General features: G+C 42.4%; 10 protein-coding genes and 1 non-coding gene across 11 annotated transcripts; 8 read left to right on the top strand and 3 right to left on the bottom strand.

Annotated features, from left to right (window-relative positions):
- Window positions 1-17731: 17731 nt before the first annotated feature.
- On the top strand, window positions 17732-18223 carry LOC149110095 (ATP-dependent DNA helicase PIF2-like). The gene is made up of 2 exons (XM_089291985.1): window positions 17732-18006; window positions 18182-18223. The coding sequence occupies exons 1-2, from the start codon at window positions 17824-17826 to the stop codon at window positions 18221-18223; spliced, it is 225 nt and encodes a 74-aa protein (XP_089148111.1). The 5' UTR covers window positions 17732-17823.
- Window positions 18224-23994: 5771 nt separating this feature from the next.
- LOC149110094 (putative skeletal organic matrix protein 5) lies at window positions 23995-25323 on the bottom strand. The gene is made up of 2 exons (XM_089292648.1): window positions 25238-25323; window positions 23995-24876 (listed from the first exon to the last, which is right to left on the bottom strand). The coding sequence occupies exons 1-2, from the start codon at window positions 25298-25300 to the stop codon at window positions 24361-24363; spliced, it is 579 nt and encodes a 192-aa protein (XP_089148774.1). The 5' UTR covers window positions 25301-25323; the 3' UTR covers window positions 23995-24360.
- A 4101-nt stretch (window positions 25324-29424) lies between these two features.
- LOC149110093 (uncharacterized) lies at window positions 29425-30031 on the top strand. The gene has a single exon (XM_089292826.1). The coding sequence runs from the start codon at window positions 29633-29635 to the stop codon at window positions 30029-30031; it is 399 nt and encodes a 132-aa protein (XP_089148952.1). The 5' UTR covers window positions 29425-29632.
- A 351-nt stretch (window positions 30032-30382) lies between these two features.
- Window positions 30383-30454, bottom strand: Trnah-gug (transfer RNA histidin (anticodon GUG)). Its single transcript has one exon. It is a non-coding gene; the product is annotated as a tRNA-His (tRNA).
- A 3289-nt stretch (window positions 30455-33743) lies between these two features.
- On the top strand, window positions 33744-34721 carry LOC149110091 (uncharacterized). Its single transcript, XM_089292886.1, has one exon. The coding sequence runs from the start codon at window positions 33838-33840 to the stop codon at window positions 34657-34659; it is 822 nt and encodes a 273-aa protein (XP_089149012.1). The 5' UTR covers window positions 33744-33837; the 3' UTR covers window positions 34660-34721.
- A 1456-nt stretch (window positions 34722-36177) lies between these two features.
- On the top strand, window positions 36178-37285 carry LOC149110090 (uncharacterized). The gene has a single exon (XM_089292477.1). The coding sequence runs from the start codon at window positions 36194-36196 to the stop codon at window positions 37283-37285; it is 1092 nt and encodes a 363-aa protein (XP_089148603.1). The 5' UTR covers window positions 36178-36193.
- A 2274-nt stretch (window positions 37286-39559) lies between these two features.
- Window positions 39560-41191, top strand: LOC149110089 (uncharacterized protein F54H12.2-like). Its single transcript, XM_089292476.1, has one exon. It carries the CDS (start codon window positions 39809-39811, stop codon window positions 41189-41191), a length of 1383 nt encoding a protein of 460 aa, XP_089148602.1. The 5' UTR covers window positions 39560-39808.
- A 2120-nt stretch (window positions 41192-43311) lies between these two features.
- LOC149110088 (uncharacterized) lies at window positions 43312-44141 on the top strand. The gene has a single exon (XM_089292615.1). The coding sequence runs from the start codon at window positions 43377-43379 to the stop codon at window positions 44127-44129; it is 753 nt and encodes a 250-aa protein (XP_089148741.1). The 5' UTR covers window positions 43312-43376; the 3' UTR covers window positions 44130-44141.
- Window positions 44142-44399: 258 nt separating this feature from the next.
- Window positions 44400-44983, top strand: LOC149110087 (uncharacterized). Its single transcript, XM_089292616.1, has one exon. It carries the CDS (start codon window positions 44402-44404, stop codon window positions 44897-44899), a length of 498 nt encoding a protein of 165 aa, XP_089148742.1. The 5' UTR covers window positions 44400-44401; the 3' UTR covers window positions 44900-44983.
- A 2227-nt stretch (window positions 44984-47210) lies between these two features.
- LOC149110086 (uncharacterized) lies at window positions 47211-48511 on the bottom strand. Its single transcript, XM_089292614.1, has one exon. It carries the CDS (start codon window positions 48173-48175, stop codon window positions 47342-47344), a length of 834 nt encoding a protein of 277 aa, XP_089148740.1. The 5' UTR covers window positions 48176-48511; the 3' UTR covers window positions 47211-47341.
- Window positions 48512-50042: 1531 nt separating this feature from the next.
- On the top strand, window positions 50043-57319 carry LOC149110085 (uncharacterized; the record flags this gene model as incomplete). Its single annotated transcript, XM_089291562.1, has 2 exons — window positions 50043-53222; window positions 57287-57319. Coding segments are annotated over 2 exons (3213 nt in total), but the record flags the coding sequence as incomplete, so codon positions are not given.
- Between the last annotated feature and the right edge of the window lie 13196 nt (window positions 57320-70515).

The raw sequence follows: 70515 nt of genomic DNA, 5'->3' as shown, positions 1-70515 counted from the left end.
AGATGTCGTACACGGTAAATGTTCCAACTCGAGTCACATTCAGATAATGGAACTCGTCCTTTAAGAACTGACGCTGTTGAAAAGTCTGACTGATAGAAGTGCCATCTGGTTGAAAAGCATTTGTTCCTGGGGAAAGAACGATAATATATGTGTATTATTACGAGCAAACAAGTGAATAAAGCTCACATCACATTCGTTGTTTTATCCGGCCCTAAAAGCGCGCTATCTGAAAACTATCATAAACGCAGATTACCTGAGTAATTAGTCTACAAATCATTAAAATTTAGGACAATTCAAAAGCTTTGTTACCAGTTTGAGCGGAGTAAAGCTTTCAGGTATATAGAAAAGCATCTTGCTGTCGAATTTTAAAACATACACGACAGTGGTAAAATAGAAATCATTTAGGTTTTAACTATAAATTAAGGAACTTAATTATTTTAATGGCAGAAGCTGGCAGATAACTGGCTGAAGAAAAGTCGACTCATGTGACAAATGTTAACTACTATGGAATGCTCTTGTCAACATGTATTTATCTTGGGAAGTAATATTTTAGTCGTTTGTGGTTTTTTCCCCCAATTTTTTAAAACAATGTGTTTCCTACAGTGTACCTAAGTTTTGACTATTATCAGGATTCACCCACGGTTCAGAGTTTTCAGGTTACAATATTAAACTCACTTAATTTTGTTTTGCGGTTGGTAAGTAAAAATGTAACAATGTAAAATTTGCGTTCTTTCTCAACTTGGCCGTATTAAGCCTGATGCTGCCTTTGCTCTCAAGTGCAGCCTGGCTGGCTGCCTTCCTGCCTGCTTCTCGAAGCGCAGTTTCAGTTTCTATCGCGCGCCTCGAAGCATTTAGTCTAGATTTAATTTTGTAGCATTTTGCTTTCGTCCGAGCCGAAAGAAAAGTTACCTTAAAACTAATGGGAGTCTTTAACTTATAAGCAGATGTGGAGTAATAACCCCAGAAGAAATATAAACTGAACACACTCCAGTAGATGGAAGGTAGAAGAATCCTTATGAATGCAGTTTTAACGTAACATGAATTCGTTCATTTGTTTCACGAATAACCTTTCTAGGTGAGTCATTGTGTAGCCCGCGAATCGAGAAGAGCTCCTCGGCAGGCGAGTCACCTCGCCTCCAAGCATGTATGGAATGGTTCTGCCAAACGTAAATACCAAATGTTTTGACGCGCGATGGTTTGTATTTAATGGTTTACACTCTGTATTGATCCTAAACGAAAGTCGAGCGTTTGAACGGAGAGCGGTCTCGTGGTTGTTTAGTTTTAGACAGAACAGTTTACTCTAGATCTCATGAAATACAACTGTCAATCATTCGTAAGCGAAACTGCAGCGATAGCAATACTCATTCAACTTTATGAAAAATCTTGATAGTCGCTTATACATCGGAAATCGTAATCAAACGTCAACATTGCATGTTCCGAAAGACTCGGCCGACACGGCATGCAAAGTAAGATTGCTTTTTCTCTCCGGCTGAGGTTTTGTTAAGAGAAGAGGTTTAAGAAGAAAACAAACCTCCTAAAAAAGTATTCTTCCTTAGTGAATCATGTATTTATGTATTGCAGAACACTTCACCTGTCTCTGAACATTTGTTTTTAAGCAACTAGCGAGAATCTAGTCCGTGCATTCTTTCGAGGACAAGATACTTTACTCTCACACTAACGGTGGATCACTTTAGAGTAGAAAACAAACAAAAGTCACTCAGGTTGGCGGCAGGCTTCTTTCCACCAGAAAAATCAAATTAAAAATGCATCGCGCTTTGAAAACAGGACTGGTTAACGGAGCTCGCCGAAGGATCCTGAGCGGAGACTTCACCGACTCACAAGACAAGTGTATAGCGTCGAAGTCTCGTCATAATTAATTCAAAGCAAGGATTCTCTTGTAGAAAAAGCTAATATTCTTTGCCACATATATAACTTGACTTTATAGAGTACTGAGCACAACATCTGTCTTCAAACATTAGAGTTTTATTAAGCGACTAAAGATCTTATCTAGAATCTAAACTCAGAAACAATTGGCCCTTGTTATCAGAGAAGACAGCAAGAGATAAACACAATGGAGGGAAACAGTGGACGTGATCAATAAAACGATTCATTTTCGTAGGCTTTAAAACTTTAAGCCAATAGTTATCATTGAATATGATAATGTTTCGTTATTACTGGTAATTTATACAAAGAGCTGTCTAGTGCTATGGCTGGTTACTTAAATAAAACAAAATGAGCGAGTTTTTATAAACAGGCCTTTGAAAAATCATTAAATGTCAAGGGATGTACCGTTAATATACAACCAATTTGGTAGAATGTGTTATTGATATTTCTGTTCGTCAGTTTGCCTAACTTCGTCAGTTTTGCGTAACTCTTATTCAACCCTGAAATCACAATTAAACGTTCCTCTTGAATTTCTGTAGTCGTCTTCTGATGTGTTTTATGATTGTTTTCTCGAGATAATTCCATAATTGAATCCCTAACTCGAGAAAAGTTCACAAATGGTATCATTTCAATAAAAACCCGATGTATTTGTAGTTTCCATTTGCAAAACAGTTCTGCGCCAATTTTAAACTCGTTGGTAAATGAATATTTTCCCGTTCTGTAGGTTTTACTTAGCCAATAATTATCATTTAGCTGATAATATTTCGATCATAATTGTTAATTTAGACAAAGAGCTGTCCGAGTGTTGTGGCTACAAATTTTTTATATAAATAAATGATAATTTTATTAAATATCAAGAGGTACACTGTTATATGACCAATTTTGGTAAAATGTGTATTAATATGCAGTGATGAAGCGCTTCAGATGATGTCAATTTCTATTCTTTAGGCATGAAGCAAAATGTACCAGCATATCTTAATTCCTGCGTTATCCTTCGGTCAGACCTTAAAATCTGGTCAGAGTCGGTTCTTAATGTACTCTCAACTTACAACCAATCCTGAAATCAGTATCACATTCGCATTTAACGTTTCTCTGCAAGTTCCGTAGCCTCCTAAAAGTTGCGCCTCCCACGATCGATGTGTTCGGATGGTTTCCCCGAAATATTACGATAAACACTCGCTCGGATGCCCTTGTCCCAGGCCATCACTCTTTTTCAGTCGAAGTGAGCTATTGCGACTATTTCAGAGGTTGAATTCTTCTCATTTTTCATGCGGAAAAGTTGCATTTATCAGGACGTTGTACGGCTGGGTATTTTTTTTGCTTGTAAGTAGCTTTCGAGCCTGCATGGCAAGTGAGGCATCTTACCATACTTCATAAAATTTTCCGCGTCAAAAATTATTATTTTCTGAATCTCGCCATTGAAGCCCCCGTTATTATACGAAATTCTTATACTATCTTCTTTCAACGGTATACTAAAGAGATTTCACTGTATTTTATTTTCAAGCAAAGAAATCCTTTTTAGCAAATTTCGGCCTTGTCAGCCTTACGGTATATCCTTAGATTGCTGAATTTAGTTTGCAATGGAAAACGAAACTTTGTTATACAGGTGACTTCGATTGATAATGTCGATAGTCGAAGTGCTTTGAAGCACCACATTTTCCAAGCGTTCCTTTTCTCTTAGAACGGCGTTTTAGTTGGAACCGACACTTAGTTTGTTTTTTTTGCAGGCCGAAGGAAAAATTATAAACAAAATGGAGTCCTCAATTAATTTCGCAGTAACCCTAGCTACCAGGAAACTTACTTCCTTGCTTACAAGGAAAGCTTATTGACAGGCAAGTCACCTTTCCCCCAAGTTAACTGAACATTGAAAATGTGTGACATGGTCATGCCAAACGTATCAACATAACTTTTGGTTCGTGAAAGCTAATGGAGCGTTGAAACAGGAATGGATCGGCCACAGCTATGCTGTTGTATTGCTCAGGAAACTGAAAGTTTAGAGTTTAAGCGCTGAGAGTGGCCTCGTTGTTGTTTCTTTACGCAGGACACTTTAGACTAGATCTCATGAACTTCAACCTTGAATCACGTGTAAGCGAATCTGCAGCGGTCGCAGCATTCAGTCTCCTTTATAAAAATCTTAATAGTCGCTTACACATCGGGAATCGTAACCATAAGCGTCAGCATTATTCCGAAACTGAGACCCGCTCAGCGCAACATGTAAAAAAAGATTGCTTTTATTCTCTGAGGTTTTGTTCAGAGAAGAGGTTTTAGAACAAAACAAATCTCAAAAAGGGATTCTCCCTGGTGAATAATGTTTTAGTGTTGCCAAGCATATATAGTCTGTCCTTAAACATTCGTTTGTCTTTTTTTGCAGTTGAATGCCATCAAGCAATTAGCAAGAATATAGCCTTTATATTCTATTGTAAACGAGACACTTTTCTCTCGCACTAACAGTAGAACACTTGTAGTAGAAATAATACAAGATGTCTGCTTGGGTGGGTAGCAGGTTTTTTTGAAGTAAGCTCCTCTTAATTTACTTTATCTCCTTCATGCTAGCTTTGAAAACAGGACCGATTAACAGCGCCTGCCGAGGGACTCCAAAAACACTCAAAGGGCTCAACAGACAAGTGTAAAACATTGATAATTTCCCTCGTCGAAGCCCTTTCGTGATTAAGACAAAATAGGACATTCTCTCGTACAAAGGGGATTTATCCCAACCGCTTCTATATAACTTGTCTTTAAAATGTGCTGGACACAACACCTGCCTTAAAGCATTAGAGTTAAACGTTATCAAGCAACTTAAGTCTTAAAATCTCACCTCAAGAGCAATTGGCCCTCGCTATCAGAGAAGACAGCAGGAGGAAAACACAAAAATAGGAAACGGTAGACATGATTGTTTCCTGAGGAAACACTATTAACGTCAGTAAATAGCTACGTTTGAACAAAACGATACGTTTCTGGAAGTTTCCAATTGAAAAACGGATCAGTGACAAGTTTCCACTCACGTAGGTTTTAATACTCAGCTGATAACTATCATTTAACTGATAATGCTTCGTTATCGTTGGTAGTTTAGACAAAGAGTTGTCTAGTGTTGTTGCTGGTTAGTTAAATAAAGCAGCATATGTCTTAATAAACAGGTGTAAACTCATTAATTAGATATCAAGGGCTGTATCTTAACATGACCAATTTTGGTAAGATGTGTCAGTTAATCAAGTATGAGCTAGTGTGAATTACCTGAGATGATGTTAATAAATTTCTGTTCTTCAGTCAACCTCATCGACCGTGAAGACAAATGTACCGCCATGGATTATTCATAGCGTTGTTTTAAGACTGAGAAAATTACTTCAATATGAGTTGCCGTGAGCAGGCCTTTAATCGTTAATTCTTAATTTGCCAAGCATGTATGGCATGGTTCTGCCAAACGTAAATATCAAATGTTTTGACGCGCGATGGTCTGTATTATTTAATGGTTTGCACTTTGTATTGATCCTGAACGAAAGTCGAGCCTTTGAACGGAGAGTGGCCTCATGGCTGTTTAGTTTTAGACAGAACAGTTTACTCTGGGTCTCATGAAATACAACTGTCAATCATTCGTAAGCGAAACTGCTGCGATAGCAATACTCATTCAACTTTATGAAAGATCTTAATAGTCGCTTAAACATCGGAAATCCTAATCAAGCGTCAACATTGCATGTTCCGAAAGACTCGGCCGACACGGCATGCAAAGTAAGACTGCTCTTTCTCTCTGAGGTTTTGTTAAGAGAAGAAGTTTAAGAAGAAAACAAACCTCCGAAAAAAGAATTCTTTCATTAATCATATATTGATGAATTGTGTAACAGTTCACCTGTCTTTGTACATTTGTTTTTAATTAAGCAACTAGCGAGAATCTAACCCGTGTATTTTTCTGTAGACGAGGTACTTTACTCTCACACTAACGGGCGAGATCACTTTGTAGTAGAAAACATGCAAAAGTCACACAGGTTGGTGACAGTCTTCTTTGAACCAGAAAAAACAGATTAATAATGCATCGCGCTTTGAAAACAGAACTGATGAACGAAGCTCGCCGAGGGATTCTGAGAGACTTCACCGACTCAACAGACAAGTGTATAGCGTCGAAGTCTCGTCATAATTAAGACAAAGCAAAGCATTCTCTTGTAGAAAAGGCTAATATTCTTTGCCACATATATAACTTGACTCTAAAGGCTACTGAACACAACATCTGTCTTTAAACATTAGAGTTTTGTCAAGCGACTAAAGATCTAGAATCTAACCTGAGGAACTATTGGCCCTTGTTATTTTTTAAAAAAATTTTTTAAAGTAAAACCAGTGAGCAGCACGTCTGCGAACTACTTGAGTTGTAAAACTTTTTTATTTTCTCCTACGCGTTTCGTGTGACTAGCGCACACTTCTTCAGGGAGTTTAACAATACAATCAAGTATACCTGTATATATACCTAGATACAATTCTGCATTTCGCAAAAAACGACACCTGCGGATTTGCGTATACAAACCGCTCGGTAATGCGTCTAGGAAACAGGCGTAAAAATATTATTAAGGTGTGACATATTTTAAGTGTGACATAACTATTTGGGGCTCACAGTTTTAGCTAAAACTGTGGAAAACAGCTAAAACTGCGTCTAGGAAACAGGCGTAAAAATATTATTAAGGTGTGACATATTTTAAGTGTGACATAACTATTTGGGGCTCACAGTTTTAGCTAAAACTGTGGGCCCCAAATAGTTATGTCACACTTAAAATATGTCACACCTTAATAATATTTTTACGCCTGTTTCCTAGACGCATTACCGAGCGGTTTGTATACGCAAATCCGCAGGTGTCGTTTTTTGCGAAATGCAGAATTGTATCTAGGTATATATACAGGTATACTTGATTGTATTGTTAAACTCTCTGAAGAAGTGTGCGCTAGTCACACGAAACGCGTAGGAGAAAATAAAAAAGTTTTACAACTCAAGTAGTTCGCAGACGTGCTGCTCACTGGTTTTACTTTAAAAAAATTACAGCAAGAGAAAAACACAATAGAAGGAAGCAGTGGACATGATAAATAAAACGCCTTAAAGTGACTGCGCGATGCAGTTAGTGAGTTCATATGCGCCAAGACATCATTTGGCTGTGTGACTGCGCGATGCGGTTCCAGTTAAAGACCCACATTTCACCCTTGCCCACCATAGAGTCTCCAGTAGCTCAGTGGTTAGAGTATCCGACTAGATCACGGAGGCTCGTGGGTTCAAATCCTATCTGGAACTCGGAATTCTTTTCCGAGTTGATGTTTCTACCTTGAAAATTTCTACCTTTAAAACTTTAAGCCAATAATTATCATTGAATATGATAGTATTTCGTTATTATTATTACTATTGTTATTCATAAATTTCTGTTCGTCAGTTTGCCTAAACGGGTGTCAGTGAAGACAAATGCGCCGCCATGGCTTATTTCCAGCGTTATTCCTTGACCAGACGTTAACATTTGGTCAGCTTTGGTTTATAATGTTATCGTAACTCTTATTCAACCCTGAAATCACCTTCGAATTAAACGTTCCTCTTGAATTTCTGAAGTCCTTCGGTGGTGTGCTTTATGATTGTTTTGCCGAAACAATTCCATAATTACATCCCCAACACGCGAGAAAAGTTCACGAATTGTAATTTTTCAATAAAAACCCGATGTGTTTGTACTTTCCAGTTGCAAAACAGCTCTGCGCCAATTTTTAACTTGTTGGTGAATGAATATTTTCCAGTTCCGTAGGTTTTACTTCGCCAATAATTATCATTTAGCTGATAATATGTCAATCATTATTGGTAATTTAGACAAAGAGCTGTTTCTAGTGTTGTGGCTGTTTTGTTATGTAAAACAAAATAAATGTCTTTATAAACAAATGATAATTCATTAAATATCATGCCAAGAGGTACACTGTTATATAATCAATTTTGGTAAAATTTTATAATAATATGCAGTGATGAAGTGCCAGTTCAAATGATCTAAATTTCTATTCTTTAGCTTATCTCAATAGGCGTGAAGCAAAATGCATCGCCATATCTTAATTCCTGCGTTATCCCTCGGTCAGACCTTAAAATCTGGTCAGAGTCGGTTCTTAATGTACTCTCAACTTATAACCAATCCTGAAATCAGTATCACATTCGCATTTAACGTTTCTCTGCAAGTTCCGTAGCCTCCTAAAAGTTTCGCCTCCCACGATCGATGTGTGTTCGGATGGTTTCCCCGAAATTATACCATAAACGGTCGCTCGGAAGCCCTTGTCCCAGGCCATCACTCTTTCAGTTGAAGTGAGCTATTGCGAGTGTTTCGGAGGTTGAACTCTTCTTCGGTCTGTTATCAAAAGAGTGATAACAAAATCGGACGACCGCACAGCTGGAGTCCGATTTGTTTATCACGAGTATGATTACAGTTCGAATTGGACCACACGAAGTCTTATGACCAATTAATCATAAAAATTAATATTTGCGAGACAAGAAGAATAGCCAAGCTATGAAAGAAAGGGAAAATTTGCATTAAGATATCTACAAAAGAGAAATAAACATTCTAAGGCCACCGCGCCTCCTACCGGCAATTAGAAGCCAAAAACACAAAAGCTAGACTTGCCACAAGTCGACCTTTTCTTAATCCTTGACTATTTATCTCCCTCGAGCGAAGCAAGAGGATAATCTTCGAGCGACAAAGTCGCGAGGGCGAGCGCGAGCGACGTAAGTCGCGAGAGGTCGACTTGTTTCACTTGCAGGAATGTGAATCAGAGCGTAAATGTTTGGCGCGAAAAACATGATTGACATTTTTCACTTTCCATGTGCACCGCGCGCGATCGTCGCGAAAGCATCCCATCAAAAAGTTTACGAGAGTACGAGTACTGTTCCCTAACTCAAATAAATTTATTTGTGTAAAGTGGAGTATGTAGTCAGCAGACAAACGGCAAAAGCTGTTCCATTGAGTAACCCCTCCTCAAGAGACAAAACCGTGTTTATACCGATCGAGAATTATTTTAGTCTAGATTAACCAGCTGTCGAACAGAGAGCTGCCTGACAATTGCTACAAACTCATGTAGATGTAGCTTGTACCGACAAGAATCCGATTTTACTAAAGAAGGCGGAATAAGTCGGGGACAACCTTAATTCTGTAAAACTCTCTTGATTAAATAACGTTGAGAATCGAAATCGCAACGAACGGGAGAGAATAAAAGCGCTGTTCCCAAGAGTCTTTCATCCATCGACGATCGCTTTCAATACGGTAAAGTCGGTAAAACGGCCGATGCAAATTTGTTGTGATGCCCTTTCTTTGTAGAGAAGAAACTTGGTCATTCATTAAATCAACTAAAAGTGCAACAATTACACAAACTGCAGGAACGGCTCTGTTCTTCTTTGAAAGGTCCAAACTTAGTTAATTCTCTGAAACGATCCGGATCACGCAGGAGCTCAAATCGCGTCCGTAATTAAACAAACACGTATTGGTCGCATAAATAGCCTTCCACTGCTTTTCCCTGTCCTTCTTTCAAAGACTTGAAATTAAGTTGGATAGACCATATTCAATTGCTTCATAAAATTCATATCCTTAAGTGTATATCCGAGAACAAAAGCTAAAGCTAACTGAAAAAGATTTTTGAACTCAGCAGACATTTGCTCTGCGAGTTGTGTTGTTGATCGCGCGCGACGTCATGACGTATAGTCAGTACTTGGTTGTTCATTGGTTAATGTGTATTGACGTCACCGGCGGAAAAATCCACCGGTAAAATTTTGCGCCCTGCAAGTGAGAAAAGTCCTTTCCAACGGCGAAACAAACAGGCCAGAGAAGAATTATTGGAAAGCTCTGCACGTGCGTTATAATCTTTGTTCAATTCTTTGCAAAAACAACAACAACAACGTGAAATGACGGCCAAGTTCTGCGGCGTCCAAGGAACGTTGACGACGACGGCTAATTTTTCGCATTTTAATTTGGAATTGACCGCTGTCGCTGCATAGTTAGCCTAAGCACGTTTTTAGAATCATTTGCTTGCTAAAAAGATCTAGACAATCGCAAATTTCGTTGGTCAAATATAAATTCATTTTTTACAAGGCGTCGTCCTCGGCGTCGACGTCGTCGTTGCTTAAGCTCCCTTAATGGTGCCACGATGACGCCGAAACGTCGGCTCTTAACCTTAATATTCGCTTGCCGTTATCTAATATTTCGATCATCATTGGCAATTTAGACAAGAGCTGTTTCTATTGTTGTGGCTGGTTTGTTAAATAAAACAAAATAAATGTCTTACAATAATTCATTCAATATGAAGAGGTACACCGTTATGTAACCAATTTTAATTTGGCGAAAATGTGTCACCAATATGCAGAGGTGAAGTGCTTAAGGTGATGTTTATAAATTGGTGTTCTTCAGTTCTTCTCGATAGGCGTAAAATGTACCCTAAAATCAACCCTGAAATCACTATCACATTCGCACTCAACGTTCCTCTTGGAGTTCGGTAGTCAGTTCTAAAAAATCGTCTCACGATGTTTGTTGATGGCGTCTCCGAAGTAATTCCATAAACGCTCGCTCGGATACCGTTGTCCCAGGCCATCTCTCTTTTTCAAAGTGAGCTATTGCGAGTGTTTCAGAGGTTGAAGTCTTCTTATTTTCCATGCGGAGAAGTTGCATTTAGCAGGACGTTGTTTAATACGGCTGATGGGCATTTTTTTTCGCTTGTATTAAGTTTATAATTTTCGAGTCTGGCGAGTGAGAAAATGTAAGCTTCTATCATTATACGAAATTCTAGTATACAATACTGTACCAGCGTTATAATAAGGTGATTTTACGGTATATTTATGTCCTTTTCAGTTAATTCCAGCCTTGCAGTATATCTTAGCTCGTTTGAATTAGCTTCCAATGGAAAGCGGAACTTTTTCTTATACAGGTGACTTCGATTGATAACGCCGGTTTTTGGGAGTTGTCTCAAAGCAGCAGGTTCGTCCTCCTCCTTTGAACAGCAGGGACGATATTCACCAGATAAATCGCTATCCAATGGGATGTGTTAACAAAACAAACCGCACTATCTACCGGATAGTGATCTATCCGGTGGGTAGCGTTATCCACCTTTAGAACAACCCAGGCCAGGTGACTTACTTTGTAGCTTGCAAGGAAACCTTGTTGGCAGGCGAGTCACCTTTCCTCCAAATAAACGGAATATTGATCACGGTGGTATGGTTCTTTTAGACGTACATGTATGTACGTAACGTTTGGCTCGTGAAAGCTAATGGAGTGTTAAGAGAGGAATCACTCGACCACACGACCAAGGTTGTTTAAATTAATAAGATTGCTACAATCTTTGTATTGCGCGGGGACTGAAAGGTGAGACTTAAAGCGAGAGTGGCCTCGCTCGTGATTGTTTCTTTAGGTTGTTTCTGCAGCGGTAGCAATACTCATTCACCTTTATAAAGATCTTAATAGTCGCTTACACATCGTAAATCGTAATTAAGCGCCAGCATTGCATGTTCCGAAAGAGTCGACGGACATGACGTGTAAAATAAGATTGCTTTTTCTCTCTGAGGTTTTGAAAAGAGAAGAGGAAAAAGAAGAAAGCAAACTTTCTCTCTCAGTGAATTATGTTTTAAAGTATTGTCTAATATATGTTTGACTTTTTTTACAGTTGAATGCTATCAAGTAACTAGCAAGAATGTAGTCCGCCTTTTCTATTGTAAACAAGACACTTTCGACACTTTTCTCTCACACTAACGGCGGAACACTTGTAATACAAATCATAAAAGATGCATGCTTGGGTGCTAAATATAAGTATTATTCCAAAGAACATAACACTGCTGTTCCGACCAATTTCTTAGCACGCTTCAATGTAATCAAGAAATGCATGAAGAAATTTGACTGCTTTGTTAATAAAATGCTGTGTATTCAAGATCTTAAACCAGCACTGAAAGTACAGTCTGACTCTCTTTGTGCTAAAGTATTCATGTAATTAGCTTCGTACTCTTTTATGCAAATTCGCTTCAACTTAGCCTCTTGACAAACCGCTTTTTATCTTTAATTATGTAACCTTGATAATGGGGCAAGATGCACCGAAACGTCGGTTTCTATCACTTATATTTCTTGTCTCATGTATTTCCAAATCGTTTCTTATAATATTTCTATATAACTTGTTTTTAAAGTGTGTTGGACACATCACCTGCTTAAAAGCATTAACAGCTGAACATTATCAAGCAACTAAAGTTTTAGAATCTTACCTGAAGAACAATAGGTCCTGTCTATCAGAGAAGACAGCAAGAGGAAAACACAAAAATAGGTAGACATGATCGTTTCCTGAGGAAACACGAGGAAAGTCGGACGTTGGACGGAACTGCGATAAGTTTGTGTTTTCCTGAGGCAATAATTATCATTTAGCTGACAATGTTTCGATTATCATTGGTAATTTATATCTGTCTGTAGTGTTGTGGCTGGTTAGTTAAATAAGGCAACATATGTCTTTATAAACAGGTGAAAACGCACTAATTAGATATCATGGGCTGTACCGTTATATGATCAATTTTGGTAAAATATATTATTTCTCGAGTATGAATTTCCTGAGATGATGTTCATCAATGTCTGTTCGTCAGTTTGCCTAGTCGGGTGTCAGTTTCAGTTTCAGTTTTCAGTTCAGTTTTTTATTATCGCACACTATTTACAGAAAAACAACTTGACGTAAGATGGTTTACAATGATATAGGAAAAATAAATACAGATAGAAATTAACTAGAAGAAACAATATTTAATTGTGTACAGTGACCAAAGTAGCCTATGAGCTTTCGAGTTGGACGTCACTGTCATGTAGATAAAAGTTGGCGTTGGCCGCATTCTAAGTTAATTTAAATTAATATTTACATTAAAGACGATATTGTTATCATGAAAGAAGAAAGACATACATAAATGCAAGCTAAAGTCAGTGAAGACAAATGCGCCGCCATGGCTCTTTTCCAGCGTCATTCTTTGACCAGACGTTAAAATTTTGTCAGAGTTGGTTTATAATGTTATCGTAACTTTTATTCAACCCTGGAATCACATTAGAATTAAACGTTCCTCGTGAATTTCTGTAGTCGTCCTATGGTGTGTTTTATGATTGTTTTCCCAAAATAATTCCATAATCGCATCCCTTACACGAGAGTACCACCCCCCGGGCCATTTCCTTTCTGTTAGAAGCTCAGTAGCTTAGTAGCAGTGTAAGATACCATGCTGTATATGCGCTATTACATATACACCAGCAAACTCCACAATAGATCAATTACTCTCTCTGATTTTGTCAATAAATTAAACACAAAATATAATGTTGAAAACATAGATTAAAATTCATCTAATAGTTAAATATCATAAAGAAGATGCTCCTTCAAGGGCACCGTTCTAGTCTAATTAGTTAGTTTTATTAATTTAGTGTTTTAAGGGTAAATATCTCTTTTCCCTTGTGTAGGTGGTATACATAATGACATTGGAACATTTAAATAGATCAGAACTGAATTGCAATGTTTTTTGGTCTTGTAAGTAGTTTGTACTTGACAGACACACCATGTTGTAAATAATGTTTGTATTTTGAAATAAAGCATATGCCGTAAAAAAAAAAAAAAAAAAAAAAATTGTAAAAAACACTTCGCTTTGGCGGGTAATATTTCTGACCGAACTTTTCATTGGAATTCGTACTCCGATTTGTTAGTAGATACCAATTTTAACTAATCTATATATTGACAAAAGTACAAAAGACTATTGGAAACATGTTTTACTTCGGAAATAAACGGCCTCCTTTTTGTAAAACAACGCACTCTGTGGGACATAGTAAACTCCACGGCCGGGAATGAAACCGTGACTTGCAATCAAAATAAACAATGAAACTGAAGATTTCTTTACCAAATTTAACCTGTATTGCCAGTCCTGAAATGACTCTGAAATAACTTTTTGCGAACAAACTTGATAGCTTACAGAAAAGGCAACTCTTTTAAGCTTTAATTCAGTAAATATCTCCTTTAGCGACTAGTTATCTTAAATTAATTATTGGAACGCCGCGTAGTAAACCGCTTTTAACTTCCTGTTTCGCCTTGGTGTGAAATCGACATTTCGTCACAAATATCTGGCATTCGAAGCGATAAAACATACTCGGATTAAATAAAGTCACTTTGGCGTTGAGATTGAACTGTTTTACCGTTATATTACAGGCGCAAGCAAACAATTTGCTTATTACTATACGAGAACTCATAATATAAGGACCTTAAAAATGACTGTACCCGCTTGCCCTCCGATCAACGCGCAGAAGTTCATTGTTTAATTTTCGTGATCTTTTAGGTAAAATCAGGGTTTTTCAGCCGGGCCTCAAAAAGCCCTCGAAGAATAACCCAAGCTGATTTTAATACATGTTTTACAACAACATAAAGGTGCTCCAAAGGCGAAGTTTCAAGGAATTTGGAGTTATGGCACATGTCGAAAAATATCTCTGAATTTTATTTGTAAATAAAGAATTCGACCTAGTAACTGAAAGAGATTTTTTTAGAAATTGTGTGTTTATTCTCAAATGGCGCTCAAGTCAAGTTCTAACCTGGTTTGGATAGCTGAATACTTTGTCTTTCAAGAAAGAGTATCGATAAGTGTTGGTTCTTCTTTACACGCGAACGCAAATCAAATTCAGATTACTAATTTTGAGCCTTTGCGATCGGCTATTTTGGCGACCGTCGAGGCGAAAATCGTTTTCGATTCCTCGATTTTCTCGAATTTAAAGCGCTTCGAGCTCCAAAAAACTATTTCATGTTTCATATCTACCTAAGGGCTATTTGTGGACGAAAAGAGAGAAAAATCGATTTTTCAACTTCTGCCGCGCTATGTTTGCTAATTAGAAAAATTCGCACTCAGACAACTAAACATTATCAAGCAACTACAGTTTTAGAATCTTACCTGAAGAACAATAGGTCCTGTCTATCAGAGAAGACAGCAAGAGGAAAACACAAAAATAGGTAGACATGTTCGTTTCCTGAGGAAGCACGAGGAAAGTCGGCAAATTGCTACGTTGGACGAAACTGTGATAAGCGGAAGCTTATTCACAAACACGTTAAAATTGACACTGATCTCTTTGAGTCAAACAGATAGTATCAATTTTAACGTGTTTGTGAATGAGCTTCCGCTTACGTAGGTTTTACTGAGCCAATAATTATCATTTAGCTGACAATGTTTCGATTATCATTGGTAATTTATATCTGTCTGTAGTTTTGTAGCTGGTTAGTTAAATAAGGCAACATATGTCTTTATAAACAGGTGAAAACTCACTAATTAGATATCATGAGCTGTACCGTTATATGACCAATTTTGGTAAAACGTGTTATTTCTCAAGTATGAATTTCCTGAGATGATGTTCATCAATTTCTTTTCTTCAGTTAATCTTATCGACCGTGAAGACAAATGTACCGTCATGGGGTATTCATAGCGTTATATTACGACTGAGAGAATGACTTCAATTAAGTGGCTGCGAGCAAGCCTATTAATCGTTAATGTTTAATCTGCCCTGCAGTTGAAATTGACGCGCGCGCATTCGCAATTTTCCTTACTTAACATGCAAACCCGTATTTTCACGAGAGATGTTTACGTTGGTTTTGTTTTAACTTTAGTGAAGTGAAATTTTTAATCGTGTAATCACAGTAGCAAACCTCGGTAAATAGTCGCAAAATCAAAAGTAAGCCAGCCTAGGTTTGTCGACAGTTGAACGCCTCCTCAGGCATGGTTTAGCTCAGTAACCGACGGCAGCCGAGTAAAAGCAGACGTTGTCGCGAGATCTTGGCAGCAAGTGTCCACGCGTGCAGCGCGTAAAGAAGAGAAAAATAGACAAACTTGAAGATTCCTCCTAATGTAAGTAGGTTTCAAGTCAGCGGGCAAAAAAGTTGAATAAACTCATGTTTAGGCAAAGAAATCCCGGACTGCTGTTTCCCGTTCATTGTCAAGTGCCAAAAGCGTTTTCCCCGGGGGGATATTCCCAGAAAAGTTGGGTTGGGGTGTGCGCCCCGCTTCCCAAAACCCTTATCCTATATATGACCAAAATAGCCAAAATCAGCGAAAATCGATACCCTATTTATGACCAAAACGGCTGAAAAACCATACGCTTTGGGGCCGCACATACCTATATAGCTCATATAAGGGCGAACCCCTCCCCCCGGGCCGTTTCCTTTTTGTTGGAAGCTCAGCAGCTTAGTAGCAGCGTACAGGCAGGCGCAACTAGAGGAAGACCTACCAGAAAGAGAGAGAGAGAAAAAAATCATAATTGAGGTCTATGGAGAAGGAAAGCAAATGTTAGAATTTAAAGCAGCTCCGAATAAGAAGAAGTACCGGTAGACATTTACGTAGCCCGGCCTCCGTGGCAGATGCCGTTTCAGGTTTTTTGCGGGAAGAGGTTCAGCGAGATATAACATATCAAACTTACGCGTAACATCTACCTCTACAGATTTTCGTGACATGTCACGCAGTCTGGGGTCAGTCAAAAACACGCTAATTTTCGAACATTTTCTTCTTTTTCGTGTATTCCATTTGGATTGCTATCTTTCTTACCTTCAGTTTTATAAAACTAACATATATAAGCTTTCTATACCACTGCATTTGAAGGCAATCATTAAAATATTTCGTTCGGGTTGTTTTAGACTTTTGGTTAGCGATTCAGACACGTCGAGGAGACGTTCATGCCACATGCAAGTACTGGCCGTAGAGTCTGGGGCTAGAACTCTAAGGTGCATGCACAAAACTGGTCATTACCGCGAAATACGAAAAGAAGAATAAATTTGGCGCAATTTGATGTATAATACATGAGGTTTAATTATTGTTTGGGTTCGGGAAATGGGACTCGAAGTTTACGCGCTGGTGATTTTGTCCTCGCTGGCTCTTTTTGCGGTGGCGGTAGATGCACAAAACGATTTTGGCGAGGAAACCAGTGCTCCACAAGGGGATAAATTGCCTCGGTTTACTTACGAAATAAGCAGTTAAGTAAAAATGCGTTAATTCAAACCCGTTTCATTTTGTTAATGTTTTGTTTTTTCATCGAAATGATTTCTTTATTTTTTTTTTTTTAATTTTTTAATCAGCTATCTCATATATTCTCTGTCGAGGAAGCCTGTTGAGGAACCCAACGACGAAAGTGCCGTATAGTTCCTTCAATAGGAAACGCGAAATTACCATTTTCATCCCATTTGACTCCCAGAAAACGGTCTAAGGCCTGGTTTGAATTAATTCGATACACAGTCTTTCCTCGTTCTTTCCTTGATTTCCCTGCTGATGCAAGCCCTCTATCAAACACATCCTGAGCAATTCTAATTTCAATGCGAGTAGCTGGATCGTCCTTTCGGCCAGAATACAACTTTCTTTTTATTTCACGATATAGCTCTGCGTGAAATAATTCCGCACGGTCGTCAAAAGAAGGAGCAGAAGGAATAAAAAGAGGTTCCATCCGCTGGAAAAGAATGTCATCGGTACCGCACGACCGCCACTCATCGTACCGCTCACTATAACCGAAAATTACTCTGTGGGAAGAAGAAGCATTAAACTAAATATATCTACGCTCACTTAGCCCAAACATCTAGAAGGTCTGCGATATTTTGGCGTTGTTTTAAACTACTCGCTTTCGCACTATGTCTCTGCCAGTTGGGGGCCACTTAAGTGAGAAATGCGAAACGTTGATTGCCAGAATCGAAGCGGAAGTGATAGTGGTGCTTGTTCTGATTGGTCAGTTTTAATTCTGGAAGTTTGATGATTTTATTCCGGAAATAGAATGCTGCTTCAAGGCCGAAAGAATTGTCATTTCGTATTTGGAAGAATTCAGAAATTTTATGACCGTTATGTCAAGAAATTTTGTTTCTCCTGACAATAAGAGGTAAGTATAGTAGGAGAAAATTTTGCCGATGTTAATGCTAAGGTAAGTTTGTGATATGAGACGACGAGGTTCTCGTTAATTGGGGACCTTTTCGGTCATGCGATTCAGAAAGAGCTTGAAAATTAGATTGATGTTCGTTTGCCACAAGTGGTTTGACTTCGACTGTCAGAAGCAAGTGCTGGATATCGTTTTGGCTGGCCACAATACTTTTATTGCGGGAGCCCCCGGTAGTGGAAAGTCCTTTCTCCTAAAGCAAATTTCTGAGCGCACAAAGAAAGCGGTAAGTGTAACGAGCTAACGAGGAATCTTATGCCGGTCTGTCGGCTTTCGCAATGACCAAACATTTTCATACAACGTCATGATGGATGAAACTTGCTAAACCATCAAAGCTTCTTTTTTAGCAATACATATTTGTTGTAGAATTTTGTAACTCAATCATTTTCATTTTCATTCAGCTTCTTGCTTTAGCGACTTCAATTGCCGAGGATGATGGATGAAAATGTTGATCGTTTAAAAGTGGCCGGCGGTTCCACGGAGTCTTTCAAATTTTCGCGGAGCAGGTTTGAAAAAAGAGTAAATGTACAGAAATGCATTCATCACAAACGATAAATCTATCGCTATTTTACACAAAACCCGTTTTATTCCTTTCTGGTTTGGGAAATGAGAAGCTTGAAGTTTGACTAGTGTTAAACTTGGAAGTGGAGCATGTCTGTCCCAAAAGAATGATCTTGATGGTGGTTCCATACCGACAGTAGGTAAAAGGTTGCTATTTTTGCCCGTTGCCTCCCCTAACCTGGCAAAAAATGTATTCTACTGGGCCACTGTTTTCAAACATTGACTTAAACATTGACTTAGTTCAGTGCTAATTTTTTATCGTGATTATCTTATTTTTTAATATGAGTTTAGAGTAATTTTTAACTAGGTATACAATCATACAATGATACACTAAGGCGGCTTATATTAAGGAATCTTGTGTTCTGTTTTAAGCTGTCCTCAAATTCACTGGATTGAATGGTTCATTTGATTGATCAATGAAATGTAATTTGGAATTTTTATCAAAGATTAAAGATTAAAGATTAAAGACACAACCGGGATTCAGCTGAAATGAAATGCTTCAAATCTGTTCAAAGCCAATAATCAAGTGGACCTCAAATCAAATAAGAGTTTGTCAGACAAAAAAATATATTTGTTTCTGTCTGATGCACTTAGGTCTCCTCTTCTACTGACTTCTTAACCTCCCAATCTTCAATCCACTTCAGACTTCAGAAGTCTCCTGTTTTCAATGAACCTGTCATGGCTTTGGTGCTTGCATACAGCAGTGGAGTTACACTAAAATGCTGGTCATGCTGGGGAATGCATTCTACCCTACAATTTTCATAAAAACAAACATTTTGCGAAATCAGAAACAGTTAAATCTTAAGTTCAATCAGGGTTGTTTGATGCAAAAAAAAAAATTTACTTTAATTAAAATTACTTTCTGTGGTTATATAAAGCATGACCTACTAGTGTGTAGTGATTGGATGTTTGTTGGAGTTGCAAAGCTTTGATATCATTATCTCAGGAGAATTTCACCAGAGAGCAGTCTTTAAACGCCAAAGTTTCTGATCACTACAAAATCTCAAACATAAATGCAACCCAATTTTCTCAGTCATATTAATAGTTAGTCATCCCCTTAACCACTCAAAGAAAAGAAATAGTGTGAATGTTAAGAAATGAAAGGGCATAAAATTGAGTTTAATCACTTTGTTAGTCAGTTAGGATACAAGTTTGGACAATTCAACTACATGTATTAGTAATGATACATGTATTAGTAATGATATCTGAACCAACATTTTATCATTCAGCACATTTCCAGACGAGTGATTTTGCATTCATGTTGCACAACCCAATCTGAAGTGATCCCTTCTTCCTTCAGTTTCTCATAGATAATGTAAGAGATGGGTTATTCTGGTTCCATGGCTTCTTTGAGATGTTGGACCAGTACACTGGCTTTCCATGCAGTAACAAATTTCTTGATGTCTCATTTTCGGAGGTCTTCTCAATGTTATTTATTCCTTATGACAACAGAATATGATTGTGATTAAAAATAAATAGCATTTTGAAATACTTTTGTTAGTACTCATTTATAACTTCATTAGAACTTTAGACCGGTTTTTTAATCAGGCAATTACTATGCTTTGGTTTTGGTTTTATGACACTCAATTGAAAACTGCTCTATTATTTATTTCTTGCCAATAAATCATGGTTTAATCAAATTACTATGAAATTGGCAAACTATCCATTTCTGTCACATGACTTATGACTTTTAATATCCTCTTGGTATATACTCAATGCAGAATGCTATATTGCTAATACATTATTTGGGACTTTTGCAATATGTATGTTCAGGGTTTCAGAATTCCTGGCTGCCGCTGAAATTTGAATTTGCAAATTGAAACATTTCCTGAAAATTAAAGCCACATTGGGGAGGAGATACATTCAAACCACCCGTAAGCGACCACCCAAAATGTCAAGCCTAGGTGTTCGCTTACGGGAGATGGTAACTTGTGAGAGCTTGGACCATACTGAGTCAAAATTTTGCCTCATTAGCATATGGTAACTGCAGAGATTTACCCCATGTTTTGAATGTTTTATTCATGTGAAGAGTCAATTTCGGGAAAAAATCTAGTTCTTCCCACTGAGAAATTTCCATCTCGTGTACTACTCAGGAATGCGATAACGTTACGACACCTTATTATCCAATTTATGCTATATTATCTGTCAAGTGGTCGCTAACGGGAGGTTAAAGACAAAAGGAAATTTCAACCTTTTAGCTCTCAAAGTTGTCGTGGTCGCTTACGAGAGGTGGTTACTTACAAGAGGTTCCAAAAAATTTGATTGCAAAACTTTTGGTATTTTGGAAAACTGGTCGCTGAGGAGAGGTGATCTCTTACAAGAGGTGGGTGCAACCGCAGGTTCAACTGTATTTATTTATCAGTGTAGGTAATTGCACTACGAGTACAATTATTTAATTAATTATTTAGAGCAGCTTTCAATTGAGTGTCGAAAGTAATCAGGCACTGACTTATGTTTTTGGTTTTGGTTTTACTTCAGTTGACCGTCATTACTTAGTAAAGTAGCGAGTATTAAGGAACAACTGTAATGAATTCTACTCCATTGGCACTAGCATTTGATTTTAACCATGGACAAGAATCGCAGACAAGGGGATCCCTCTTTCAGTTCTTCGTTTGGTTTCCGCGACATTTAAGAAGACCTTTATAATCACACGACCAAATGTACTCGCATCTACTGTAAACTCTTTAGGGGACTAGTTGCAGAGACTATCCTAGTCGCAATGACTAGTCCCCTCGTGTGTGCCGACCTTAAGTCGAGGAACATTTTTCACTGCCTGACTGCCACGTACACCATGCCTTACTTCAACTTTTGTACTCACCATGCCGTTATCTTAAATTTGTTTGTCGACTCAATGTTGATTCTTTCACATATCACTTCCTCTGCAGCGACGACCAGCTCAATAATTCTTAAAAAAAATTTGTAACAATCGTCTTTTCGAGAGGACGAAGTGGACGCCATTAGATCCGCCATGTTGCAGCACTTTAAACGCGCGTCGCGAAACTCGCAGTTTTGACTTCCGGTCTCTCTTTCACATCTTATTTCCGTTCCCCCCAACTAGCAGAGACATACGACGAAAGCTAGTCAGAAGTTTCATCCCTTGTCGCTTTATCATCCTCGGTAAGCGATCGGCTACCTCCGAGAATTTGCGAATTTTCCCGCCCGTCCCAAACTTCCGTAATTTCGGTTCCAGACTTCGCACTAGTAGACCGCGTAAAAATTCAAAATGGCCGCCACAAAACACAAAACACGCGCGATAAAGGTAGGCTAATTTTTTATTCATATTCTAAACGGATGTGACGGCTCCCTGTGCCTGCGGCTCGTGTTCCCACAACATTTCTCGTTCTCCCAAACTTCCACTCGTGTTTCTATAACTCGATAGAAACACGGTACATGTTTTGTATTTCTTAAGTAATACACGGCTTAGGCTTCTCTATTTGTTAAATCAACCGGCGAAACATTGTGCGAATTGAATTTAATTATAGAAGTGTCAGCGTTGGGTATTGACTAGTAGTGTGCTCGTGAAATGTCGGCAACTTCTCGGCTTCTCTTATAAGAAAAGGTGCCCTCACAGAACAGAAAGTTCTTCTCGGCGAAGATCAAGATCATAATGGACATTTCCAAAGAAAAAATTCATGGGGAATTAGCTTGCTTTCTATTTACCACGTGCACAAACAAGTCTCACCAGTAACTCGCAAAGTAGATTGAAAAGCTTTATTGTTTCAACAAACTCTTGGATTCTATATGGTCACTAACACTCACAATTTTGACTCAGAAACTCTGCTTGCGTTCTTTTATGATGACCGCATTGGAACCATCAATCGATTGTCAAACCATCACGAGCTAGAAAACCATGTCCACGCAAAGACTTGCGCAGTTCACTTTATGCGGAATCACGCATGCGCAAAAATCTCATTTGACTTATTTCTCTCGATCGAAGAAACAGAGGCGAAACCATTTACTTTCCAAATTTTCGCTATGGTTCCAAAATTAACGGCCAAAATAAAACGACAAGAGCAATATAAAATATTGCGTACACAGATCATAAATTATGTTAACATATATACAGAAAAACTTAGACCAAAGCTTGTTATGTAACAAATTCAAGCATGGATTGTTCAAATAAAAGGGAGACTCTAGATTTCTGGAGTCGGCCTTTTTTCCTTAAATTATGTTTTAGAATTATCAAAAGATGATATTATAGGATAGCTCAGCCAACCTGATTGTTCCATTTGTGGAACTTAGTGTACAAGTAGAATTCTACTAGAACTCGATAAAACATGGAAAACGTTTCCTATTTCGTTAATGTCAATCAAATGCTCTTCGCACTGCTTTTAATTATCCGTTGCAGTTGAATACTTATTAGAAAGCACAAACAGTTTTCATCGGACATCAAGCTTGTGATCCTGATCTTTCTTAGTCGTATGGTAACACATATTCCGCTAAATATGCTGTTATGAATTACAAATAACTGAAGGTATCTATAGAGGTATTTCTCTCACTTACAATGACTATTTAGGAATATTATTTTTTTTCGTAGTCTTTCTCCACATGTGGACATCATGCCTGTTTTTCAAGTAGCTGTTGGATTGGAAACTACGGCAAATACTATGACAGAAATGTCAAATGCACAAGGTACTCATCTTGCGTTTTAGTAAGTCAAAGAAACCACCAAATGAATAGCTAATGTAGAAAATGAAAACCTCCTTACTTCGACTGAGGTTTATGTCTTAAAACGGACAATAATAAGGTTATTTTCTTTAATAAAAATGGCGAACGTTTCATACGTCTCCCAATAAACTGTTCAGTCTTCTTAGCTTATATACAGTATTTAAGGTTGCTGGCAACAGTTTCCAGCATTTTCAGCACTTCTATCTTATTCCAAAATGGCCGCCATTTTAGTGTTCTTTCGTTTGCTTCCAAATTAGCCCTTGCTGCCTCGTTCAAGGGATAAAATTCTTTTGGATTTCCAGTTTAAGAACGAGGCAACAAGGGGTAATTTGAAGGTACACAAAGGAACACTAAAATGGCAGCCATTTTGGAATAAGGTATATACTACAATTATTTTTCAACAATTAAGGTAGGTAGATAGGTAGGTAGGTAGATAAAGCCACGTGACTCATCAGGCCGGAGCTTATCTCCTGTTTCAGTAGCCTGAAGTGATTAGGAGTATTTCTACTCCCCCCTGGATGAGATGCTAGTCCATTGCAGGGTTACCCCCAGCAATAAAATTCGCTGCTACCCATTTATACACCTGGGTGGAGGGTGGCATTGTAAGAGTAGTGTTTTCATCAAGAACACAACGCAATGCCCCCGGCTAGGGCTCGAACCCGGACTGCTCGATCCGGAGACAAGTGCTCTAACCATGAGGCCACGACGACTCCCAAAACAACAGTGGCAGCAAGTAATGCCCAAAAATGTGTTTTTAAACTATTTGGCTAATCCCCATGTAACCTCACGTGTCCATGGTAAGCAGTGTTATATCCAAGTTTGGGGTTTCAAAATTTTAAAGCTATGTTCTGGAGAGACTTTAGATTTTGTAGCGATTTTAATGATCAAATCTTTCCAATTTGTTGAATCTTCATATGCTTTTTGGATTTGTCTATATCAGTTTTTCAGTTGCTCTTGCATTTCTGAAAAAATTATTGAAACCAAATTTTTTTTTTTTAATTGAACAATTTATTCTCTTCTTTAGTGTGGAAATAAAGAAGTCAAAAATCTAATCTAAATCTAACATGGCGGATCCAAGATGGCGGATATTTTTAAACATGACGTCACTAAGGTGTATGACGTCGAAAATGAGACGTGATTATTTGCAAGTTCGGATGCCCTACAAGCCTATTGAGTGCACTCTTTTGGAAATACATATGGTCGGCTAAAAGAGCCCCACCCCTTCAGGCTCACGGACGAAACTAAAGTTCATGCTAAATAGGGTTAAAAATATGGAACTGACGTGACTTTAATGTGTTTCGAGTATATTGATTTAGGTTGTGGATATTGACTTCATTTCATCAGTTCCTTCTTACTGCACTAATATGTAACCAATGGCTTTGATGTGTTTGTCGCCAGTATCTGGTGACCATAAAGCTTCGTTTCCACAGGTGTTGGAGTCATCAGGATGCCCTCCTGTACCAAACCCGATTCTGGAGTTACAACTCAAGCAGTCGTTTGCGTCGTTACTAATGATACCTATTCTTGCTCTGTTATCCCATACGGTAGTCTCAACATTGAATCCCTCCTTGTTACAGTTGAGCTGCAAAGAGGCTTGTGAACCAATCAGCTTCTTCCACGTGTTACGACCCAGTGAGGTGTTGCGGTATTGCGCGTCAGCGATCAGTGAGTACAGAGATTTGGCTTTCTTGTTGATGGCAATGAAGTTGATCTGTTGGCCGATCCTCATACCAAGACAGATCTTGGAGAAGGATGTATTCCAGTAGGTCGGTAACTTGGTCTCTTGTGAGTCAAACCCAGTCTCCCCTCCAGGAAGGTTGTATTCAGTTTTATTACTCCAGTACCCCTCGTTATAATGAAATGTACTCTGAAGAGAAAAAGTAAAAACGTTCTGCTCATTTTAAAATATGAATTGCCTCTCGTATATAAAGAATAATGCTCATTTAATCATCTAACTTTGGAATTCTTACAGAGTACTGTTTTGGTGACTTCGTAAACATAACATCTTGTTGTAAACAATTTTCTGATCCAAACGAATCCGCAAAACCAAAGGATTGCGTGAAACATCAAACATTATGTTGAGAATCTCGACTAACTGAGCTGAGTTACTCGTGCTATATCCCATCAAGAATATCGAGTTCATTTCATTCCACTTAAAAGTAGCCATTTAAGTTTTACAGATAATGTTTCTTTGCGTGTACGAGTAGAGAGTTGATTTAATGTGATACCTTGTTGCCGTCAATCTTCATGACCGGTGTCCATCCCCCATCTCCACACCCAAAATCTCCCATGTGACAGAGAATAGAAATTGGTTTTGAGTCAATGTGGAGCGTAACCAGCTGACTTACGCTGGACCTGTTGGATGTGAATAATAACAAAAGCTATTGAATTAAAGAAACTTGAGATCGAGTTGAAATAAATGTTCACTGGTTTCAACACTGTTTACTTGTTAATATAATATTTAGAGCTTAAATAGATAGTTTGCTTGTTTTGTCTGAGAACTCGTGTAAATATGACGGCGGCAATACAAATTTAATTTGAAACTCTCCTGTATGGTTCAGAATGTTGGCGCTTAACGGAGAAGGATTTATCAAAGCTCTCTACATTTCACACCAAGAGCCTTCGGCGTATCCTACGCATCTTTTGGCCTAATGTCATCTCAAATAATGATCTCTTTGAACGGTGTGGAATTGAACCAATGGCTACCGTCCTGATGAGGAGACGTTGGAGGTGGATTGGCCACGTCGCTCGCCAAGAAGCCTCAATTGCGAAAACTGCTTTGCATTGGACGCCAGAAGGAAAACGCAAGAGAGGCCGCCCTAAGATCACATGGCGGCGGACGGTGGAGAAGGAAATCAAGCAGACGGGGAAGACCTGGGAAGGCATCAAGTTTATGGCAAGGGACCGACAGATGGGGAGGGAACATATTGCTGCCCTACATGCCACTTAGGCGTAAAGGGCATGAGTGAGTGAGTGAGTAATACAAATTTAAAGTTCATTTATCTGAATTTGAAGTTGATAAAGGGAGCGAATTAGTTACGCTGATGTTTAAATCGTTAGTCCTTCCATAGTTAATAGAGGGGAATGGTTATGAAAAACGACAAAGTTCTTTCTTGTATGTTTTTTTTCACTTTTTTGGCCTTTTTTGACCTTTTTTGACCGTGCAAAAAACACAATAGTTGTTTATTCCGCACTGAGGAACTAACCAATAGAAACGTGTTGGTTACGTAATTCATTCATAGTGTACAAGCGCAAAACAAAAGATTATGTACGATCGTGGACTTTCCAACATAAATCTTGGCATCTCTGTTTGCTCTTTTGATGTTTGCTGGGCTTCATAACCAGTCCCCTCTATTAACTATGGTCCTTCGTCTAAAAAACGTATTATTATCATATAGCCGTGTCTCGCAAGGACTGGAAACTATCAAATTCACGGGGTGCGAATATGATTGGCTTAAATCGATAATGACCGCAGTCTAGATTTTCCCTTCTAGACCGGTATCTAGATCATTCTACCTTTTGTTTTCGTCCTGAGAAAGTTGCAAACAATAAATACAAAATAATTTGCTTGATAGGTGGCCACGTTTTGTGAAATCTGGTCTGTTTTTAGGGCTGTTTTCAAAGTTTACCTCAACGCTCTTATTAGGAACAATTAACAGTTAGGTATAAAACGTAGTGCTTAACAACCACCTTCAAATTCGATCGTTGTTACTTGACTAGAAAATTAGTTAATCGTGATTGGCTGATAGCAGGTCAATCTATCGTAAACTTTTAATTTGCCCCGCAGGAGAGCAAATAAACGCGCGCGAGTTAGAACTTTTCTTAGTCAGATAATAAACAAGGAATCGTATGAAAGCTTTAGTAATCAGAAGGATTTACTCTGGCTACTCGTGATATATTTCAAAATTCTTACAAACTGTATTCGCCTGAAGGCTCGCACAATTTTGAGAGAATTTTCGAATCACTCGTAGTGTAAATGCTTAATTGAACACGCATTCATACGGTTAGTTGGAATGGAAATAAGGAAAATAAGAACTAAAATAAGGACTCTTGACCAATGGTAATTACAAGAACTTCTTTAAAATGTCTAACATTTAAAATTTTGGCTTACTTGTACACGTTGTACAGTTCTTTGCATGACGTCACAGCTGCAAACAAAAAGTATGATATTTAATTATTAGAACGAATGATGCTTACTAGTTGGTTCCCATATCAGGCAAATGATTGCTACGATCACTGAAAAAAGTTAAGCTGATCATTGCGCGGACCATATGGAAACAATTCTCTGGCAAACGTAGCGATCGTTGGTTGATCCAGGCTCTCTCAGGCAGTATTTTTATTCTGCAGCGATTGAAGCGGTCATATGCACACTGGTAGTCGGATGTAGTCGTTCAACCAATTCTGGCGCAATGTCAACGTTCGTAGCTATCGCATGGAGGTGAACACCTTAAAACAGTACAAATGAAACAAATCTAATTGAATAAAGTTGGCAGTCTACCTTTCTCACAATATTCGCCAATGAATCCTTTATCACAATGGCATTCAAAGGTGTCATACTTGTAATTCGTCACACAGGTACCTCCGTTTTGACACGGCATGGAAGAACATGGTGACTAAAATAAGAAGAAATAATTCATGGTTAAAAAAGAAACTTGGTTTGATGATTTGGAGTAAAGTAGCAATGTCAATGTGGTAAAGAAACCCATGTATCAGAAACCAGGCCCTACCATAGTGAAAAAGTGATGCGAAGTCGTGTTTTCATTGTACTCTCTGAAGTTTCTGTACCTATCAGAAGAAAGCAGATCGCACCAAATGTTTCCATCTTCTCCTTTGGAGGCGGCCAAGTTAAAAGAAAGGCACGAGGGACTGCTGAGGCATTCAAAGATGCAATCAAAGATGTCGTACACAGTAAATGTTCCAACTCGAGTCACATTCAGATAATGGAACTCGTCCTTTAAGAACTGACGCTGTTGAAAAGTCTGACTGATAGAAGTGCCATCTGGTTGAAAAGCATTTGTTTCTGGGGAAAGAACGATAATATATGTGCATTATTACTAGCAAACAAGTGAATAGAGCTCAGATCACGTTCGTTGTTTTACCCGGCCCTAAAAGCGCGCTATTAGAAAACTATCATAAACGCAGATTACGTGAGTAATTAGTCTACAAATCATTAACATTTAGGACAATTCAAAAGCTTTGTTACCAGTTTGAGCGGAGTAAAGCTTTCAGGTATATAAAAAAGCATCTTGTTGTCCAATTTTAAAACATACGTGACAGTGGTAAAATAGAAATCATTTAGGTTTTAACTACAAATTAGGGAACTAAATTATTTTAATGGCAGAAGCTGGCAGATAACTGGCTGAAGAAAAGTCGACGCGTGAAAAATGTTAACTGCTATGGAATACTCTTGTCAACGTGTATTTATCTTGGGAAGCAATATTTTAGTCGTTTGTGGGTTTTTTATCCAATTTTTTAAAACAATGTGTTTCCTACAGTGTACCTAAGTTTTGGCTATTATCAGGATTCACCTATGGTTCAGAGGTTTCAGGTTACAATATAAAACTCACCTTCTTTTGTTTTGCGGTTGGTAAGTAAAAATGTAACAATGTAATGCTGTTGAAATTTGTGTTCTTTCTCAACTTGGCCGTATTAAGCCTGATGCTGCCTTTGCTCTCAAGTGTAACCTGGCTGGCTGACTTCCTGCCTGCTTCTCGAAGCGTAGTTTCAGTTTCTATCGCGCACCTCGAAGCATTTAGTCTAGATTTAATTTTGTAGCATTTTGCTTTCGTCCGAGCCGAAAGAAAAGATACCTTAAAACTAATGGAAGCCTTTAACTTATAAGCAGATGTGGAGTAATAACCCCAGAAGAAAAATAAACTGAAGACACTCCGGTAGAGGGAAGGTAGAAGAATCCTTATGAATGTAGTTTTAACCTAACACGAGGTCGTTAATTTGTTTCACAAATAACCTTGCTAGGTAAGTCATTGTGTAGCCCGCGAATCGAAAAGAGCTTGTCGGCAGGCGAGTCACCTCGCCTCTAAGCATGTATGGAATGGTTCTGCCAAACGTAAATACCAAATGTTTTGACGCGCGATGGTTTGTATTTAATGGTTTGCACTCTGTATTGATCCTAAACGAAAGTAGAGCGTTTTGAACGGAGAGCGCTCTCGTGGTTGTTTAGTTTTAGGCAGAACAGTTTACTCTAGATCTCATGAAATACAACTGTCAATCATTCGTAAGCGAAACTGCAGCGATAGCAATACTCATTCAACTTTATGAAAAATCTTGATAGTCGCTTATACATCGCAAATCGTAATCAAGCGTCAACATTGCATGTTCCGAAAGACTCGGCCGACACGGCATGCAAGTAGTCATATACGCTTGTTGGGGCCGTAACCAATCAGCGTGCAGGGATTATACCACGTGACCACTTTTTTCCCATACATTCTCTTAAATTTGGAAATCCAAGATGGCCGCCAGGTAGGCAAAACATGGCGCCCGTGACGTCACAGGTCACGTGCATGTCCAAATAAGGTAAACATGAAATCGAGGTTCGTGTGCGAATAAAAAGGTGTTGAGTTGTTGAGTTTGGCATTGTTGTTTGGAGATCGACGCGAAAAAGGATGACTTCGGAGGAGAGCAAGACGAAGGTGGAGGTGATTAGTATTCCTGCGGGGACGTTGCCAAAGGACATTCCGAGAGAGGAGTTTGCAGCGAGAGTGTTGGATGCCGTGAAGGATAGTATTCTTGGAAAGATTATGAAAAGCTCCGTTAGGGACAGTACGGATAACCTCCTGAAGAAAGAGATGACGAAGCTGGCGGATGAGGTGATCAAGTTCAGACAGGCCATGTCAAGGAAGATGTTGGAGGACGAGTCTCTGGATAAAAAGGAACCTGTGCGTTTGGAGAGGTTGCCGGAGAGTTTTGAGGCCGGATGGAAAGAGTGGAAGAGTGGTTGGGGTGACAGAGAAGAGTTGGCGTACGCAGCCTTTATCGAAACGATGACGTCACCAGAGGAGTGAAAAAAACATTTTTTATTTTATGCTTGTAACTAATAAAGAACCTTTAAAGAGAGAATGTACATGGTTTGTTGTGTGATTTTTTTTCTTCGTCTCTAGGGCTTGCACGTCATTGGTTCCTAGATGCACGAGGGCTAGCATCATGGTCTGCGGGGTGAGAAATTCTCCGTGAAGGCCTGAGGAGGATTCGAACACGCGTCCGAAGGGCCAAACTTTGGAGAGGTCTCTTCGCATGTACCAGGGGTAGGGAAAATGTTGGGTGAGGAAAAGGAGCATGACATCTTCGTCGGGGTGGGGTTCGTCCAAACGGATTTTACAGGCCAGGGGTCTCTAAAAAAGAAAAAAGAATTTTAATGCCCCGACCAGGAATCGAACCTGGGTCTTTGAGGCCACAACTCAACGTCTTAACCATTAGACCATCGAAGCGCTTACCTCTTTAGGACTTGGTTTTGGGGTTGTCATCGGGAGGTAGTCCGAAATTCACGGTATTGCAATGAGGGCAGCGTCTTTGGGAGGGTTTCAACCACCAGGTGTGGAGGGCTTTACAGGATCCGTGAAAGAATTGGTCGCAACAGGGTGTCAGGAAGTAGTCTTGGATACTGTGATTGGGAGTGTATCCTTCCTTACACCATATACATTCGGGTTTAGGAAATCGAGACATGGAGTCTGAAAATAGAACAAAAACAACTTTTTATTGGTCATTCTACTTGGTTTACAGGGTGGGACGTGTGCACGGTCCTATTGACCGGCACCCTCTTTTTCCTCGGGATGACAATCAAGGAACGATTTGACGTGATTGACACGTGACAGGGCCTGGTTGTAACCGTTTCCCAGGAAGACGGGTTCGTAACAGTTGGTTTCCATATTGTGGTACATGCCATAGATGACACCGCAACAGGTGGCGTAGACGCACCCTAGTCCCCATTCTTTTCTGAGTGGTCCCGAGATTGCTCGTACGAATTTGGTGTGGGTCCCATTTCTGCTCAATTCTAGTATGGGTTGGCGGCAGCAGGGTCTCAGTTGTTTGCACACGTGGCAGTGGAGGGGTGGTTCCATAGCTAAAAATGAAGCAATTGACTGTAAGTGTTGCGGACAAAGTCTACGTGAATGACTAAATCATTGGTATCGTCCTCGTCAAGGACCCCCAACCTCTCTTCCAGGAACAAAAGATCTAGTTGGTCCAGGGCCACCTCGATAAAACCTAAAAGTTGTTCTAGGTCCCTGTACAAAGGGGTCTCTTCTTCTTCGTCGTTCATCCACTCTCTCACCCGCTTTTCCCAGGTAGTCAACTCTACGTTACACTGCTCTAATACTTCCATACTCACTTGGTACTTTGAGAAGCCACACTAACGAGAGTATCCACAGTCTTCTGTAATGGGCGCTCATACAAGTTGAAAAAAACTCAGAGTGAAAGTGATCGGTCCAACTCGCTTATTTTATACACACGTTATAATGGTGTCCAGTCTCCTACCGTGAGTGGGTGTGGTAGGGGGATACCCCCCTATCCCCTGGGTCTGGGTAACACGTGACTTCGTCTCGATCTGTGATTGGCTGGACGGATCTTCATAAAGCGAATCCGCGCTGCCCCCGATTTTCACTCTGAGTTTTGAACTTGTATTGAGCGCTATCATGGCCCTTAGAGAGATTGGTCTACAAAACCATGTGCCGAGAAAGCCTGGGGTTACCTATGAGGAAGCCATTGACCAAATGGAGGCACCCTGGACCAGATTCTATGAGGATATGAACTTTCCCATCCGGGATTTGTTGGTGGGCCGACGATGGCTGACACAACTCAAAGATTCTAGTCAGCTCGAGGTGATGCTCCACCAAATCCTGTTTTTCACGGACGAGCAGAGGGAAAACTGGACCCGAAGTCATAGCAGGTACCTGAGAATCGAGAAGTGTTCCGGGAGAACTTTGTTTAACTCGATCCTGACCATACGCAAGAACCTTGTATGGGACGTGAAAGTGAAGCCGCCCGTGGACCGGATCACGTTTCACCGACTTATGTTGTGTTACGGTTTTGAGCCCTTTCAGTCCACGTGGACTAAGAGACAGAAGAAGACAGCGAGACGCTATATCCTCACAATTCACTTTTATTATAGTACTTTTAACAAATGTACTCAAGTAACGATGCGAGCGATGATCGACGCGGAGGATAAATTACCAAACGTGTAAAATATTGTGAAATAAAAATCGGAGTGTGTTTATACGAAAAAACTGTGTCTGTCTTTTTCTTAGTTTGGGTCCTGTCCATTGATCAGTATGGCTTCGGCGACTCCTCGTGGGTATTCGTCGATCCATTGGAAGAACTTGCAGGTACGCTTGGGACACTTGAGATAGAGCCTGTCTGGGTTGGACTGGGAGTGGGAGGTGGCTAAGACCAGGGACTTGCTGCATAGACATCGGAAACGAGCCGGGTCGATGTTCCTGTAGCAGGGGTGGGTCTGTTCTTCGACGCGTCTCAGGTAGGTGCCCACCTCTTTGACGCCGCAGGTCACATAACACTTGGTGTAGAATCTGGAAGAGGGGCATCGGTAATACTCCCAGGTGCCACCGTCTGGGGTTCGCACGCTTCCATATTCCATGGGTACCATGCAACGCGGGCAGGTGGGATCTTGTGGTTTCAGTTGGTTCAGGAACTGATCGGGGTCGAATTCCTCCAACACTTGTACTTCGGTGGATTCTCCTAGGTCATCCACTTCAGGTGGCACTTCTACGAGGTTGTCTTTCTTGAATTTGCCGAGTCCCAGGGGTTCCAGTACTTGCAGGACTTGCATGGTTCGAGGAGGTGAGTCTCTGATCACGGTCATGCATCCGCCTTGAATGGCAGGTAGCTTTGAGTCTGTGAAGATAGAGATTGAGTTAGTATCCCAACAAGGTGTTTTCACGTCGCATGGTTTCTAGGATGTGACTGGTCTTTCGCACGTTCTTGGGGGTCAGTCTTTGCCTTCGCTTGTCATGGTTACTTTTCATTCGGCTTCTACATTCTTGACGTTGGATCGAAAAGGCGCTCCACGGTCGCGAGAAGCCTTTGAGAGGGACGGTGGTCCAACTGACCGAGTCCGGGGTGATCTCTTTGAAGAGGACGCGTTCGTTGAAACGTAGTCTGGAACGAGGTTTTTTGAATAACCATCTATCTAAGGTGGATTGTAGTTTACCTTCTCCTTCCACTCTCTTGGGTAGGAGCAGTTTCAGTTTCTTACGCGCCTCCTTCTTTTTGGATGATTTTTCTTTTTCCTGTCGGGTTCGACGTGTGAATCCATGACGACTGTTGAGAAAAGTGACTCGTGATGGAATGCGTGGTTCGACTTTATGGACGTTTTTGACAACCAATCGGTGACGTGTGGTGTGATGGGATCATGTGACGGTCTTCGTTCCGATTGGTGGATCTGAAAAAGGGCGCGTGATCCGGGAAAGTACGGAGTGAAAGTGGATCCGCGGCGCGGGTATAAAAGGAGCCCGTTGGACGCAGCGAATCATTCTCGACATGCTCTTGACGCGGTGATGACCTATAGGATTTTGGATGAGAGAGCCGTGCAGGAGATCCTTGAAGATCTGAGACAGCAGTTGAATCGAGCTTCTGACGTTTTGGATTCAATCGAAAAAGAAGGCGAAAGACCGCTACATGGGAAGATAATTGACTTGGAGTTACGTCTTGTCTCCCCTTTGTACTATAGGCTCCAGAGGCACTTGATTGACTGGGGCGACCGTAGTTGCTATCCTCATTTGTCGGGCTTGGAGATCACGAAGCGAGCGGATCGAGAAGGAAAGAAGTTTAACGAGTTTGTCTGAGGGTGGGTTTCAAGATGACTTACTATAGCAACTCGAACCAGATTCGGGACCTAGTGGAGCAGATCGTGGATCAGAAAGTACACACTTTAAGAGATCTCGATGCCATTCCGGATGCCAGAGTGGACATGTACATTTTTGACAATCTCTTCGAACCGTTAGGTCAAATACCCGATAGTCTGTGGTCTTTTGAGCTCTTGATGAGACGTCGTCCTGACTGGGGTGGTACGATTTTGGAGATGATGAAGAGGAACGAAAAGGTGTACCTTTTCTGCGGTGAGTGGTGTCGCGTGATGTACAGAAGTGGTAGCGGTCAATTCAAATTCATTCATTGTCGGGATCCCGCCCTGGACGCCGAGCGTGCCTGTTTGATCGCCACGGATCACCTCACGTACATGATGAGCGATGCCATCCGTGACCTGTTTGAACCCTTGCGGTTCGCTCGAGACCTGTCACGACGGGTGTTGGAGTCCGACAAGAGTCCCAAGGTGGAGGAGATACTGACTTTCAACAGGTGCGCTCACAAGGAAACGTGTCTGAAGTTGGAAGAGTTGATCTACGATATCATGCGTCAGCGTGATATGTGGAAGGATCGGTTTTTCTTCCGTGCCCTTGAAGCGGATGAGGATGACCTGTGTGGTGAGTGTAGAGAGAGTATGCGTCGAGCATTCTATGTGAAGGGGGACGAGGAGGAAGCCCTGAAGTGGAGACCCGGTAAATGTGATTGGAGAAATTGTAAATATTATGCCATGGATACCTATGAGGAAGACTGTGATAATGAGTACGGTCAAGATTGTAAGAACACGGACTATTCTCGATACTTTTCAGATTCGGACTAAGTCTTTTTTTCGCCTTCTTTTTTCGTTTTATCCAATCAGAGTCGATTTTACGTAAGAACCAATCAGGCACGACGTTTTTGTACATATAAGAAAGTCGAAATAAAAAATTGAGTTCAAATCATTATGTCTCATGCCTTGAGTTGGTTGATCTCGAGAGTGTGTACGACCATGGCCGATCGATGGTGTTGGACGACCTTGTGTTCCAAGTGCGCTAGTGTCTACGAGCGATACGGTAAGGGTGAACCCATCCCCTACAATTTCAGCGATTCGCCCTTGGAGGTGTTTGACTATACCGACGTCGAACCCAACGTGATGCGTTTTGTCGTTTATATCTTGTGGTTGAAACGGCAACCCGATTCATTTAAGAAGTATCTCGAGGTACGGGAGCAGCGTTTCGAGTTGTGGAGACAGTGCGTGTACAAACTTTATCGACTATGAAGAAAGGTCAAAAGAAGAAGCAAAAGCCGCTTTCGACCGAAACGTTACTGGGACGGTACCGGGATCCTTCCAGACCCGGTAGTCTGGGCGGTCTGACGCGATTCGCCCAGGCCAATAAGATCTCGGTACGACGTGCTCGCGAGGTCCTGCAACGGGATTTGGGGTACACGCTGCACAAACCCAGACGTCGTCGTTTTCCCACGGTCCCGGTGGTGGTGTTCGGCATCGACGAGCAGTGGACGGCCGACCTGATCGAGGTGATCAATATTTCAAGGTACAATCGAGGGTATCGTTATCTCTTGACGGTGGTGGACGTGTTTTCCAAGCACGCCTGGGTCCAGCCCTTGAAGAGCAAGACGGGTAAAGCGGTGACGGAAGCCATGGCTAAGATCTTGAAAGGAGGTAGAAAACCCATCAATCTCCAGACGGACGACGGGAAGGAATTCTACAACAAGACGTTTCAGGATTTGATGAAGCAGAAAGGCATTCATCATTTTTCGACGCGCGGGGATACGAAATCCAGTGTGGTGGAACGGTTTAATCGGACCCTGAAAGAACGTTTGTACCGATACTTCACCGTGAAGAATACGATGACGTTTGTGCCCGTGTTACAAGATCTGGTCCGAGGGTACAATTGATCGTATCATCGCAGTATCAAGATGGCTCCCGATCAAGTGACTTTAGCCAATAGCGAGGACGTGTGGGAGACTCTTTACGGGAAGAAAAAGGGAAAGAAATCGAGACGACCTCCACTGAAAGTCGGGGATCGTGTGAGACTGAACAAGAAGTTCCGATAGTTCAAGAAAGGGTATTTACCCGGTTGGACCGAAGAGGTGTTTGTGATACGGAGGGTGCGTCCTGGGAAGGTCACCACGTACAAGGTGGAAGAATGGGACGGCACGGCGGTCGAAGGCACGTTTTACGCGCAAGATTTGCAAAAGGTGAATGTGAAAGACGACGATCTGTTCCGCATCGACAAGATCGTCAAACGAAAGGGGGATAAAGTCTTGGTGCGTTGGAAAGGTTGGCCAGTCAAGTACGACAGTTGGGTGGATAAAAAAGGCTTGTACGTTACCCAAAAGCCCAAGACGAAAAAATGAAAGACTTTTACGTGCAGTTGATGAGCAATGCCAGCACGAGCGAGTTCACGGACAACAAGGCCAACAGTTTCAAGAACCGTCTGCCTTATCCGCTCCTGTTTGAATCCGACAAGGAATGGAAAGTGGGATTGGCGAGCGTGTCTTACCCGATCCCGCCTGCACGACCGCATCAAGTACCAGTCCCTCAAACGCACGACTTTGACGACGACGACCACGTGTTCGGTATGGAGTGGACCATTGAAACGTTCAGGTTGCTAGACGACGGGATTACGTGGAGTCCATATCGTTACCCGGTGACATTTGACGTCTACGGGAAGGAACTGAACCGCGTCCGACACAAAGTGACGAGCGGAAGATCTCTCATGCAATACCTCTTCAATCGTTTTCACGAACGCCTGTATCATTACATGGATCATGAGGGTGAAAGTCTACGAGCGCCGGACGGGAAAAAATACTACCCCGTGTTCCGATGGGAGGGGAACGATTTGATTATCGACAACACCGACACGTTCCTCGACGAGTCCGGAGACAGAAAACGTCCCAGAGTGTTTTTTGGTCCTAAACTGGTCAAGAAGTTGGGTTTGATTCGCGAGGAATCGTATTACTCCGTTCACTTGGACGTGAATATCATCAAGATCTTTCCCAACGACAAAGTCCCGTCTGATTTCAAGAAAGACTGGACCGACCATAGCGACAATCGATCTCGCGAATTTTGGAGTATGCTCAGCACTGGGTCGTTACAGCTCAGTCCCTATTGCAACTGGCGCTTCAGTTACTTGGACGAGGAATACGCCAAGACCTATCGCGGAGTCGTCGTTCATCCGGACCTCCCTCCGCCTCGCAGTCCCATGTACCTGTATTCGAATGTGGGTCGTAGCACCATCACGGGGAATCGAGTCACGGATCTCTTGAGAGAAGTCCCCCACGACTCGCTCAAGACGACGTACGAACCGACTCAGATTCAATATAAACCCGTGCGCAGCAACGTTTTGGATATAGTGGAGGTGCAATTGGCCGAGAACGACGGAAGACTGGTGGACTTTACCTCGGGCGAGACCTCGGTGACATTACACTTTAAGGATGAATGAGTCTGACGACTTTTACGTACAACTGATGAGCAACGCCAGCACGAGCGAGTTCCCGGACAACAAGGCCCACAGTTTCAAGAACCGTCTGCCGAACCCGTTGCAGTTGAGAGAGTCGGGATGGAAAGTGGGTATCAGCGACCTCTCGTTTCCGTCCGCGACGCGTAAGATGGACTTGAAGGATTCTCTTCTGTTTGAAATCTGGTGGATCAATATGGTGGACGCGGATCGAAACATATACCGCCGGGTCTCTTCAGTGACGCGAGAGGGCGATTTGGAATTCACGCCGAGGACCGGTACCGAGTTGATGAACGCGATACGAGATCGATACATGCGTAGGTTGAGAGATCGAACGGATGACGACGTGACGATGTACAAGAAAAAGAGCAAACCCGACGATCCCACCGAATTGCTGTACACGGTCATGCCTCGGGCCGAGCATGGAGAATGCGTCCTGGACAATTCGAGAACGTGCATCAGCCTCCTGATCAACGGTAAACGCGTCTTCCCGCAAATGAACATCGGCATCGAATTGGCAAAGAAGATGAAATGGGTCAAGATGGGAACCTTGCAAAACGGTCGACCGGGTTACGTCTTGGGACCCCACTTGAGGAAGGAATTTCCCAAGGAAGTCGTACCCACGGCCACGGACTTGATCATAGGTCAGAATGACGGGGACGAACTATTTTACAAGATCGACCCGGACACCTTACATTTGAGTTGTTTCATCAATTGGGTGTTCACGGATTTGGATCGCAGTTACGAAGAGGCGTTCGGTCACGAGCGTCGTTCCTTGTTCGTGTATTCGAATGTGGGACAGAGTATGGTGACGGGAAATCAAGTCACCGACATGTTGAAACAGGTTCGTTACGATCCGGACGTGGTCGACCTTCAACCGAGACACATCCTATATCTACCGGTGCGCACGGCCGTGTTGGACATTGTCGAGACGCAGGTATCTGAGAACGACGGACGTTTGGTGGACTTTGCGTCGGGCGTGACCACGATCACGTTGCATTTCAAGAAAGGATGAGTGATTTTTACATCACATTGCCCAGTCACAGCAGTAAGAGCGAGTTTCCGGAGAACAAGGCCAACAGTTTCAAGATCAGGTTACCCAATCCCATACGCCTGGAGGGACATGGATGGAAAGTGGGGTTGTTCAGCATCGCCATGCCAGATGCGCACGTGACGCTGCCTTCCTTCACCGATTCTGAAGGTAAAGTCACCTTGGCCTATACCGCCTGGAGACGCATTGAACCTGAAACATCCAATGGGTATACGTTTGGAGAAGCGTTCTTCGACACCGAAAATGTCAAAGATGTGTTCAGCAACGTGAACGGTGTTGAATTCATGAAATCCATTATCAGCTACTTCGAAAGGCAACGCATCTTCAGTAATTCGGGACCGAGAGTGAACTCGAAGTATGTCACGAATGATGGGAGAAGAACCTACGTCGCGTTCAAGTGGGAAGGCGAAGACCTGGTCACGGATAACAAAAACGTCTACCGTCCCAGAAGGGAACCACCTGAATTACAATTTGACGTCGATCTGGCTTTGAAAATGGGATGGTTGCTGAGGAAGGGAAATAGTTACGTGCTGGGTCCAAACTTGCGAATCGAATTTTTCGATGATGTCATTCCAGACATTCGAACCAGAGGAGACATACAGGATTCGAGTGGAAATCGTCTTTTTTTCCATGTCGTGAAAAACCCCATCAAAAATACTGAATTCTTGGAACTCAGCGTCTTTTGCAATTGGCGTTTTCTGAACCTGAACAGAGCGTTTGAGAGTGTGATCGGAAGCAGTTCGCGTTCCTTGCTCGTGTACTCTAACGTGGGAGGAGGTAGCGTGGTGGGAAATCAAGTCACGGATTTACTGAGAGAGGTCAACTTGATTCGAAGAGGCGCCGGTGTTCAGTACTTCGAACCCGCTCACATTCAATATATTCCCGTGCGCAAAGAGGTGCTGGACATTATGGAAGTGCAAGTGGCCGAGGCAACTGGAGAACTGACGAACTTTGGAGCCGGCAATACGATCGCGACGTTACACTTTAAGAAATCATGATCGGTGGAACCTTGATACGGTTTCATCCCGACGGATACCAATCGGGGTCTGGCATATTCAGCCAGGCTTGGAAAGGCTTCAAGAAACGAGCTCCCGGCATTCTCAAGGACGTTCTGAAGGAGACGGCCATCGAGGGTCTGAAAGGTTTAAAATCGGGTGGCACGGGAGGAAAGCCCAATTGGAAAGGTGCACTCGCTGGGTTAAAGCGGGGAGCCATTCGCTCCGGGAAACGTAAAGCGACGGAAGAGTTCCAACGCTTTTTGGGTAGTAAAAGAAAAAGAAGAGACCTGTTTGGATCATGATTCCCATCTACTCGAGACGCGTGAGACGTCTCCCCGGAGGGATACGCACGTATAAAGGGGGTTCGCTCTTCCAGAGACGCTCAAAACTCCCAGACTACCGTTGGGTAAAGTCAGCACTGAGAAGCGTGCAACGACGAAAAAGACGCCGTAGACGACGATGACGGACCTCGTGGCTCACGCTAGGTCGGCGGGGGTTCGTAATCCCCGCCTGGACATGTTCACCACTCCTCCCACGGATCTCAGCATGTCGTCGCGACGTGAGGTGAGAATCAATCCGTTCAATACGGGGATCAACCCAGTGACCTTCCAAATCGATCCTCAAGAAGACTTCATCGACATGAACGAGAGTTTCTTCGAAGTGGAGTTGGTCGTCAAGACAGCTGGCGGAGGTAATATAGCGCAAGCGACTACCGTTGGACTCGCCAACAATCTGGCCCACACCCTCTTCAAACAGATCAATGTGAGATTGAATGGTACTCTCATCAGCCCCCAAACCGATACTTACCACTACAAAGCCTACCTCGAAGCGCTGTTGAACCACGACCGAGACGACGGTGAATCGATCCTGACACCAGAGGGTTGGTACAATTGTCTCAGTGTACCCAGTCGCGGAGAGGCGGATGTAATGACAGGCAATAAGTTGGATCCTGCTCACGCCGATTATGCTGCCTTACCCCAAGATCTCAAGAACATGGTTCAAAGTCGAATTCAGTTTTTTGGTGGAAAGAGAGTGACCTTGAGGTTCAAACCTTACCTGGAAGTGTTTTATCTCAGCAAGTTACTGGTACCTGGTGTACAGATCCAGATCGACATGTACTTCAATGCCCCCACTATGTGGACAGTCCAATGGGCCGGTGCCGATACTCTCAGACTGACTGAAGCCGACGTGAAAGTGAGATTGTTCCTGTCTCAAGTGAGAGTGACTCCCTCGGTGTACCGAGAACTCATGACCAGCATGAAAGGCGGAAGAGTGGCCACTTACCCCACGGTGAGAGGTGAAATTCGCACTTACTCTCATCCCAATGACAACCGTCATTTCGAGTGCAGCAATCCTTTCCACAATAAGCTACCTAATCGGTTAGTGGTGGTGTTGATGAAACAAACAGCCTTCAATGGAACTGTGACGGTCAATCCGTTCAGTTTTGAACAATTCAATATCTCTTCCATCAAACAATTGGTGAGAGGTGAAGAGTACCCCTACGAGACCTTGGAGCTCAAACACGATGATACCAGTAAAGATCTGAGAGGTTACCAAAGATTCCTCAAAGCCTCGGGAGTCTTGTGCAGAGGAAAAGGAAACATGGTCCGGAAAGAGGACTGGGGGCAAGACAAGAGATGCAACCTGTTTGTATTTGATAACACAGCCAATGGATGTTTGGACAGTCCAGTGTTGAACCCCAAGCAGGAAGGTGAACTGCGTCTGGTGATCGATTTCGGAGCCAATCCGGGATCAAACCTGACCATCTTGTTGTACGGCGAATTCGAGAACATGCTGGAGATCAACGAGAACCGAGTCGTCCTCTACGACGTGTACCAATGAGAAGAAAAAAAATGGAGAAAGTGGCCTTGAATAATTTACAATTGGATTATTTGGCACGGACGAATCCGTCACTCTGCTGTGTTTTTCACGGCACGGTCCCTTGCGATCGGCTTCCAAGGACAGTACCTCAAGAAGGACCGACCGCTTACATCGTGAACACGGACCCTCACGATAAACCGGGATTTCATTGGATCGCTTTGTGGGCCGACAAGAACAAGTGCGAAATCCTGGACAGTTACGGTCTGCCGTTGGACACGTACGTCACCGCCGGACCGATCCGAGCCTGGTTGGACCGTCATTTCAAGTACCAGATTCACAACGGCAAGAGTCTGCAGTCCCTATTCAGTCAGAGTTGCGGCGGTTACGCCCTGATGTTCCTGATCGACCGAGCCGAAGGTCGTGACATGAACGCGTTCTTGAATCGTTTTAAGAAAAACGAGTTTGTGGAGAACGATCGTAAAGTAGGACAGATGTTAGAACGTCTGATCGTGGACGAGTTGGATTGGCTCAAGATTTGTAAAACCCCGTGTCACCAGGACACGTGTGGTTCTTCCAGAGGAGTGCGTCATTTGTTATAAAGTAAGCTGTTCGAATAAAAAGTGTTCATTTTTGAAAAAGAGGTTGTGTGGTGGTCATGGCTCTTCAGTTTCAAGGGCATAGACATTTGGACGACGTGATAGCCAGGTTGGAAAAACGCTATGGAAAAGCGGGTGGAAAGGCGCCTCAACCCAGTGAGGCTCATTTCAAGAAAAACCAACCGCCAAAACGACAGCTCAATCTGAAAATACTTCAACCCGCCAGAAGACAAGTGTCTTTTCAACCGCCGTCTGTCCTTGACACCGGTGCATTACCAGCGACGGTGACCACCCGTAGGAAACCCAAGAGAGCGCCCGCCAAGCCGAAGCTTTCCGTGAAAGAAGATAGGAAAAGAAGAATGAAAAAGAGGCATTGGTACGAAGACAAGTTCGGAGACTTGAGTAAATTCGCCAAGAAACCTCGAAAAAAGAGATCGGCGCCTGCCAAGCGTCCCAAGAGAGCCGCGGCCGAGAGAGCCATGACCAAGATCAAGAGGGGAAAAGCGTGGTACGCCAGGAAATTCCAAGTGGGGAAATTTGCGAAACCACAGGGAGCCCCCGCCAAGAGTCGATCCAAGAAAAAGCCCATCTGTTTCAATCGTAGAGTCACCCTATTGGGTCTGTTGAGACGCATCCCAGCCGTCAAGACCCCATTGGCCAAGTTGTTCGGATAAAAAACGGAGCGTCTCGAAACCCTGGACCATTTCAAGATCATGGAACGACGCAAAGCGTTTCAATTTCACACTCCGTCGAGTTTGTTGATAGCGGGTCCGTCGGGGTGTGGCAAGACGGTGTTCACCACCAAACTGCTCTTGGAGAACGGCGACTTGTTCCAACAAACACCGAAGAGTATTCATTACTGCTACGGATCGTGGCAAAACGGGTTCCAAAAGCTCAAGAAGGGCGGGGTCAAGTTTTACGAAGGCATCCCCGACAGCGAGCAGTTACCCCGATGGTTTCCTGGAGGGGGTGTGTTGGTATTGGACGACCTGATGGACGAGGGTGGTAACGACAAGCGCGTGTTGGATCTCTTCACCAAACATTCGCATCATCGGAACATCACGGTGATTTACCTGTGTCAGGATCTATTCCCCAACGGAAAATTCGCCAAGACCATTTCCCGCAACGCTCATTACATCGCGGCTTTCAAGAACCCTCGGGATCAGTTGGGGATACGAAATTTACTTCTGCAATCGTTTCCCACGCAATGGCAGGAGGTGTTGGACACGTTTCGAAAGGTCACCGATCGACCTTACGGATACATGCTATTGGATCTTCATCCAGCCAGTCAGGACGATCAACGCGTTCTCAGCCACGTGTTAAAAGACGAAGGATTCGTACGATGCCATCAGTTTGCAACCCCGTCATGTTGAGGAGCGAAGTCGAGTGGTTTCCGCTTTTCATCGTCCTATGCAAGACCAGACTCAAATACTGCATGAATCCCCATGAGCTGGACTACGAACCGATGAGACAGGTCACAGAATGCGAGAGTTATCGTCAAGTACGGTCTGTCGTAAACGCATATAATGGTGAGGGTTTCGATTATTTGGTTCATAAGCAACGAGAACTCGCCGAGAAGAAGATAGAAAGAGAGAGGGGAATGGATAAAAATGAGCTCTTATGGTAGTGACGATTTCAACCTCTCGGCTCTGGAAGATTATTCGCCTTGGACTCCATTGACTCGAACGAGTACACCCATTCCGTCTGCAGCGGGTGTGGGTACGAGTCTGAACACTCCTCCTTCACCGCTATCGTCACTGGCGACACCACCCCTGCCCAATGTCTCGCCCGTCGGAGTAGGCACTCCTGGCGCGGGTGTGCCACAGACCAACGTCACGGTGGGTGTCGGTAGTGCTGGATCCGTGTCGCGCGCCAATGTCACGGCAGGTGTCGGGGCACCCAGGATAACATCCGCCACACCTTTGGCACACGCTGTTCGAGGAGGGAAACGACCGAGACGCGTCCCACGTCAAAATACACCGACGTCCTCCAGTGATTCCGGAAGCCGCAGAAGAAATAGCGCTAGTGGTAGCGGTGGAAGAGGCAGAGGTAGAGGCAGAGGCAGAGGCGGAGGTGGAGGCGGAGGTGGAGGCGGAGGCGGAGGCGGAGGCGGAAGTGGTGGTGACTCCACACCGCCTTCGTCGATTCGATCGGGTCGAGGAGGAAGAAGAAGAAGTCGAGGCGCCCGTGTTCTCGACCAAGCCCAGATGCAGCAACAATTGGAAGAGATTTTGCGCCAACAACAACAAACGGCGGCGGGTCGACGAATCGCAGGCATCACGACCACGAATACGATCACGACTACCTATAAGAACGGACAACGTCCTACAGTGACTCGCAATTCGACCAGTGTACGAAACTGAGAACATGTTGAGAAGCGAAGTCGAGTGGTTCCCCTACTTCCTGCATCTATGTCGATGCTCCCGCTCTTACTGGGATGCGACCAGCATGGATCACGAAGACATGAAACGTGTCGCGGACGATTGCGATAGTTACAGACAAGTCCAGGATATCCTGAACCAATCCGTAGAAACCGCCTTCAAGGACGAGATCTGGGAATACAAGCAACAAGCTAAAAGGATCGAACGTCCCGACAGAAAGTCAGACTACGTTTGGCACTGGTTGGAAAAGAGTCATGAGTACTTCGGTCTGTTTATTGGATGAACCTTTTACCTCTGTGGTGGATTTGGACGTGTTGAGACGTTTGGATGGACTGTACGCCTTCTACCACAAGTATTGGTGGTGTCGAAGGCAGATGTTCGGTTACTACAAATTGTGCAACGCCATTCTCAACGGACTGGCCTTACTGACTGCGGCAGCGAGCATCGTCGTGGGATCCGTGTGGAAAGACGGGTACGTGGCGGTAGGATTGACGGCTTTCGCCGCCGCCCTGAAGGGATGGAACGATTTAAAGAAGTATTCGCTCAAGATGGACATGACCCAATTCGCATACACGACGTACGAAAAGACGTTGACCGAACTGAGGAACTACGCTCTGGGCGGTGTGGAGGAATTGGATGGGTTTTTGATCAAGATGCAAACGTTGGACGACGTGGTGACGGATTTCACACCTCCCACGTACGACCGATACTTTCGAGACTACGAAACACGATTCGTTCACGAGCCTCTATAAAAATGGACACGCGATCCCCTTCGTGAATCATTCAAGGTGGAAACCCGACATGGTGAGGAGAGGTCGAAGGAGACGACGGCGAGTGGGAATACGTAGAAGGAAGGTCCAAACGGGAAAAGGTTTTTTCGACGGTTTTAAAAAAGCATGGAAGTTGTATTCAGACGTTCAAAGAAGAAGCAGAGCGGTGTAGAGAGAGACTCTATAAAAAGGACACGTGATCACCTGTCTACGTCATTCCAGTGTTAAAGTGCGTGCGTGCGTGTCAGAACACAACATGGTGGTGAGAAGGCGAAGGAGACGACGAGTGGGATTACGTCGAGTAGGAGTAGGAAGAAGGAGGGTCCAAAGGGGAAAGGGTCTTGGTAAAATTGTCAGCACCGTGGCCAAGACGGTGTTGGGCCTTCTCGAAGAGTTGTGAATAAAAGAGCGGGACGGACCAACCGGACGTTAGACGTGAACGATGAAGCGGTTGCGACGACAACGTCGTTTCTTGACGAGCGTCCTGAAAGAAGCCAATCGAAATAAACGTCAACGGATGTTGCATTACGCCGACAGAGATCAGATCAACGCCATCAGCGAGATGGTTCTCAATTTGCTGAAAGGGAGGATCCCCATCGACGCAACGACTTATGGGAAACTGAAAAGACATAAAAAGGTTCTGCGCGAAGTGGGTAGACGCAAAAACTCTCTCAAGCGCCGAAGAGAGCATCTCCTCACCCAAAACGGAGCGGGGTTCTGGAGCGGATTACACGGTTGTTTCAAAGCATGTTGTGTACAGTGAAAGGACGCGGCGAAGACGGTTACCCGCTGGAGGGGGTCGACGTCATACCCAATTTCCCGCCGAGAGAAGACGAGTCCAATACCATTCCTAAACTCGTGCAGTTGTTGCAAGACGCCAATCGTCGCGAAGCCCGATGGAAAGACTCGTACGATCACTTGAACAAGAGGTACCACGACCTGTATCAAGAGTACATGGCTTTAAAGTTCGGTGACTTCTGCCAAACCTGTCAAACGAAACGAGATACCACACCGCTCGGTGGGTGCATCGAGTTGTGCAGGGAGTGCGGTAAAGGCAAGCGAACCGTTCAAAGTCTTGAACTCGAGTTGGAAAAGAAAGACGAATCCATACGGTACTGGCAAGACTGTTACGAGACGGCCTTGAGAGAATTGTCCGAATTTCCTGACACGACCCTGAGTCAGCCGAAGGCATGAACGAAGTCATGATGGTACCCGTTCAAGAATTCAATCGTTTGCAAGATTATTACAAGGGTAAGATCACCCAGAGCGCCTTGTTGACCAAAGCGGGACGTTTGGCCGCCGAAGAAGATCTCATCCTGAAAGACAAACGTATCCCCGCCAGCATGGCCGTCAAGATGACCAAACCCATGGCAAACGAAGAAGTCAAACTGGTGAAACGTATACGGACGGGTATACGCGGCACTCCCACGTACCAAGGAACGGTAGAACCCGAAGGCATGGCCGACGCACCCGTCGAACGTCTGTTGAAACAGATCATCAAGGGCGTCAACCAACCCCCCGCAGCCCCCGTGGTCATCAAACAAGAACCCGCTACACCTTCCACGTCAGGTTTCAAAAAGGAGTTTAAATATACCAAACCATCCACAAGCAAGAAGCCACCCGTGCCACCCAAACCAACTGCCAAATCAGCCCCAGGTAAACTCATGACCGACGCGCAAAAAGAGTTCTTAAGATCCATCGGTGTCGCCGAGAAATACATAGACGACGACGGTGGTTACAGTCCCAAAGGCAAGGGCAAGGGCAAGACGTACAAGAAGGCCAAGAAGACAGAAGCACAAAAGTTACAAGAAGGATGGGAAGATTTCGAACCTTGGAGAAAGGGACTGAAATATGACTCTACCTAAGACAAGAAAAAAACGTTGGAAATTGTAAACTTTATTGTTGTAATTAAAGTTACACGCTTTGTTGTTTTTTCAAAAAAGAGTCTCTTTTGTTTTTCTTCAAGTCTCGCACGTCATGCCATTGTGGTACAGAGTATCCGAGGCATTCGATGTCACAAACAAACGTTCGAACCTTATTTGGTCCCCGAACGTCGACGAAGAGATGAATAACAACCGAAACCTAATTCTGGAGGTGAATTCGAACACCAAGAAAGGGGTGTTGAAATAAAACATGCGATACACCTCCATGCGTATATGATCGTACGAAATGACATTGAAGGGAAAAAACACGGTGCCGTGAATGTACATGGGACTTCGGAACTCCGAGGATCGCACAAAGGCCTCCACCTCGCGATAGTACTGGAACCACACTGTGACAGGAAGGGGATAAGGTAAATGATTCCACGATCGCGTCAAGGAATTGTGCGTCTCAAAGGGTTTTCCATTGTCTCTCATATAGGTAAAGGCGTCGTGAATCATTCTGCGATGAGTGTCCACTGTAAAAAAATGAAAAAAGACAGTGTCAGGTCCATAGTCCGTCCTCGTGGTAAAACGAGGGACCACCGGGAAAGGGTAAGAGACACAGCTCTCGAATCTCAATATCCCTTTGTCCCTCCACGCGCCTGAAGTAGAGTCTGAACCTTTGAATTCGGATCAGGTTATACGTATAGTAAGGAGTGTTGTAAATGAACAGACGGTACAGATAACTTCTAATCTCTCGGGTCGGTTCCACGGGGAGACGCACACAACCGTGAATGTACAGGTCTCGATCCCGATACAGAGTCACGAAATTCCTGATAAAGGTATAATAACGTGTCCAAATGCCAGGGTCAATGGCATACGGCAAATCATTCCACAAATACGAGCCCTCGTGATGGCAGTGATAAGGTCTACCCTCACTGCGATATCGCTCCAACTCTCGATCCATTCTAACTAAACGAGCATTCGCACCTGCCGTTAACTGGTACTCCTCATCGTTATCATCTTCCTCCATTTCCTCGTCGGTTTCCAACACGACCTCAGGCTGAATATCGTCGATCACGCGTCGGCAGTTGCCACAGGTCAGAACCCGTCTCTCCATCTCCCGGTAGCATCGCCGATGCATGAACACGCCGCAGCAAGGAGTACGCTGGCACGATGCCAGAGAATCAATGTGAATGTCTCTCTGACAAATAAAACACACTTGTTGAATCGGTGTTTCTTCGGGTATCTGACCCCGAAGGCGACGACTGCGTCTCGGTGGTTCATCGTCATCGTGTGATCGGGCACGACGCCGACGACGTACTCGTCTCGGTGATCCTTCGGGAGACTGACTTCGAGTTCGGCGGCGACTGATGTGCCCGGATTCAGTCTCCATCACCAAAAACCGAAAAATGCCAAATGCGCATCTCGCTTTATGTCCATCATGCACCAATCAAACGAAAAAGGCCGACATCACGTGTACAGGGCAGACCAGGGGGATAGGGGGTATCCCCCCTCCCGGTCGGAGACTGGGTCCGGGTCGAGTGCAACCTGGGATCCAGTTTTACCGTAAGTATAAAAAGATCGGTTCGAACCGTTCACGTCACTCTGAGTTTTTGACTTGTATCGAGCGCTGGAAAAAATCATGGCACAAGAGCTGACCGACGAGGAGATGAACCAACAGATGGATCAACATGAAGAAGCAGTGAGTATAACGTGTACCCTATGTAAGAAAGTCATCCTCAGAACCGAAACCTGCGCCCTTACCAAGTGCTGTCGTTAATATGTGCATTACGATTGCTATGCCCAGGCACTCGATGATCAGATGGTGAACAAGGGCGCGACCCAGGAAAAGTTGTACTGCCAGATCTGTCACACTCCGTGTATGCTAAGTGCGTTCGTGGCTTCCCTAGACAACTGACGGCATCTTTTTTGTCACGCCTTTGTTCACAGAGTTACTGGGATTGGTTACCGCCCGAGATCGAAGTGTACATAATCTCACTCGCGGAGTCGCAACTTACCCGTGAATGGATAATGGAAATCAAAAGAGAAATGAGACTCTCCCAATGGTTGGAGAGACCGAGACCCGTCCCGTTCAAGCAACTCATGATTGATACCCTACCTCTCATTTCCGATTACAGAGCCACTGGGATCGTCTCCCCACTGAGATACAGACCCATATCGTTCGACTTCGGGAGTCCCAGTCCCTCATCGAGAGGCGCGAACGTGAATCGTGGAGAGAGCTTTGTAACGAGATACGAACCTTTGCTAAGGTCCAAGCTAGATGGGGACTAGGGGCACTCCAAGTCAAACTAGAGACATGTAAACTGAAGCATTGCCCTCAAGCCCTGGTTCCAGGGACACATCAAAAAAAGCATATGATCGTGTCGGGTTTCTACAGAGACGCCCAAAATGTCAAGCGAAAAATTTTTTTAGGATACAGTTTTAACGGTGCTTACTACCGCATCGATGACGTTAAGAGACTTTCACTCTTTTAGAGTCACTGGGATCGACTACCTCCTGAACTACAGTGCTACATCATGCGTCTAGCCAGGAATCAAATCCTATTCGAGCGAAGAAGAAGAAAAAATTCACGACGTCTTCTCAAGGAAATAGTAGAATACGGCAAACTGAAAGAACAATGGGGCATAGGGCACATTAAGATAGTTCAATGTCGAGAAGGTGATTGCAGATATATGAAAATATACGGATGTTACATTGACATTGACGATAAACCCAAAAAAACGTTTTTATCCGACTCTATAAAAGAGGCCAAGAGACGCGGCCCCATAGAAAAGACTTTCCTCTACCCTGATCGCTCCACTAAGTATGCTCATAATAGGTGGTTAAGAAAGCGTTCCCACTCTCTTACAGAGTCACTGGGATAGGCTACCGGAAGAACTAAAGTGTTACGTGATTGACCTAGCAACCTGGCAGTGTATACGCGATCGAAGGAACAATAAACCATTGAGTCGACTTCACAGAAGAATCTTGGATTATGCCGAACTGAAAAGACAATGGGGCTACGGCCACATACAAATTAAAAGACAGAAATACACATGTAGATCAAATTACGGAGGCAGATCTCATTTCTCGGCTTTCTATGGTTATTATGTCAACAAGCGTAACGAGAAAAGGAGACTCTATTTAGGATTTAGTTTCATAAACGTGTTCTGTCTCTTAGAAGGTAAAAAAGCGTTATTGTCAGACACTTGGAAACCTGGCAGTAAAAAACTGACCAATAAAAAACGTTGTGTTCATTGTCTTCACAGAACAGGCGGACCCACGACGAAGCCTTCCCATTCGACGATGACGATGACGACTGGATCTTCGATCCGGCTCTCGACCGAGTGATGATCCAAACCGGAGGTGGTAGTACAAGACCCCTCCTAGAATTTGAATTAAGACCCGTAGGCGCTCGACGTAACTGGCGAAACGTCCTCAACAAACAACGGTTCGAAGCCACGCTCAGACAACACAGAGACGTGACTCCCACGGACAATCTAGGCCAAGAATTGACTCAGGCCCTTCAACGATCCGTCGAGCAACAAATCGCTCAGGATCCTACCCTGACACCCAACTCCACGGTCCATTTCACCATGCAGTCCAGTGCCTTCACACACGCCTTTCAATCCACCACTTTCACCGTGCGAGAATTCGAAGAAGGGAGTGAAAGACTAGACACTTATCTCCAGTCTCTAGCGGCCAAACTCAACTCCAACGAAGAATTCACCCCCGACGACACGTTTACCATGGAAACCACCTTCATACGCACCCCGGGTCGTGGGCGTGGGAACGGAAAACGATACAAACCGAGTTGTGCCGCCGTACGGGGAATCGTCAAACGGTCGCGCGTGACCATCCAAAACAAAGACAATCTATGCTGCGCTCGCGCTATCGTCACCATGAAAGCCCTGGTAGACGCTGACATGAATCCGCGAGACCAAGATTACCACAATCTGAAACAGGGGCGGCCCGTCCAAGAGCGATTGGCCAAAGAACTCCACCGGCTAGCCAACGTCCCCGAAGGACCTTGTGGCATTCCCGAACTGCAACAGTTTCAGGCCGCGTTACCTGGGTACCAACTCAAAGTCCTTTCCATCGATCCGCCACACATGCTCATCTACGCGGGACCCGAACCCTCGGACAAGATCATCCGTCTCATCAAAGAAGACAGTCACTACGACGGATGTAACTCGTTTAAAGGGTTCCTAAGCAAATCCTACTTCTGCGACGAATGCAATCGAGGCTACGATCACGATGACTTTCAAAATCATTCCTGCAACGGTAAATGGTGCACCGCCTGCAAACAAAAAGACTGCCCCGATTTCATCGAAAAAAAACGACCCCTAGCACGAGGCAAGTTTCCTGCACCCACCTCGATCTGTCGATTGTGCCACAGAAAATTCTCCGGAGCCCAATGCTACAACTACCACCTGCAACGCCGGAGCCTCAACATCCCATCCATCTGCGACACTTACAAAAAGTGCCCAGACTGTTGCCACGTCTACGAATCAAAACACAGGACTGGACGAGGAGGTGACCGTCGTACCCCCGATCACAAGTGCGGATGGGGCGAATGCCACATCTGCGAAAAGAAAGTCTTTCTGCCGACGCACCGATGTTACATCCAACGCATCCCCGAAGACGAAGACGAGCCCAAAAAGAAACGCGTGTCGCGCGACGAAGTCAAAGGGCGACCCTTCGAAGAACCCGAACCCAATGATCCAGACACGCGAGTCTGGGTAGCCAGAGATCCGCCCCTTCAAGTGTACTGCGACTACGAAGCCATCACCGACGCCGAAGGGAATCAGACACCCATTCTACTCTGCCTGGAAGACGATGAAGAGGAGCAATTCTGCTCCTTCTACGGTCCCAACTGCACCGCCGACATGTTCGACCCCCTCGAATCCCTCGCCGTCGACGTGGACGGAGACGATCGGAACGTCATCGTCCTCTTTCACAATCTCAAAGGCTACGACGGGATGTTCATCCTGCAACACTGTTACGCCACGCATCGAGAAGTCACAGACCAAATCACCGTAGGCACCAAGATACTGTCCCTAAAATCCGACAGACTGACTTTCAAAGATTCCCTGTGCTTTCTCCCGTTCCCGCTGGCCAACTTTCCAGCCACCTTCGGAATCCACGAACTGTGCAAAGGATTCTTCCCGCACAAATTCAACACCCTAGACAATCAAGAGTACGAAGGACCCATGCCGCCGCGAGACATGTACGATCCCGACGGCATGTCCGCCAAAAAGAAAGCCGAATTCGAACACTGGTACCAAGAGAAAGTCAACGACAACTACCATTTCGTACTAAGACAAGAAATGGAAGCCTACTGCGAGTCGGACGTCAAACTCCTCAAAGCAGGCTGTCAAAAGTTCCGGCAAGAGTTCAAACAAAAAGCGGACTTTGACCCCATGGAGAAATGCGTCACCATCGCCTCCGCCTGCAACCGATTCTGGCGCAAGAAACTCGTCCCGCTCAACACCATCGCCTCCAGACCCCCTCGAGGATGGCACGGCGCCCGATCCAATCAGTCCGTCAAAGCCCTGAAATGGCTAGCCTGGCAAGAACACTCGTTACAACACACCGACCAAGGCGATCGTATACGCACCGTGCGAAACGGAGGTGAAATCCGACTAGCCAATCAACTCGTGGACGGATACGATCCAACCACTCGAACCGTCTACGAATTCCACGGATGTCTATGGCACGGATGTCCTCGCTGTTTTCCGATCAAACGAGATAGATATCCCATCTGTCACACCGATAGAACCCTACACGAAGTCTACGAATCCACACTACGCAAACACGACCTTCTCAGTCGCCAAGGCTACCAGCTCTGCGTCAAGTGGGAATGCGACTGGGACATGGAGGTCAAAACCGACCCAGATCTCCGCCGGTTTCTAGACACGTTCGAAATCGTCGAACCGCTCCAACCCAGAGAAGCCTTCTTCGGAGGGCGCACGAACGCCATCAAACTGCATCACGTGACCGACGTGGCCCAAGGAGAAAAAACCAAGTACGTCGACGTGACGTCGCTCTACCCCTGGGCCAACAAGGAAGGCGAATACCCCGTAGGACACCCGCAAGTCATTGTCAACCCCGAAGATCAAGACATCCACCACTACTTCGGAATGGCCAAAGTAGACATACTACCACCTCACGAACTTTACCATCCCGTTCTACCCCTCAGGCACGGAGGTAAACTCACCTTCCCACTCTGCCGATCGTGCGTGGAACACGAAATGACCAAACCACTCCTAGAGAAATCGCATCGTTGCCCTCACACGACCGAGCAACGCACGCTACGAGGGACCTGGTGCACACCCGAAATCCAGAAAGCCGTTGCCGTGGGATACACGCTCAACAAAATACACGAAGTCCACCATTTCCCGCCAGAACAACGCCGTAAAGGACTCTTCGCCGATTACGTGAATACCTGGCTAAAAATTAAACAGGAATCCGCTGGCTACCCGAACTGGTGTCACACCCCCGAAGACAAGGCACGCTACGTGCAACAATACCAACAGAAAGAAGGCATCGCTCTCGATCCGACCATGATCCAGAAGAATCCAGGACGCAAAGCCACCGCCAAACTCATGCTCAACTCCTTCTGGGGCAAGTTCGGCGAAAACCTACACAAACCCACCACCCAAGTCGTCTACAGCGCAGCGCAACTCTTCGAACTCGTTTCCAATCCCCTCAACGACATACGACAAGTCAGAATCGCCAACGACGAAGCCCTAGAAGTCGTCCACGCCGAACTCAAAGACAATCAACCCGATAACGGACGAATCAACATCTTCGTCGCCGCTTTCACCACCTGCTGGGCTCGGCTCAAATTATACAGCTACCTGGAACTGTTAAAACAACAAGTTCACTACTTTGACACCGACTCCGTCATCTACTCGCACAAACCAGGTCAAGCCGATGTTCCGTTAGGCGATTACCTGGGCGAGATGACCAACGAACTCGACGACGGCGATTTCATCGTCGATTTCACTGCCGCTGGACCCAAAAATTACGGTTACAGAACCCACCAAGGCAAAGTCTGCTGCAAAGTCCGAGGCTTCTCACTCAATGTACGAGGATCACGCCAACTCAATTATGATGTCATGCGACAAAATCTACTCGACGAACTCACACAACCTCTCGAGGATGAACGACGCAACATCAATCTCGTCAACCCCAACTTCTTCTGGAGAAACCCAGCCACCAAACATCTCAAAGTCATCACACGGACTAAACGCTACGGACTCGTCTTCGACAAACGCGTCGTTGACACGAACACTTTCATGTCGTTTCCATACGGATACACACCAATGTAATTTTTACTTCCTGTAGTCAATAAAAATCAATTTTGAAACTCACTTCCTGTCTATCTCCTTATTTGGGCATGCACGTGACCTGTGACGTCACGGGCGCCATGTTTTGCCTACCTGGCGGCCATCTTGGATTTCCAAATTTAAGAGAATGTATGGGAAAAAAGTGGTCACGTGGTATAATCCCTGCACGCTGATTGGTTACGGCCCCAACAAGCGTATATGACTACTCATGCAAAGTAAGATTGCTTTTTCTCTCCGGCTGAGGTTTTGTTAAGAGAAGAGGTTTAAGAAGAAAACAAAAATACTAAAAGAGTATTCTTCCTTAGTGAATCATGTATTTATGTATTGCAGAACACTTCACCTGTCTCTGAACATTTGTTTTTAAGCAACAAGCGAGAATCTAGTCCGTACATTCTTTCGAGGACAAGATACTTAACTCTCACACTAACGGTGAATCATTTTAGAGTAGAAAACAGACAAAAGTCACTCAGGTTGGCGGCAGGCTTCTTTCAACCAGAAAAAACAGATTAAAAATGCATCGCGCTTTGAAAACAGGACTGATTAACGGAGCTCGCCGAAGGATCCTGAGCGGGGACATCACCGACTCACAAGACAAGTGTATAGCGTCGAAGTCTCGTCATAATTAATTCAAAGCAAAGCATTCTCTTGTAGAAAACGCTAATATTCTTTGCCACATATATAACTTGACTTTATAGAGTACTGAACAAAACATTCGCTTCAAACATTAGAGCCGGTTTTATTAAGCGACTAAAGATCTAGAATCTAACCTCAGAAACAATTGGCCCTTGTTATCAGAGAAGACAGCAAGAGAAAAACACAATAGAAGGAAACAGTGGACATGATCAATAAAACGATTCATTTCGTAGGCTTTAAAACTTTAAGCCAATATTATCTTTGAATATGATAATGTGTCGTTATTACTGGTAATATATACAAAGAGCTGTCTGGTGTTATGGCTGGTTAGTTAAATAAAACAAAATGAGCGAGTTTTTATAAACAGGCCTTTGAAAATTCATTAAATATCAAGGGATGTACCGTTAATATACAACCAATTTGGTAAAATGTGTTATTGATATTGAGGTGATGTTCATAAATTTCTGTTCGTCAGTTTGCCTAATCGGGTGTCCGTGAAGACAAATGCCCCGCCACGGCTTATTTCCAGCGTTATTCCTTGACCAGACGTTAAAATTTTGGTCAGCTTTGGTTTTTAATGTTATCTTAAAACTCTTATTCAACCCTGGAATCACATTCGAATTAAACGTTCCTCTTGAATTTCTGTAGTCGTCCTGTGGTGTGTTTTATGATTGTTTTGCCGAAATAATTCCATAATTGCATCCCTAACACGCGAGACAAGTTCAGGAATTGGAACTTTTCAATGAAAACTCGATGTATTTGAAGTTGTCATTTGCAAAACAGTTCTGCGCCAATTTTTAACTCGTCGTTGAATGAATATTTTCCAGCTCCGTAGGTTTTACTTAGCCAATAATTATCATTTAGCTGATAATATTTCGATCATCATTGTTAATTTAGACAAAGAGCTCTTCCAATTGTTGTCTCAGGTTTGTTATATAAAACAACATAAATTTCTGTATAAACAAATCACAATTTATTAAACATCAAGAGGTACACTGTTATATATCCAATTTTGGTAAAATGTGCTATTAATATGCAGTGATGAAGTGCTTCAGATGATGTCAGTTTCTATTCTTTAGTTTATCTCAATGGGCGTCAAGCAAAATGTACCGCCATATCTCAATCTCTCGGTCAGACCTTAAAATCTTGTCAGAGTCGGTTCTTAATGTACTCTCAACTTACAACCAATCCTGAAATCAGTATCACATTCGCATTTAACGTTCCTCTGCAAGCTCCGCAGCCTCCTAAAAGTTTCGCCTCCCACGATCGATGTGTGTTCGGATGGTTTCCCCGAAATATTACGATAAACACTCGCTCGGATGCCCTTGTCCCGGGCCATCACTCTTTTTCAGTCGAAGTGAGCTATTGCGAGTGTTTCAGAGGTTGAACTCTTCTGATTTTCCATGCGGAGAAGTTGCATTTATCAGGACGTTGTACGGCTGGGTATTTTTTCGCTCGTAAGTAGCTTTCGAGCCTGCATGGCGAGTGAGGCATCTTACCATATATCAAAGAATTTTCCGCGTCAAAAATTATTATTTCTGCATCTCGCAATGGAAGCCTCCGTTATTATACAAAATTCTTATACTGTCTTCTTTCAACGGTAAAATAGAGTGATTTTACTACATTTTTTTTTCACGCAAAATCCTTTTTAGCAAATTTCGGCCTTGTCAGCCTTGCGGTATATCCTTAGATTGCTGAATTTAGTTTACACTGGAAAACGACACTTTGTTATACCGGTGACTTCGATTGATAGTGTCGATAGTCGAAGTGTATCAAAACACCACACTTTTCCGGCGTTGCTTGTCCCTTTGAACGGCGTTTTAGTTGGAACCGACACTTCGTTAATTTTTTTTTTCAGACTGATGGAAGAATCACCATAAACAAAATGGAGTCCTTAATTTATTTCGCAGTAACCCTAGCTACCAGGGAATTTACTTCTCAGCTTACAAGGAAAACTTGTTGACAGGCGAGTCACCTTTCCCCCAAATAAACTTAATATTGAAAATGTGTGACATGGTTCTGCCAAACGTATCTTCATATTTTTTAGGTCGTGAAAACTAATGAAGCGTCAAAAGAGGAGTCTTTCGGCCACAGCTATACTGTTGTATTACTCAGAAACTGAAAGTTTAGAGTAGATTAGATAGATTAAATAAGCGAGCGTGGCCTCGTTGTTGTTTCTTTGAGCAGGCACTTTACACTACATCTCGTGAACTTCAACCTTGAATCACTTGTAAGCGAATCTGCAGCGGTAGCAGCATTCAGTTTCCTTTATAAAGATCTTAATAGTCGCTTATACATCGGGAATCGTAATCGAGCATCTGCATTATTCCGAAACTGAGACTCGTTCAGTGCAGCATGTAAAGAAAGATTGCTTTTATTCTCTGAGGTTTTGTTAAGAGAAGAGGTTTTAGAACAAAACAAACCTCTTCGAAAAGGGATTCTCCCTTAGTGAATTATGTGTTAGTATTGCCTAACATATATAGTCTGTCCTTAAACATTTGTTTGTCTTTTTGCAGTTGAATGCCATCAAGCAATTAGCAAGAACATAGCCTTTATATTTTGTTGTAAACCGGTGACACTTCTCTCTCACACTAACAATAGAACACTTGTAGTAGAAATAATACAAGATGTATGCTTGGGTGGGTAGCAGGTTTCTTTGAACTAAGCTTCTCTTAATTTACTTCATCTCCTTCACGCTTTGAAAACAGGACCGATTAACAGCACCTGCCGAGGGACTCCAAAAACACTCAAAGGGCTCAACAGACAAGTGTATAACATTGATAATTTCCCTCGTCGACGCCTCTTCATGATTAAGACAAAATACAACATTCTCTCGTACAAAAGGGATTCATCCCCAGCCGCTTCTATATAACTTAAAAATGTGCCGGACACAACACCTGCCTAAAAACATTAGAGTATAACGTTATCAAGCATCTTAAGTTTTAGAATCTCACCTGAAGAGCAATTGACCCTTGCTACCAGAGAAGACAACAGGAGGAAAACACAAAAATAGGAAACGGTAGACATGATTGTTTCCTGAGGAAACACTATTAAAGTCAGCAAATAGCTACGTTTGAAGAAAACGACACGTTTGTGGCAGTTTCCAATTGAAAAACGGATCAGTGACAAGTTTCCACTCATGTAGGTTTTAATACCCAACCGATAATTATCATTTAACAGATGATATTTTGTTATCATTGGTAGTTTAGACAAAGAGTTGTCTAGTGTTGTGGCTGATTAGTTAAATAAAGCAACATACGTCGTAATAAACAGGTGAAAACTTATTAAGAGTCCCTGTCCATAAAAATGGAAAATAACTCGGCAAGGGTCAAAAATTCGATTTCGCTCATATTTTCATGGTAGATAGGCTAGGACATGGCAAAAACTACTGGATGGTTTTTTTGGCAAAAAATCCTTTTATTTCAAAGAAATATGCAAATTACCAAATTCCGTTAAAATCGTCATTTAACGCACCATTTTATTACACAAGTTTGAGAGCCTCGCATGCAAACCACATCATTCTTCCGTCTTTAAAACACTCAAATATTTTTGTGCAATGTTTAAATGTGTACTGGGTTGATTTTAGGGAATGTTGCGTTGTCTTTTTGGGTGCAAAATAATTAAATTTCGAAGACATGTACTTCATTCACTTAAAAGTACTTCGTGAATATAATTAATTTTCACTATGTGCGAAACCTTCAAATGGATCAAGCATCTGGCGGTTGAATTGCAGAAGGATGGTCTACAGATTCCTGTAAAAATTTCTTTGGGCAAATGATTGTGAGCGACGCGAGAGCTTTTCAAAGTACGTCAAAATTGCAAATATTTGACCATCCGTCGTCAAATTTCAATTTACGGGTTAGACGTATATTTTAGCATGCGACACATGATTTGACCTATGTTAAATTGAAATAGACACAGAGCTGATAATTTCGAAATGTTCTAACCTCATTTGCTGTAAAAGGCAGGTGCAAAACCGATTTGACGTGTTTCTCTCACCATTCGTCGCACACAAAGGAGAAGTTTGCTTTTGTTTACATAACGTCCGATGTACATCGCCAACTGTCAACTTATTTAACGGTCGAATACCAAGAATCTGTGACCCTCTTTCGACATATATGATCACCACTGCATCTAAGTCTAAAACGGCTAAGTCATTTGTAGATAGTTGCTTACTTTGCACTACACCAAAATATTACGTTTGTTCATCATGGTTTGATGGCTTGAATCTTTGCTTGGAGCGGTTCCTTGTTCGTCACGCAATGTTGTCATCCCATTTTAGGGGGTAGGGGTAAGACAATTTCTATCCTAATACATAAGGCTCCGTAAGGCTTGGAATCACTGGGAGCACACAATCGCGTTGAGTAGGAAGAGATTGAATTAAGAAATGAAAAGAATGAACAGTTTACCATTGCCCCTGTTGTTATCTTTTACTCGACCACCGCTACCTACATGCCCTACGTAATACTGTAACACTAAACTCATACCTAGGTCTTTTCGCGCTATGCAATTATTTTTGGTTTACATGTAATACAGTGGGCTACCCTCGGGGAAATGGATGGTGACCGCTTAATGGGGCTAGCCGCTTAAATAGAGGTTGGTGTACCTTGAATATTTAATTTTTCACTGTCGGGCTATAAATTACTTGGTGAACATTCAAGACAATCATGATAGACGTGTGTTTGAATTATCACTCGTCATGCACCTTCAATTTCAGACTCTTATCTGCCATCGCCCTTTCCAGAACAAAGTTCTTAAATTTTGGGTGGCCGCTTAATAGGGGTAAAGACAATAATGAAACCCTTATCGGAATGACCAAATGGTGGCCGCGGAGGTAACCGGTCAATAGGTGTTTTATCTATAATATTTTACTGACGATAATTTTGGACTGTATTGACAACAACATACCAATGCCTCGCCACTAGCAAACAAAATACGCCAAATAAAATGGCATGGCCAGGGCTATTTACTCACGTAATTACTAATTAAATTTAGTCTGTTTTTCTCACGAATTAGACACGTTGTGATTTCCTATTTTTATTTCAGCCAGTTCTTGCTGCATTGATCTATAATTTGCTTATGGCGATTTTCTTAAAATTCTAGTGAGTACAGGCACTAGCTTTATCAGCTGTTGTCTGAAACGTCAAAACGTACAAGAGACGTGATGTGGACCGACGCCACGTACACTATAGAACGCGATTATATAAATATGCACATATTATTATATATATGAACAAACAGATGAACAATGATTAAATTGTTTCGGTTATGCCGAGAGTACTCTGTACAAAATAGATCAAAATGTGCAGCATATGCCGTGACAGCATTGCGTGACGAACAAATAACGGCTGTAAGATTGTGCTGCGCCGACACGCTTATCAGCAATGGTCAGCAATCGATCAAAAGCGATATTTTGGCGAAGCGTAAAGCAAGCAACTATCTACAAATGACTCAGCCGTTTTAGACTTAGATGCAGTGATGTTCATAAGCGCAGAAAGATGGTCACAGATTTATAGTATTCGACCAATAATAGGTTGACAGTAGGCGATGTACATCGGACATTAACCTTGTGTAAACAAAAGCGAACTTCTGCTTTAAGTGCGACGAATGGTGAGAGATCGACTACTAAGAAACACGTCAAATCGGCTTTGGACCTGCCTTTTACAACAAATAAGGTTAGAACATTTCGAAATAATCAGCTCTGTGTCTATTTCAATTTATTATAGGTCAAGTCGTGTGGCACATGCTAAAATATACGTCTAACCCGTAAATTGAAATTTGACGACGGATGGTCAAATATTTGCAATTTTGACGTACTTTGAAAAGCTCTCGCGTCGCTCACAATCATTTGCCCAAAGAAATTTTTACAGGAATCTGTAGACCATCCTTCTGCAATTCAACCGCCAGATGCTTGATCCATTTGAAGGTTTCGCACATAGTGAAAATTAATTATATTCACGAAGTACTTTTAAGTGAATGAAATACATGTCTTCGAAATTTAATTATATTGCACCTAAAAAGACAACGCAACACTCCCTAAAATCAACCCAGTACACATTTAAACATTGCACAAAAATATTTGAGTGTTTTAAAGACGGAAGAATGATGTGGTTTGCATGCGAGGCTCTCAAACTTGCTTAATAAAATGGTGCGTCAAATGACGATTTTAACGGAATTTGGTAATTTGCATATTTCTTTGAAATAAAAGGATATTTTGCCAAAAAAACTATCCAGTAGTTTTTGTCATGCCCTAGCCTATCTACCATAAGAATATTAGCGAAATCGAATTTTCGACCCTTGCCGCGAAATTAAGAATTTGTCTGATTTTTACAGGCAGGCACTCTTAATTAGATATCAAGGGCTGTACCGTTATATGACCAATTTTGGTAAAATGTGTTTTTAATCAAGCATAAATTGCCTGAGGTAATGTTAATAAAGTTCTGTTCTTCAGTCAACCTAATGGACCGTGAAGACAAATGTACCGCCATGGGTTATTCATAGCGTTGTTTTAAGACTGAGAGAATGACTTCAATATAAGTGGCTGTGAGCAGGCCTACTAATCGTTAATTTTTAATTTGCGCGCATTCATAATTTTCTTTATTGTAACATACAGTAAAGGATTGGTTCAAGCTTAGCTTGCGTATATCGAGTTATGGATGCACGCGGGAAGTTTGGTGAGTACAAAAGAAGCGTAAGAGTTGCTCGAGGCGATAGCCGAGAGCAACTCTAGCTTCTTGAGTGTTCACCAAACTTCCCAAGTGCATCCATAACTCGATATACGCACAGCTAAAAGCATGAACCAATTCTTTTATAACATGGTGACAACAACTTGAGCGCCAAAACATGTTTTATTTGTGATTGACTACAAAGTTCTCACAATGCACGGTGAAGGAAAACAAAGGTTATTAGGATCCTAACACGCCACAATTAGTTGACCAAAAGTTTAACGAAAACGCTTAGTCTGGTTTCTACAATTGTCAGGGAAAAATTCGCTAAAATGTAAACAAACAAAGTCAAAAAACTCAAGTTTAAGTAAACATCTTAGCCGGGCAAAAGTCAAAGGTTCGAAGTAGGATTTGGATTCTTCAGAATAATCTTCACATTGCCGAAACTTAAACAAAAGGAACTTGCACTAAACTCGACGGAAATTTTCTAGCTAAATTGAAACTGCACGCGTCATGTTCTATACGCGCGGCCATGCGTACATAAAGATTTCGTTCATGATTGGTCATTCATGATTAATATTCTTTTCCGTCAAACATTTATTGAACATAGTGAGCTCTCAGGTCGCTAGGCAACGGCGGAGAAAACTGTTTTGCTATTGTTTTGCAACACGAGATAGTTAGCAATGAATTTATTGAAGAGCTAAGAGAAGTGGGTGAAAATGTGAACACTAAACCCATAGCATGCGCACTGAAAGAACGTTTCTGTGAAGTGAAGAAGTTGATAAACGACAGAAAAAAATGGCCAGATCTGCCGTTGCGTAATCGATCATTTGCCGACTGCTACAAGAAACCTCCAATGGGTAAAACTACTAAAAGTACTATCGGCACCATAATAGTGAGGATAGGGCGAAACTGCAGTGATAACAATACTCATTCAACTTTATGAAAAATCTTGATAGTCGCTTATACATCGCAAATCGTAATCAAGTGTCAACATTGCATGTTCCGAAAGACTCGGCCGACACGGCATGCAAAGTAAGATTGCTTTTTCTCTCCGGCTGAGGTTTTGTTAAGAGAAGAGGTTTAAGAAGAAAACAAACCTCCTAAAAAAGTATTCTTCCTTAGTGAATCATGTATTTATGTATTGCAGAACACTTCACCTGTCTCTGAACATTTGTTTTTAAGCAACAAACGAGAATCTAGTCCGTACATTCTTTCGAGGACAAGATACTTTACTCTCACACTAACGGTGAATCATTTTAGAGTAGAAAACAGACAAAAGTCACTCAGGTTGGCGGCAGGCTTCTTTCAACCAGAAAAAACAGATTAAAAATGCATCGCGCTTTGAAAACAGGACTGATTAACGGAGCTCGCCGAAGGATCCTGAGCGGGGACTTCACCGACTCACAAGACAAGTGTATAGCGTCGAAGTCTCGTCATAATTAATTCAAAGCAAAGCATTCTCTTGTAGAAAACGCTAATATTCTTTGCCACATATATAACTTGACTTTATAGAGTACTGAACAAAACATTCGCTTCAAACATTAGAGCCGGTTTTATTAAGCGACTAAAGATCTAGAATCTAACCTCAGAAACAATTGGCCCTTGTTATCAGAGAAGACAGCAAGAGAAAAACACAATAGAAGGAAACAGTGGACATGATCAAAATAACGATTCATTTCGTAGGCTTTAAAACTTTAAGCCAATATTATCTTTGAATATGATAATGTGTCGTTATTACTGGTAATTTATACAAAGAGCTGTCTGGTGTTATGACTGGTTAGTTAAATAAAACAAAATGAGCGAGTTTTTATAAAGAGGCCTTTGAAAATTCATTAAATATCAAGGGATGTACCGTTAATATACAACCAATTTGGTAAAATGTGTTATTGATATTGAGGTGATGTTCATAAATTTCTGTTCGTCAGTTTGCCTAATCGGGTGTCCGTGAAGACAAATGCCCCGCCACGGCTTATTTCCAGCGTTATTCCTTGACCAGACGTTAAAATTTTGGTCAGCTTTGGTTTTTAATGTTATCGTAAAACTCTTATTCAACCCTGGAATCACATTCGAATTAAACGTTCCTCTTGAATTTCTGTAGTCGTCCTGTGGTGTGTTTTATGATTGTTTTGCCGAAATAATTCCATAATTGCATCCCTAACACGCGAGACAAGTTCAGGAATTGGAACTTTTCAATGAAAACTCGATGTATTTGAAGTTGTCATTTGCAAAACAGTTCTGCGCCAATTTTTAACTCGTCGTTGAATGAATATTTTCCAGCTCCGTAGGTTTTACTTAGCCAATAATTATCATTTAGCTGATAATATTTCGATCATCATTGTTAATTTAGACAAAGAGCTCTTCCAATTGTTGTCTCAGGTTTGTTATATAAAACAACATAAATTTCTGTATAAACAAATCACAATTTATTAAACATCAAGAGGTACACTGTTATATATCCAATTTTGGTAAAATGTGCTATTAATATGCAGTGATGAAGTGCTTCAGATGATGTCAGTTTCTATTCTTTAGTTTATCTCAATGGGCGTGATGCAAAATGTACCGCCATATCTCAATCTCTCGGTCAGACCTTAAAATCTTGTCAGAGTCGGTTCTTAATGTACTCTCAACTTACAACCAATCCTGAAATCAGTATCACATTCGCATTTAACGTTCCTCTGCAAGTTCCGTAGCCTCCTAAAAGTTTCGCCTCCCACGATCGATGTGTGTTCGGATGGTTTCCCCGAAATATTACCATAAACACTCGCTCGGATGCCCTTGTCCCGGGCCATCAATCTTTTTCAGTCGAAGTGAGCTGTTGCGAGTGTTTCAGAGGTTGAACTCTTCTCATTTTTCATGCGGAAAAGTTGCATTTAGCAGGACGTTGTACGGCTGGGTATTTTTTTTTGCTTGTAAGTAGCTATCGAGCCTGCATGGCGAGGGAAGCATCTTACCATATGTCATACAATTTCCGCTTCAAAAATTATTACTTTCTGAATCTCGCCATTGAAGTCCCTGTTATTATACGAAATTCTTATACTATCTTCTCCCAACGGTATACTAAAGAGATTTCATTGTATTTTATTTTCAAGCAAAGAAATCCTTTTTAGCAAATTTCGGCCTTGTCAGCCTCGCGGTATATCCTTAGATTGCTGAATTTAGTTTGCAATGGAAAACGAAACTTTGTTATACAGGTGACTTCGATTAATAATGTCGATAGTCGAAGTGCTTTGAAGCACCACATTTTCCAAGCGTTCCTTTTCCCTTTGAACGGCGTTTTAGTTGGAACCGACACTTAGTTTGTTTTTTTACAGGCTGAAGGAAAAATTATAAACAAAATGGAGTCCTCAATTTATTTCGCAGTAACCCTAGCTACCAGGAAACCGTTACTTCCTTGCTTACAAGGAAAGCTTATTGACAGGCAAGTCACCTTTCCCCCAAGTTAACTGAACATTGAAAATGTGTGACATGGTCACGCCAAACGTATCAACATAACTTTTGGTTCGTGAAAGCTAATGGAGCGTTGAAACAGGAATGGATCGGCCACAGCTATGCTGTTGTATTGCTCAGGAAACTGAAAGTTTAGAGTTTAAGCGAGAGTGACCTCGTTGTTGTTTCTTTACGCAGGACACTTTAGACTAGATCTCATGAACTTCAACCTTGAATCACTTGTAAGCGAATCTGCAGCGGTAGCAGCATTCAGTCTCCTTTATAAAAATCTTAATAGTCGCTTACACATCGGGAATCGTAACCATAAGCGTCAGCATTATTCCGAAACTGAGACCCGCTCAGCGCAACATGTAAAGAAAGATTGCTTTTATTCTCTGAGGTTTTGTTCAGAGAAGAGGTTTTAGAACAAAACAAATCTCAAAAAGGGATTCTCCCTGGTGAATAATGTTTTAGTGTTGCCAAACATATATAGTCTGTCCTTAAACATTCGTTTGTCTTTTTTTGCAGTTGAATGCCATCAAGCAATTAGCAAGAATATAGCCTTTATATTCTATTGTAAACGAGACACTTTTCTCTCGCACTAACAGTAGAACACTTGTAGTAGAAATAATACAAGATGCCTGCTTGGGTGGGTAGCAGGTTTCTTTGAAGTAAGCTCCTCTTAATTTACTTTATCTCCTTCATGCTAGCTTTGAAAACAGGACCGATTAACAGCGCCTGCCGAGGGACTCCAAAAACACTCAAAGGGCTCAACAGACAAGTGTATAACATTGATAATTTCCCTCGTCGAAGCCTTTTCGTGATTAAGACAAAATAGGACATTCTCTCATACAAAGGGGATTTATCCCAGCCGCTTCTATATAACTTGTCTTTAAAATGTGCTGGACACAACACCTGCCCTAAAGAATTAAAGTTAAACGTTATCAAGCAACTCAAGTCTTAAAATCTCACCTCAAGAGCAATTGGCCCTCGCTATCAGAGAAGACAGCAGGAGGAAAACACAAAAATAGGAAACGGTAGACATGATTGTTTCCTGAGGAAACATTATTAAAGTCAGTAAATAGCTACGTTTAAAGAAAACGATACGTTTCTGGAAGTTTCCAATTGAAAAACGGATCAGTGACAAGTTTCCACTCACGTAGGTTTTAATACTCAGCTGATAACTATCATTTAACTGATAATGCTTCGTTATCATTGGTAGTTTAGACAAAGAGTTGTCTAGTGTTGTTGCTGGTTAGTTAAATAAAGCAGCATATGTCTTGATAAGCAGGTGAAAACTCATTAATTAGATATCAAGGGCTGTATCTTAACATGACCAATTTTGGTAAGATGTGTCAGTTAATCAAGTATGAGCTAGTGTGAATTACCTGAGGTGATGTTAATAAATTTCTGTTCTTCAGTCAACCTCATCGACCGTGAAGACAAATGTACCGCCATGGGTTATTCATAGCGTTGTTTTAAGACTGAGAGAATTACTTCAATATAAGTTGCCGTGAGCAGGCCTTTAATCGTTAATTCTTAATTTGCCAAGCATATGTGGCATGGTTCTGCCAAACGTAAATATAAAATGTTTTGACGCGCGATGGTCTGTATTATTTAATGGTTTGCACTTTGTATTGATCCTAAACGAAAGTCGAGCCTTTGAACGGAGAGTGGCCTCATGCCGGGCTGTTTAGTTTTAGACAGAACAGTTTACTCTGGGTCTCATGAAATACAACTGTCAATCATTCGTAAGCGAAACTGCAGCGATAGGAATTCTCATTCAACTTTATGAAAGATCTTAATAGTCGCTTAAACATCGGAAATCATATAATCAAGCGTCAACATTGCATGTTCCGAAAGACTCGGCCGACACGCATGCAAAGTAAGATTGCTCTTTCTCTCTGAGGTTTTGTTAAGAGAAGAGGTTTAAGAAGAAAACAAACCTCCGAAAAAAGAATTCTTTCATTAATCATATATTGATGAATTGTGTAACAGTTCACCTGTCTTTGTACATTTGTTTTTAATTAAGCAACTAGCGAGAATCTAACCCGTGTATTTTCTGTAGACGAGGTACTTTACTCTCACACTAACGGGCGAGATCACTTTGTAGTAGAAAACATGCAAAAGTCACACAGGTTGGTGACAGTCTTCTTTGAACCAGAAAAAACAGATTAATAATGCATCGCGCTTTGAAAACAGAACTGATGAACGAAGCTCGCCGAGGGATTCTGAGAGACTCCACCGACTCAACAGACAAGTGTATAGCGTCGAAGTCTCGTCATAATTAAGACAAAGCAAAGCATTCTCTTGTAGAAAAGGCTAATATTCTTTGCCACATATATAACTTGACTCTAAAGGCTACTGAACACAACATCTGTCTTCAAACATTAGAGTTTTGTCAAGCGACTAAAGATCTAGAATCTAACCTGAGGAACTATTGGCCCTTGTTATCAGAGAAGACAGCAAGAGAAAAACACAATAGAAGGAAGCAGTGGACATGATAAATAAAACGCCTTAAAGTGACTGCGCGATGCAGTTAGTGAGTTCATATGCGCCAAGACATCATTTGGCTGTGTGACTGCGCGATGCGGTTCCAGTTAAAGACCCACATTTCACCCTTGCCCACCATAGAGTCTCCAGTAGCTCAGTGGTTAGAGTATCCGACTAGATCACGGAGGCTCGTGGGTTCAAATCCTATCTGGAACTCGGAATTCTTTTCCGAGTTGATGTTTCTACCTTGAAAATTTCTACCTTTAAAACTTTAAGCCAATAATTATCATTGAATATGATAGTATTTCGTTATTATTATTACTATTGTTATTCATAAATTTCTGTTCGTCAGTTTGCCTAAACGGGTGTCAGTGAAGACAAATGCGCCGCCATGGCTTATTTCCAGCGTTATTCCTTGACCAGACGTTAACATTTGGTCAGCTTTGGTTTATAATGTTATCGTAACTTATTCAACCCTGAAATCGCCTTGGAATTAAACGTTCCTCTTGAATTTCTGAGGTCCTTCGGTGGTGTGCTTTATGATTGTTTTGCCGAAATAATTCCATAATTGCATCCCCAACACGCGAGAAAAGTTCACGAATTGTAACTTTTCAATAAAAACCCGATGTGTTTGTAGTTTCCAGTTGCAAAACAGCTCTGCGCCAATTTTTAACTTGTTGGTGAATGAATATTTTCCAGTTCTGTAGGTTTTACATCGCCAATAATTATCATTTAGCTGATAATATGTCAATCATCATTGGTAATTTAGACAAAGAGCTGTTTCTAGTGTTGTGGCTGGTTTGTTATGTAAAACAAAATAAATGTCTTTATAAACAAATGATAATTCATTAAATATCATGCCAAGAGGTACACTGTTATATAATCAATTTTGGTAAAATTTTATATTAATATGCAGTGATGAAGTGCCGGTTCAAATGATCTAAATTTCTATTCTTTAGCTTATCTCAATAGGCGTGAAGCAAAATGTATCGCCATATCTTAATTCCAGCGTTATCCCTCGGTCAGACCTTAAAATCTGGTCAAAGTCGGTTCTTAATGTACTCTCAACTTACAACCAATCCTGAAATCAGTATCACATTCGCATTTAACGTTTCTCTGCAAGTTCCGTAGCCTCCTAAAAGTTTCGCCTCCCACGATTGATGTGTGTTCGGATGGTTTCCCCGAAATTATACCATAAACGTTCGCTCGGAAGCCCTTGTCCCAGGCCATCACTCTTTCAGTTGAAGTGAGCTATTGCGAGTGTTTCGGAGGTTGAACTCTTCTTCGGTCTGTTATCAAAAGAGTGATAACAAAATCGGACGACCGCACCGCGGGAGTCCGATTTGTTTCTCACGAGTATGATTACAGTCCGAATTGGACCACACGAAGTCTTATGACCAATTAATCATAAAAATTAATATTTGCGAGACAAGAAGAATAGCCAAGCTATGAAAGAAAGGGAAAATTTACATTAAGATATCTACAAAAGAGAAATAAACATTCTAAGGCCACCGCGCCTCCTACCGGCAATTAGAAGCCAAAAACACAAAAGCTAGACTTGCCACAAGTCGACCTTTTCTTAATCCTTGACTATTTATCTCCCTCGAGCGAAGCAAGAGGATAATCTTCGAGCGACAAAGTCGCGAGGGCGAGCGCGAGCGCGAGCGACGTAAGTCGCGAGAGGTCGACTTGTTTCACTTGTAGGGATGTGAATCAGATCGTGAATGTTTGGCGCGAAAAACATGATTGACATTTTTCACTTTCCATGTGCTCCGCGGGCGATCGTCGCGAAAGCATCCCATCAAAAAGTTTACGAGAGTGCGAGTACTGTTCCCTAACTCAAATAAATTTATTTGTGTAATGTGGAGTATGTAGTCAGCAGACAAACGGCAAAAGCTGTTCCATTGAGTAACCCCTCCTCAAGAGACAAAACCGTGTTTATACCGATCGAAAATTATTTTAGTCTAGATTAACCAGCTGTCGAACAGAGAGCTGCCTGACAATTGCTACAAACTCATGTAGATCTAGCTTGTACCGACAAAAATCCGATTTTACTAAAGAAGGCGGAATAAGTCGGGGAGAACCTTAATTCTGTAAAACTCTCTTGATTAAATAACGTTGAGAATCGAAATCGCAACGAACGGGAGAGAATAAAAGCGCTGTTCCCAAGAGTCTTTCATCCATCGACGATCGCTTTCAACATGGTTAAGTCGGTAAAACGGCCGATGCAAATTTGTTGTGATGCCCTTTCTTTGTAGAGAAGAAACTTGGTCATTCATTAAATCAACTGAAAGTGCAACAATTACACAAACTGCAGGAACGGCTCTCTTCTTCTTTGAAAGGTCCAAACTTAGTTAATTCTCTCAAACGATCCGGATCACGCAGGAGCTCAAATCGCGTCCGTAATTAAACAAACACGTACTGGTCGCATAAATAGCCTTCCACTGCTTTTCCCTGTCCTTCTTTCAAAGACTTGAAATTAAGTTGGATAGACCATATTCAATTGCTTCCATAAAATTCATATCCTTAAGTATATATCCGAGAACAAAAGCTAAATGAAAAAGATTTTTGAACTCAGCAGACATTTGCTCTGCGAGTTGTGTTGTTGATCGCGCGCGGCGTCATGACGTATAGTCAGTACTTGATTGTTCATTGGTTAATGTGTATTGAGGTCACCGGCGGAAAAATTCACCGATAAAATTTTGCGTGCTTTAAGTGGGAAAAGTCCTTTTGAACGGCGAAACAAATAGGCCAGAGAAGAATTATTGGAAAGCTCTGCACGTGCATTATAATCTTTGTACATTTCTTTGCAAAAACAACAACAACAACGTGAAATGACGGCCAAGTTCTGCGGCGTCAAAGGAACGTTGACGGCGACGGCTAATTTTTCGCATTTCCATTGCAAACTTCGTTGGTCAAATATAAATTCATTTTTTACAAGGCGTCGTCCTCGGCGTCGTCGTCGTCGTTGCTTAAGCTCCCTTAATGGTGTCACGATGACGCCGAAACGTCGGCTCTTAACCTTAATATTCGCTTGCCGTTATCTAATATTTCGATCATCATTGGCAATTTAGACAAAGAGCTGTTTCTATTGTTGTGGCTAGTTTGTTAAATAAAACAAAATAAATGTCTTACAATAATTCATTAAATATGAAGAG

Source organism: Orbicella faveolata, unplaced genomic scaffold, assembly GCF_042242905.1.
Source record: "Orbicella faveolata isolate gen_17 unplaced genomic scaffold, um_ofav_v1 contig_24, whole genome shotgun sequence".
NCBI classification, from domain to species: domain Eukaryota; kingdom Metazoa; phylum Cnidaria; class Anthozoa; order Scleractinia; family Merulinidae; genus Orbicella; species Orbicella faveolata.
The sequence above is the reverse complement of the archived record's forward strand: the minus strand, read 5'-3'. Positions and strand labels throughout refer to the sequence as shown.

Coding starts and splice junctions, on each gene's coding strand:
- LOC149110095 (XM_089291985.1), top strand. CDS start 17,824: ATGCGATTCAGAAAGAGCTTGAAAATTAGATTGATGTTCGTTTGCCAC. Junction 18,007..18,181: donor CTGAGCGCACAAAGAAAGCG/GTAAGTGTAACG, acceptor ATTTTCATTCAG/CTTCTTGCTTTAGCGACTTC.
- LOC149110094 (XM_089292648.1), bottom strand. CDS start 25,300: ATGGGAGATTTTGGGTGTGGAGATGGGGGATGGACACCGGTCATGAAG. Junction 24,877..25,237: donor TGAAGATTGACGGCAACAAG/GTATCACATTAA, acceptor TTTTCTCTTCAG/AGTACATTTCATTATAACGA.
- LOC149110093 (XM_089292826.1), top strand. CDS start 29,633: ATGACTTCGGAGGAGAGCAAGACGAAGGTGGAGGTGATTAGTATTCCT.
- LOC149110091 (XM_089292886.1), top strand. CDS start 33,838: ATGACTTACTATAGCAACTCGAACCAGATTCGGGACCTAGTGGAGCAG.
- LOC149110090 (XM_089292477.1), top strand. CDS start 36,194: ATGAAAGACTTTTACGTGCAGTTGATGAGCAATGCCAGCACGAGCGAG.
- LOC149110089 (XM_089292476.1), top strand. CDS start 39,809: ATGACGGACCTCGTGGCTCACGCTAGGTCGGCGGGGGTTCGTAATCCC.
- LOC149110088 (XM_089292615.1), top strand. CDS start 43,377: ATGAGCTCTTATGGTAGTGACGATTTCAACCTCTCGGCTCTGGAAGAT.
- LOC149110087 (XM_089292616.1), top strand. CDS start 44,402: ATGAGTACTTCGGTCTGTTTATTGGATGAACCTTTTACCTCTGTGGTG.
- LOC149110086 (XM_089292614.1), bottom strand. CDS start 48,175: ATGGAGACTGAATCCGGGCACATCAGTCGCCGCCGAACTCGAAGTCAG.